Source organism: Pinus tabuliformis, chromosome 6 (genome assembly GCF_031772625.1).
Source record: "Pinus tabuliformis cultivar Carrire ecotype Pingquan chromosome 6, CPIR1, whole genome shotgun sequence".
Taxonomy (NCBI): Eukaryota; Viridiplantae; Streptophyta; class Pinopsida; order Pinales; family Pinaceae; genus Pinus; species Pinus tabuliformis.
The window spans coordinates 721,576,464-721,648,552 of record NC_142292.1 but is presented as its reverse complement, the minus strand read 5'-3'; the positions used below and the strand labels follow the sequence as shown (position 1 = coordinate 721,648,552).

General features: G+C 38.6%; 1 protein-coding gene across 3 annotated transcripts; it reads right to left on the bottom strand.

Moving 5' to 3' along the window:
• Positions 1-25,787: 25,787 nt before the first annotated feature.
• LOC149260722 (serine/arginine-rich splicing factor RSZ23-like) lies at positions 25,788-56,447 on the bottom strand. 3 transcript variants are annotated; one of them, XR_016258311.1, is made up of 6 exons: positions 56,118-56,441; positions 51,661-51,749; positions 41,358-41,571; positions 26,845-26,949; positions 26,364-26,702; positions 25,788-26,202 (listed from the first exon to the last, which is right to left on the bottom strand). XR_016258311.1 is itself a non-coding variant. In XM_089420987.1 (5 exons), exons 1-4 carry the CDS (start codon positions 56,204-56,206, stop codon positions 26,832-26,834), a joined length of 510 nt encoding a protein of 169 aa, XP_089277113.1. In that variant the 5' UTR covers positions 56,207-56,447; the 3' UTR covers positions 26,164-26,702; positions 26,822-26,831. The 3 variants fall into 3 exon arrangements, 2 of the variants coding, with proteins under 2 accessions (XP_089277113.1, XP_089277107.1); XM_089420987.1 differs by having other exon boundaries at positions 26,164-26,702; positions 26,822-26,949; positions 56,118-56,447; XM_089420981.1 differs by having other exon boundaries at positions 26,164-26,702.
• Positions 56,448-72,089: the final 15,642 nt, after the last annotated feature.

Below are 72,089 nucleotides of genomic sequence, written 5' to 3'. Positions count from 1 at the left end.
TTGAAATTCAAAAGGGGTAACTTACCAAGGAAGGTAGCGCAATAAAGGGAGGTGAGTGTCCTCTCAACCATACTTGGGGTCACAACAAAGCATCCATAAATACACTACAAAAAAGAAACAATGGTTGGAAAATAGAGGGATTGAAGAAGAAGTCATGAGTGAAAAGGTCGGTATTGTGAACAATTCATGGAGAACATCCACTGCGCTAGATTGTTGTCGAGAATTTCTTAGCTTCTACTTGGTATCATCAATCCTGAGGGTAAGGAAGTGAGGTCAGATTAATGTACCAGGTTCTTGTTGGGGACTAACAAACCATTGGTGACTACGATGGTTGATAAATTGGCGTGCTTGTCTCCTGCTAAAAAACCATTTGTACCATGTCACTAGTTCTTTCTGGTACTAATAACCATTGGTTCTTGCTTTTGCTAATAAAACACCATGCTTGTCCATGGATGATAAATCACTTGTAAGCGGCAACACTCTTGTAGCTCAATGGGTAATTTACAAAAAAAATCATCTCTCTGACTCTGGACCTAGCATGGGGGTGGTGAGTTATTGAACATGCTAAGTAACATCTTATGGTTGGGAGGATAATGTGGAGTCCCTCTCCAATTGCTAGCGAAATTTTTATTTATTCGGGTAAGTAATAAATCCTGGGCATTATTTCTAATTATTGAACTCTCATGTAATTAATTTAGTGTGGATTGATCTTGTGTGAATTATGATGAATGTCTATTTTTGCAAACTGATAGAGCAATGATGCTCTATTTATGCTTCTTTGAATTATATATATCCACAAACCAAATAAAAACTTACCAGGTCATACCTTCACATTGCTTGGGTCTAATTGCACAATGAAATCCTTGTTTCGACATATATTTGTATAGTATGCATTGTGATTAAGTGGAGTAGTTCACCTTTAGTTTAGCAATGAAGTATAGTAAACATTACATCCCAAACCATCACCTACTACCATACTCTGATAATTGATAGGAATACACACACACACACAGATATATATATATATATATATATATATATATATATATATATATATATATATATATATATACACATGCATACATGTGGGTAAATATACGCCAAAGATTTGGAAATGAAGGATAGTGGATTGAAGTTGTGTCCTTATTTGTATTAATTATATCGTTTGGTTCTTAATATAACCCACCCAATATTTTTAAACAAGGACCAAGTTAGCACATATGAAGACCACAAATGGATTATTGTAAGTGACCCCTGGACCCTCGATGGGCAATGGGGTGGGCCCCTCCTTTATTGTCTTGTGTTGTATGACAATCTGACAGATGGAGTTATAGTTAATTTGTTGTAACTTAGGGCTTCTACCACTAACCCTCGACGGGGAGAAGGTAGGCCCCACCTATTTCCTTTCACTACTCATATCCATCGCTGGTATGGATTATGGCGAGCCATCGTGAGAGTTGATGGAATCTAAGTACCCCCCGACCCCCGATGGGTGAAGGGGTGGGTCTTGTTGGTGAAATATAAGACATACACTTAGTAATGGACATTGGTTCCCCGGTATGAATAATAATACAAATCGTATGCAAGCCTTTGGGACCCCTGACCCTCAATGGGATGGATTGGTGGGTCCCATCGGCGCTATATAAACCATATACATGGTGGTATATAATAATGTGTATTCATTTAAATAGTTGTTTGTTAATATATTTGTTAAAATTATTTTGTATATATATGCACATTTGTTATTATTCGAGATAGAAACCAAAAAGATAGAAATCAATAGCAATTAAACATGCTCTGGATCCTTTCTTGGAATTGTCGGGGCTCCCATGGAACAAAGACCCCAAGCTAAGTTGGATTTCAAATGATGTTGATATTATTTTGCTTGTTGAAACTTGGGAGCACGAAGAATCTAAGGTCCCTAACATAGATGGCTTTACGCTATGGTCTACCTGGAACAAGCGATCCTCTCGTAGAGGCATTGGGGGAATAGCTTGTTACATTAAGAAGAACATCTCCCCCCATGTTAGGATTTATAAAAACGACCCTCACAACCAATATAGTTGGATAGAGATCAAAGACATTAATAATAAAAAGTCCTACATAGCAATATGTTATTTTCCCCCCATTAATTCTAACTTCTATAAGAAGAAGAATCTAGATAAAACTACCCCTTACAATGGTTTAGAGAATGATATTTCTAGCCTAAGGAATGACGATAATATCCTTTTAATAGGTGACTTTAATGCTCGAACTTCAAACAACCAAGCTATTATTCTAAGCAATCATTCCAACCCTAATCCTCTTTTGTTAGATGAAGACCCTACTATGGCTCGCAGGTACAAAAGGAGCTCTGAAGATCTCGGGGAAAATTTGTTTGGGTCGGAGCTAGTCAAGCTCTGTAGCAACAGTCTAAAGAAGTGGCCCAATTCCAGCAAGATGACCTGCATCCATGGACTTGGTAGCAGCGTGGTAGACTACGTTATTTCTGATCTCCCATTATACAACGAAATAATAAATTTTGACATCTTAAACGACCACAAACCTGACTCTGATCATAGGCCTTTACTTATAACTCTCAATTTTGTCATGCATAGAGTTCTCATAGAAAATAATACTTATAGCCAAAAGAACTTAATATTTGATAGAAATAAAAATGATCTCTTTCTAAATGAATTAAAAACTAATTTGCTTCCTTTATCTAATATAGACAACATAGAAGACCTCTATCATAATTTTACTACAACCCTCTCATATTCTATTAACAAGTTCTCAATTGAAGTTTCAAATAATAAAAGAAATAGAAAAACCAATCCATGGTATGACAAAGATTGTAAAAGTGCAAGGAGAGCAATTAAGGAAGTTGTTGATGAATCTCTTAAAATGGACAAGATAAAAATATACAAAGCCCTAACTAAAAGGAAAAAGAGGTAGTACATTCGTCAAAGACAGGAGAATCTCTTACACCTCTCTAAGGTAGCTCCTAAGAAATTTTGGAGGCAGATTCTAACTAGGAAGACTAAGGATAATAATAAAATTGCTCTTCACGATTGGAATTCCTATCTTAAAAATCTTTATGAATCTCCAAATGTCATGGATAATTTGGAAACCCTTCTCACAACGAAAGAAGTTTTCTCTTTAGAAGACATTAAGTTTGGGGTTAATCGCCTCACTAATGGGAAAGCTAAGGACATTGAAGGTTACCAAGCGAAAATCTTAAAAATTGGAGGTCTGTCCTCATCCCCCACATCCACAAGCTTTTCAGTCTAGCAGTCAAGCAAGGGTTCCCTAAACCTTGGACTGAGAGCCTCATTATCCCTATTTTTAAAAGTGGGGATACAAATAACCCCTCTAATTATCGAACAATTATGATCAGCCCTCTCTTAGCCAAGTTATATGGTAGTATTTTGGAAAAGAAGTTAAGCATATGGCTTGAAAGTGAAGGTAAGCAGGCTAAAGGCCAAGCAGGTTTCAGAAGGCATCACTCAACAACAGACCACCTTGTTACGCTTAGGATCATTGCGGAGGAATATCGTAATGATAAATCCAATTTATTTTGTTGCTTTGTGGACTTTAGAAAGGCTTTCGATACGGTTCCTAGATACAACCTTTGGAATAGATTAGAAGAGCTAAAGGTTCCTCTCGAGTTGAGAGCTGCCGCTATAAGGTTATACGAGAATGTAATTGCCAAGCTAAAGAGCAATGAAGGGTGGTTGAAAGATATTAAGTGTAACATCGGAGTTAAACAAGGTTTCCCCCTCTCCCCTACCCTATTTGGCATTTACATTGATAAGCTCGAAGGCTATTTAGAGGAAGCAGGATGTGATGGCACGATCTTAGATGGGATAGTCGTCATCCTTCTTCTTTATGCTGACGATATTGTTCTTTTGGCAAGGTGCCCATCTGATCTTAATAAGCAACTCAGGCTTCTTAAGTATTTCTACTCTACCATGGGTATGACTGTTAACACTGACAAAACAAAAGTTATGATTATCAAATCCAAGAAGGACACTTACGCTAATTTTATGTATGACAATAATAACTTGGAGGAAGTGTATTCTTACAAGTACCTAGGAATTGATATTCATCACAAGCTCAACTGGAACCATAGCATTGAGAAAAGGATTAATGGGGGGTGGAAAGCTTACTTTGGTCTTGAAAATAATTGTAAAATAGCAAACCTCGTAATGTGGGATAAAAAGAAGTTCCTCTTTGAAACTTTAGTCACTCCTGTTATCTTATATAGCTGTGAGGTTTGGGGTTGCAGCATCTCCAGAGAATCATGGAGAAAGATTGAGCAAATCCAGAAGCGTTTTATAACTTATAACCTGAAAATTAAAAGTAATACACCCTACCCTATTCTCCTTATAGAAGCAGGTCTTTCCCCTATTGAGAGCCTAGCTATGCTTAGGTTTCTATTGTACAAGCACAAAATCAGTAACATATACGATCATAGACTTCCTAAGCTAGCTTTAAATTCTAGCCAAAACCACCTAAGGCTCAATCGAGGGTGGCATAAAGACACAAGGGCCTAGTTAAACTATTGGGAGATCAACGAAAATGATGCATTGCAAAACATAAATAACATTAAAGATATTGTTACTTCTAAGTTCAAAGAAAAAATGTGGTGTGAGAAAGATTTAGCGGCTAAAAGAAAATTAAGTTATTATAAGAAGGTCATCAACCCCACCTTAGAAGATCAAAAGTATCTCTTTATTTTAACTAGCTCAAAGAAGAAAATTAATATAGCAAAGATTAGAACGAATTCTCATGAGCTCCATAGTGAAACAAGTCGTTGGGCAGTTCCTAAAACGCCATGGACGGAAAGGATCTGCCATATATGTGAGAATAGGAACATCGAGGATGAAAACCACTTCCTCTTAGAGTGCCCCGCGTATAACCACATTAGATCTCAGTTTCACAATCTTTGTTACAATACTGACCTTCCTAGCCTTTTACAATGTCAAAATTATAGTGAGCTCGGGAGGCTTCTCTCCAAGCTTTTTGAGCATAGGAATAAAATCTTAAATCAAAATAGATAATTTGTTTCTTTAGGTCCGATAGACCATTATTTGGTCTCAGCGGACGTTAACCATCATCATCATCATCATCATCATAAACCCATGGTTATATATATGTGTGTGTTTGTGTGTGTGTGTAATGGGGTTTTAATTTCTAATGTGTGCTTGAATATACACTTTGAAACATGGTATCGATTATTTATATACGCATTAATACATGGTATGGATTTGATTTCTATATTTTGTAAATATATGTGTGTATGTGTGTGTGTGCATGTATGTGTGTTTAATAGATCTTGAAATCATGTAGTAAAATCATTGATCCACAAGTTGACCCAAATTAAAAAGAGAAAACCACTTAATATCCACATGGAATGCAAGTGCTAGCGGGGCCAACAATAATAAATTAAGAATTTCCTTTGAGAAACACTTTTAAATATGGATTTTGTTTCATCGAAATGTCTCATTAAAAATCTCTCATCAAGATGGACTTAATAATTACATTAACATCTATTTCTACAAGTTTTAGATAAATGGCACCTAGTATATTATTGATCATCAAGAATTTAAAATTAAAACATTAGTACACCTTCCATGACCTTCCACGACCCATATTATTGCAAGGGAGTGGTAATAGTGTTACTTTGGATCTTCAATTGGGAGCTTCATGATGTCCTGAAGATAAGCCACCTAGGCTTCATAGTATGATGCAATAATCTTAATTTGGTTGGGTAGAAAGATTTCCATGACTACATGATACTCTAAGGTTTTTTGGGAGAGAATGGGCACATCCTTCTTCAGTGAAAATAGGAAAGAGTTTAGGACTATGTGTTTCTTAGCAATACCAACAAGATGTTATTTCAAGTTGTTTGTATTGAGCTTACTAATGAAGACTGTAAACACAAATCCTTTATATTCAAAAGCTCCTCCAATTATTTACTTAATTCCTCACTCATCTTGACCTCTCCTTGAGACCCAATTGATGGAATTTTATTCATTCTAATGATCCTCTTATCTAAGGAGTATTGTTCTTGATATTGTTCAATTAACTGAGTTATGTCCTTCTCTAGTTTCTCTTGTATCTTTAGAGCTTGGTTGACAGTGAAAGAATCAAATGTCAATTCATGTGCGTTGATTCTAGGAAATTCTGTTGGAGCTTGAGGATGTTCTTTGGGCCACTATTCCAGCTAATTGACAACATTCAAGACTCCTTGTAGTTAAGAGCCTCAAACCTTGGCTAGTTGTCAAAGTGGTAATAAACTAATTGAAATTTCTTGCATGACTTGAAGGAAAAGGAATGCTTGTAAGACTAGAGATTAGTAGGACTTGTGTACTTATGAGGCACGTGCCTTGTAGTACTCCACCTTGATGCTCACCTATTTCATTGTCTTTGTCTCCACTTTCAACAATTTGACTTGTTTCTCTAGCTCAACTAATTGTGCATCTTTCTTCTTCATCTTCTCTAGGAGATATTGTCCATTTCTCTCACTACTTTAGGATAATTTCATGCATGTTGAGGTTGTGGCAAGGGGATCATTTCTTGTGTCAGATGTTATGAGCTTCTCAGTGATAATATGTAGTAACAAAAGATATGGCATGACATATGTCTTATTCCTATGCTTTATAATCTTGTTCAAGTTGTGATCAAACCTAAACTTATTCAAACTGGACACCTTCTTTCTCTTAGCTAGTGTGATGTCGATTTCTGTCATGGGTAGGTGGCATCCTATGATTTTTAGAACTATCAAAAACAGTGAATCGATCTCCACAACAACTAAATCTAGTTGAGCTTGTGTATTTGGTTCTTATTGCTGAGCATGGAGGGATTCCTCCTTGAGTTTGGTTTTTTCTTCATCCTGTAGCCTTTTCTATCATTCTTCCTATTTTTTCCTTTCTTCTTCAAATCTTCTAATTTCTTTAGATTTTCTATTTTCCTCAACCCTTCTTCTCCATTCCCTCTCTCTCCTCATTTCCTCCTCCTCCTAATTTGGAAACTTCTTGTGCTATCTTTTCTGTCTCATGTTCTTGCTTCAACTTTGCATCGTATTCTTTTCGAGGTGCTTCCTGCTGAGTTTCTTGCTCTTAGGCCAATTCTTTTATATTTTCCTAACTATTTTATTCTTTTGTTTGGGAAGGATTGTATCATATTATTCATATGCCTTCTATGAAATTTAAAGCATTATTTTTCTTTTCTTCATATACCAAAAATTCTGACTAATACTCCCATCTATAATTGCATGACCTACAATTATGCTTCACAGTGGATCTTGGATCATGCCTATGGAATCTCAGGTCCCAAAAATAGAAAAATATCAGAGTTCAAAATCGTGTTTATCTCTCTTGATGTCTTTTAATTCACATGTTACCAGGTGAAAAGGCCTGTGTTTCCAAGGATGCTTCTTGGTCCGTGAGAGACCTCCACCTACCCTTTTGTAAACATAGTAAGTTATTTCTTCAAGCATTTCTCTATTAGTTACAAATATGGGCAATAGGTTGGGAGGTTTATTTGTTCAAAATATTCTTATGTAAGTTCCATCTCGGTCCATAAACCAATCATCAATTGAAGAACTACATGTTTGGCCCTTTCCAACACACACAAGGCTCTGAGGCAATAAGATTTGGTGGAGGGTCAATGGGGAATTATAGTGTTGGCTAGAGGCTCAAGAGGGCACTATGTTGCCTTTAAAACCCAAATATTTCAAAGAAAACCAAGTTGGAACTTTCCCCAAAGAGTCACTTGAGTAGGCTAAAGGGATGCAAGGTCCCTATACGTTGCTAGATTGAGGTTTAGTGCTCCTCATTATTTCTATATTTGCCATCATGGCTTAATAAAATGCATAAGCCTTCCTCTACTATCTCAAGTCATCAGAGAGTTGATCATAGCTTACAAGTTTTGGCTATGGTTTGTGAGGTAACTTCTTGGTTGGATTGACTAGGTGGGCCCTTCAATTCTCCCAGCCTCAAGACACTTGGAGGAATTGAGGACTGCAGTTGTAGCAGGTACAATAGGGTCCAATGGTTACAATTTTTAGGAAAAGTGGTCCTAAAATTTCAAGATATTTTCATGAGATTTTCATGATAAGGAAAGTAAATTGAGCTTGCAGGTATCCAAAGGAAACCTTTTTAAGTAAAAAAATCTAATAGTATGATTAAATTTCTAAAAAAAAGGGACACCGTGGTGTAATTCCATATTTGTGTTCATTAGATGTTCAAACATCTTTATTTGGCTCTACACCAGTTTATCTCTAAAAAGTTATCAGAAATTATTCCAAGGTATTTGGAGAGATGACTAAGGGTCTTCCACTTTCTTGAGATCATGACCATGCTCTCCATTTACATCCTATAAGTGTAGCACCTAACATTAACTTTTACAAGTATCCATTGCACAAAAGTGTGAGATTGAGCATATGGTTCAAGAAATGTTAGAGGTTGGCATCATGTAACATATTCATATTGTTTTCTCATCATTAGTGGTGATGGTTATATAAAAGGATATTCCATGACGTATGTGTCCAAATTATAGATATCTCAATAAAAGGACAATAAAAAACAAGTTTCCTATTCTGGTCATTGATGAATTATTAGACGTATTTCATGGAGCAATTTCATGTATTAAGTTGGATTTGTATTTTGGATACCATCAAATCAAAATGAGGCAAGAAGACATTCCCAAAATAGCCTTAATAACACATGAAGGTCATTATGAGTTTTTGATTAAGTGATTTGGACTTACTAATGCACCTTCATCATTTCAAATCTTGATTAATTCTATTTTCAAACCCTTTCTTAGAAGATTTGTATAAGTATTTTTTGATGACATGCTAATCTACAAAAAAACTTGGGAAGAGCATGTATGATATGTTGATAGGGTCTTAACACTATCATAAGAGAAAAAAATATATGCAAAGCCTCCAAAATGTGCCTTTGGAGTTCAAGCACTGGAATATTTAGGTCATATTGTATCCCATGAAGGTGTCAAAGTGGTTCATAACAAAATCAAAGCTACAAGGGAATACCCAATTCCCAAGACCTAGAGGAAACTCAAAAGATTATTAGGATTGGCAATATGTTATCACAAGCTTGGGAAGAATTATGGTCAAATAGTAACACCTCTAGCATAGTTATTAGATAAGGAAGCCTTTTATTAGACTAAAGAAACAACCAAAGCTTTTGGAAAACTTAAAGAGGCTATGTGTACAACTCTCATATTGGCCACACTTGACATCACAAAAACTTTAATTGTGGAGTGTGATGCATCAAGCCATGGCATTGGTGACATTTTTATGCAAGAAGGAAGGCCCCTTGCATTTGAAAGTAGCAAACTTAAATAAAATAACTTACTTAGACACATATATGGAAAACAAATGTTAGCCATACTACATTTAGTTAAGAAATGCATCCATACCTGATAGGAAGACACTTCAAAGTAAAAATAGATCGTGATAGTTTGAAGTACTTCTTGGAACAAAGACTTGTTGAATTCATGCTTATATTGAGAGTCAGGATGAATCAATATAAGACAAATTTTTCTTATTTAAACATTCAAAAACCATAATAATCTATTCCCATAATCAGTTCATGAAACACATCGTATAAGTGGAAACCCTTCTAGAAGAAAAACAACAGACTTCTTTATATAACAGTTCTTTTTAGGCACCTACCTACGTGAGGCACCAATCCCCTCAGCTTCACAAATTTGTAGGCACCAACTCATTGAATACATTATCACCGTCAGCTTCAAGAATTTGTAGGCATCAACCCACTGAAGACACCAATCCCCTCTAGTGTGAGTGTATGTAGGCACCATCATATTGGAGACATTATTCCCCTCGGCTTCAATAATTTCTAGGCACCAACCTACAGTAGACACCAATCCCCTCTGTGGCGAGTGTTTGTAGGCACCAACCTATTGGAGATACCAATCCCCTTTGTTATATTCTCTATAATTTATTATGCAATGGTCCACTCTGCTTCTATAAATTATGCTTTATTCTGCCTTTGTATTTTAAATTGTGTAGTCAATTCTATCACTGTTGTTTTTCACCAAATGCTTCCATCACCCCAAACATTCAAACAATGGCACTCATAACACCAAGCGCTTAACATTAACCATTGCATGTTATCTCTTCTAGTTCACAATCATCAACACCTCAATGTTATACATGGACTTCACATGTGGCCCAACATCATATCCAAGAACTTAGTGGACTTTAGGACACATTCTTTCATTTTAGTCCTCGTGAAACGAAGAACACCTCGATGACAATTTTCATGATACCGAGCGTTGGAGAGTCAAAAACTCCAAGAATGGGCTTTATAACAACACATTACAAAAAAAGCTCGAAATGGCTAACAAGAAAATCTTGCAAAAACAAGACTTCCAGGGCTCGGATGCCGAAAAATATTCATGTCAATTTTTGGTCACTTTTCTGTCAGTTGAAGAGCCCAGTGCTCAAGATAACAAAGGTTTGATGAACACTACACTTCTTAATCTCCCGGTGTGGAATTTTTGGGTGCGATAGGCTTTCACTTGTTAGCAATTTCTTTGTCAATTTTCATGACCAGGGATGCTAGGGTTAAACCTCAAAATTACAACCTTATATCGGGATATCAATAAAACACTTGAAAATCATTAATATTGAAATATCCTGCAAGAACATGTTCTTTTGGACTCGAATGATGATATATAATTTATGTTCAATGTTTGCAAACAACCTATTAGTTGATGGGTTTGGGCACCAAGATATCGAAGAATCATCTTGCATAACAAATGTCGAGGTATGGTTTTGTCCCAGTGGACTCACTTCAATTGATAGATCATGTTGACGTCAACAATTCTCGTTAGTTGACTATATCGACATATAAATGAACGAGAAAATCATAAGAGATATGCTTTAACAAAATGCCAATATGGTGATATGTCGAGCGTCCTTAAGCTCTCAAGTGGTATAACTTGGTGCCTCCATGACTAAACGCTATAACCAAGGCCTTACTAGATATCGAGAAACCAAAGAATGTTAAACTATACCTTTTATAAAATCTCAATGTGATAGGTTGATGATGGGACCAGCCCAACATTGTTTGGACTTTAGGCAATTAAAATGATTGTTTGGTGATTATATGATTGGGTAGATATTTGGTTGTGATTACATGTGTGAGGTGTACACCATCGGATATTTTGGAATTGCATTAGGTGGCATTCAATTACACAATTAAGTCTGAGTACTTGCCTCGGGTCGTGTTTTCCCGCTCCTTGCTATGCCAAAACTCTTTGTTCGTCGTTCACTTGGTCATTTGTCATTGGGCTTGCCGAGGGTTTGGTCTGTTGTGCTCTGCGAGTTTGAGTATGCAGCTTTGCTGCAAGTTCTGGGTGCGCCTCTTGGTGACTTTTGTACTGGTTCCTTTATGCATGCGTGGTTGTTCTCTGGCCTGGTTCGTTGGGCAGGTGTGGTTTTTCCTGTCGTCGCCTGGGTAAGTGGTTCTCTGTTATTGTTTGTTTTCCTGTTGTTGGCTCAACAGGTCGTCGCATTCTGAGTTATGTGTTGGTATTTCATGTTCTTGTTGGCAACTCAGTGGTTGGCTTGCATCCAGGCTCAAATCGATGGCGTCCTTCTGTCCTCGGCTTCACATGTAGGTAGCCCTCTTTCCTTGATTCAATTTGTGGTTTTCTTTCCTCAGCTTCTGACCTTGTTTGCTCCTTCGTCTCCGCAGTTGGTCGAAACCTGTGGGTGGAAAGTTTGTCCTCGGTTCTCACTGCAATTCCTCAGGTAAGTTGAATACAATTTCTGTTATTTGTTTTCTCCAGGCACTGTAATTCCGCTTCTGTGGTAATGCGACTCTAACACCTGTATTTCGATTTCTTTGCAGGTATTGAGGGTTTGCGGTTGGAGGTCTCGCAATGAAAGTTTCAGTCTTGTCCGGTAGGCTCTGTCTCATGAATTTCTTTCAGTCCTCATTCTATTTTTAAATTAGGCCTTCTGGTCGTGAGGGTTTGTCATCCTCGGTGCTTGTCAATTGGCTCTTGCTGTGAGTAATGTCCTGTCGTATTGGTGGTCTGGGCTTCCACTATCGGTGATTTTTTGACTGTAATTTCCTGTGTATGAATGAATTTTTTTCAAAACCCTCACCTAGGGTTTGTCGTTCACGGGCTTATGCGTCGATGGTTGTGTATGAAACAGTTTTTCGAAACCCTCACCTAGGGTTTGTCGTCCACTGGCTTTACACTTGTCTAGGCTTTATCTTGCAGTGCTACTATGTATTGTTATATACTTGTTTTTGCAATTGAAAAAGAAAAACTTCAGGAAAGAAAATTGGTTCGGTTACCTGAATGTCATTTATGTAATTATGTTGTCGTTCTTTTGGTTTACTCTGGATTCTCCACCTAGACTGCAATTATTGTTTTTCGGTTTGCTTGTGATGTTTCATACGATCATGCGAGAACGCTGTAGATGTTCTGGTAACTTGTTGGATAGTCAATTTAAAAGAATAATAGGAAATTTTGTCTGGCCTGTGGGTGCTTGGCCCGTACTGGAATTTGGTTGTATCACTCCTTTTCTGTCTTCATTGTTTGCCTCAATAGAAATGTAAGCCCTCGTTCTGGCCTCTGCTCTTCTGTTTCGCTGTTAGGACTGGTTCTTTTTCTCAGGAAAAACAAAAAGAATTAACCACAATGATCTGTGTACAATAGGTTGTCTGTTCAGATGCTCATTAATTAGAAAGCACAATAAAAATACAGTAGGACATACAGATGGACTGAATTGGTTTCTCTGCTATTGATATTATTCGAGTGCAAGAAATGTTGAACCTTTTACATGACTTTCGTTGTTACATTTATATGTTTCTTGTTCATAGTTAATGAAACTGTACAGTTGCTTTTCAGTTGTAGACTTTACAGTTACATGGTTATTAGTCATTCGGTTCTGTCCTTATGACAAGATTTTCCTTTTAGACACATTTGTCTTTTCCTTTTAAAATAATAGGACAATTATTAATCCATGGTTTATTAGTAACAGACAAATAAATAACCCTAACCGATCAAACTACCTTTGACTAATTTAGAGATTAAGATAAAAATAAAAATCTGACCTCCTATTCTGACAAACTAACATAAAAGACAAATAAAATGTTAACTCAACTTTTCAACCTGGCAGAGACCGATACCTTGTCATGGTGCCTGAGTTGGATGCTCCTGCATCAGTTGAGGACTTAAGCAGCGAGTGCTACAATTAAGAACCATGTTAACAAAGGCTCTGATCGAGTACAAGATCAAATATTTACCCAAATTTAAAGGAAAGAATGTCATTATGGTAGCAATAGATCAAATGGCAAATTATGCCCATTTTTCTCTCTTTCTCATCCTTTTAAAGCTACATGGAATACTGAAGATTATTGTAAGTGCCAAAGACTCAATTTTCACTAGAAATTTTTGGAATGAATTATCTTCTTGTTGGGATACTCAATTGGCTCACAACTCATCTTACCATCCTCATTATAATAGGAAAATTGAGATTGTGAATAAATGTTTATAAGGATGTCCACATTTCTTTGCATTTGATAAACATAATCAATGGATCAAGCAGTTTCCCTTGGTAGAATAGTTGTACAACACATCCTTCCATACTTCATCAAAAATGCCCCCATTTATGACACATTATGGATATCATCCTGCATCGATCACAACACCCTTGAAAAGGATTGTAAATGCTTATGCAGTGCAAGACCAATAGGGCACCAACAAAAGGTTCTCAAATAATTGAAGGAAAACTAGGCTATAACACAAAATATGATGAAGCAACAATCACGTCAACATTGCAGTGGAAGGGAATTTGAGCTAGGGGATTGGCCATTTGTGAGATTTTACGTGTAGGCTTTCACAATTTTAATCCATATCATATGTTGTAGCTTCTGGAAAGAACTGTGTCATGTTCGTGAAATGTCTGATGTTTCAAGTGGATGCTCCACTCATCATTAGGGACAAACGAAACTTTTGAATTACTAAAGAGAGAGCCAGACTGGGTTAAATAGCAAAAGGGGGATAACAAATAGATTAGGAATACCATAAAAAAGGGGAGTGGGTTTTTCAAGAGAAATCAAAAGGACCTGAGGGTTAACAAATTAGGGTTAAAGGGATTAAAATGTTAAAGAGAATCAAATATTAAGTTCCTAATAGGGAATAATTGAACTGACTGGAAGTAGTCAAAAAAAAGTTTAGTTTTGAAACTTTTTTATTAAGGATTTAATTAATTTTATTCATAATATAAAAGAATAAAATAAAATTAATGTTAATGTTAATTTGATTTTAAACCTTTATATTATAAAAAGACATATTTAATCCTTAATAAAAATGTTTCAAAACTAAAAAAGTTTTGACTACTTCCTTCCCATCAATTCAAATATTCTCTCTTGGAATTTAATATTTAATTCTGTCTTTATTATTTTAATGTCTTTAACCCTAATTTCTTAACCTTCTGTCCTGTTCATTCTCTTGAAAAATCCCCTCCCCTCTTTCATGATATTCATAATCTATCCATTATCCCCCTTTTTGTTATTTAACATGGTTTGGCTCTCTTTTCAGTGATTCAAAAGCTTTATTTGTCCTTGATGACGAGTGAAGCATCCACTCAAAACATCATACTTTTCACACACATGCCACAGTGCTTTCCAGAAGCTGCAACATAAAATATTTGTGAGATTACAACCATATAAACAAATGTTGCTTAGGAAAAGAAAGGAAAATAAACTAACACCAAGGTATTATGGCCCCAGAGATTAATTAAAAGGAGAAAAATTATATTAGAACCAAAAAAATCCTGGAAATAAGGACAAAGCAACTAAGATATCGAACAATTACTGAGGACCTCAATTAATTGTATGAATCATATTTTTTCATTATATGCAATCAAATATAATCATCAACTTCAACGTAAATAGTTGCTCTACACAAATTCAACAAAAAATAATCTCCCCTTTCATTTTTTCCTCATCCCATTGGTCGTCCCACAGTGCTTTCCAAAAGCTGCAACATAAAATATTTGTGAGATTACAACCATATAAACAAATGTTGCTTAGGAAAAGAAAGGAAAATAAACTAACACCAAGGTATTATGGCCCCAGAGATTAATTAAAAGGAGAAAAAATATATTAGAACCAAAAAAATTCCTGGAAATAAGGACAAAGCAACTAAGATATCGAACAATTACTGAGGACCTCAATTAATTGTATGAATCATATTTTTTCATTATATGAAATCAAATATAATCATCAACTTCAACATAAATAGTTGCTCTACACAAATTCAACAAAAAATAATCTTCCCTTTCATTTTTTCCTCATCCCATTGGTCGTCCCAAACTACCCTTGATGTGTCATCAATTTGCTTGATGTACTCATTGGCATAATTTGTTGGGATTCACATAGTATTAGCTCACTTCTATGTGAAGTGTGTCACCCTTAAAAGAAAGCTAATTGTTTGCAACAAAAGAACCTTCGAATTTTTGGAATTATAAGCATGTGCCTCAATATCCTATGAGGGGGACCATGTTTCTTAACCTTGTTTATTTTATCTCCAATACCCGTCATGCCTAGATATGGGACATGTATATTTGTCCACATATTCATCTCTGCATAGAATCCAACCATTTGGACAATGTGTGATATGACCACGGCAAGAGGTATTAAACTGTCAACTTTTATTACTCTATTGTTGATACAATGGTACAGTGTGACACATCAAGGATTCTCCTTCAACCCTTCACATTTTGAAGATGTCATGTTTCAATTGGAAACGTAAAGCGATGGTCCAATTTCTTCAAACATTTGTCTACAATGACTCTCTTGATAAAAGCTTGTAACATTTCTGGGTTAGTGGAATATCTTGTGCATCTAAACTTTATCCTACAAAATCGATGAACAATTATTCAAATTCACATGCATAAATAACATAAATTCAATCAAATAAATGAATCATAAATAAAATTCAAATTTAATATAAACAACGAGGGAGAACTTGAAGAACCTACAATGATATGAAATGAGTTGAAATTTGAAGAATTAACTATTCGATATTATATCTTTTTTTTGCTTACGTTCAGCTAAATCATCAATAATATGTGGTGTTAGGGCAGCTAACCCTAGTTCCCTTGTTCCTGCTTCATGCCTCCTCTCTCTCTTGTTTATTTGTTGTCGTGGTGGTCTTGTTGCTTCATTGGCTATTCTTTTGTCATTGGGGTTGCTCCTTGGGGCTTTCTTTTTTGTCATCTCCCACAGAGGAAGCTTAGGGGGTGGAGTTTTTTGGGTGGTTGTCTGCACAACCTATTTTGTGCCTTCCTCACCTATTCTTTTGGTTGTTGTTTACAAGGGGTTCTATGTAGTGGTTTTAGGTTTCAACAGTCCTCTTCCTATTGGTTGCAGTCCTCTGCAAGGTCTTGCCATGGAATTTGGTTGGTTCGTTGGTTGTCTCTTCGGCGTGGGTCTTTGGACAATATTTGGATTTTCTGTACTCTCGCTATGTGTTGGTGCACCATCAATTTAGCATTTTTTCTCCATATTTAGGTTTTTGGAGGGCCTATGTGTATGGATTTGTCTCGTTTGCTATTTTTAGGATTGTTTGTTTCAAGGTTTTTGTGGCCCATATTTTGGGCACTGTAGATGTTTCCCTCTTGGGTTTTATTTGGCAAGCCTACAAGCCCATATTTTGGTTTTTACAATTCTTTGGCCTAGGGTTTGGCCCTAAGGTTTCCTACCTAATGCACCAATTCATGTTGCATCTGCTAAATGTAATTTTGTTTGGAAATATGACTGAAATTATAGTTTTTTCCATTGGGAAAAAAAATGTAATAAATTCTTAAAACAAAGTTTGGGAAATATAGAGCAATCTAACTTCAAACAAAACTTTGAAGGAATTCTAAAAATAATAGGTTTGTTGTATTAATTTGTGATTCATTACTACATTTGAATGTACCAAACACGCTAGAGTGCTAAGTCGTGATATGCATCGAAGAGTGGCCTCCATTTTTGCATCAACAAAGTAAAACCTCCACAAGATCCAATTGTGGACATTTGCATTTGTATTTTGTCAATTAAACTCTCTAACAATGTGTCTTTACATAAAATTGCATTAATGTGCTTTACACCATTTAGCACATTGAAAAGAGCAAGTTACAAAAAATCAATGCACATGTTTATTGTCAATGCATTGAAATATGCAACAAAAAAAGAGCAAGAATTTCATTTTTCTAAATGTGTGTTTATAAATGAAAGTATTAATGCTTGTATTTTTATTTTGTCATTTTTCAAAATTTAAAATGGAGATTTGTGCAAGAGATTTTGTTAATAGATTTTTTTGAAGAGTAAAATTTGTAAAAAATTATCATACGTCACATACAAATCTGCAAAGGAGAAATTTTATGTATGTGACTTCATTTATAAATCATTTCAATGTTTCTTTTATTTGATTCAAACAATTTTTAGTGCATTCTGAAAAAAAAAAAGGTTACAAGATCACCTTCAGTATTGGTAACCCTACCTTCCTTCTTGTTTCTCTTGGTTTACCTCTATATTTCACGAGCTTTTTTAAGTGGTAAAATTTTAAAGAATTTTGTTACTTATATATAGGATCTTTTGTATGCATTGCAATAGGACCACTCATTATATTACATCTCAGACCTCATTATCAGTGAATTATACAAGAATAGCACATTGCTACATATGTTCATGTCGACAACCACTTAATTTAAAATACAAATAAAATTGGATTTTAATATTGAAAACATCATGTCTTAAAATTGTTCAAGGGCTTTACAGTGCAAAATAAATAATGAGGCACTTATGTATCTAACTTTATAGAGCACCACAAAAATATAACAATTTGTAAACAAAAGTTTCTCAAATTTGTAATATTACAATAATCATAATTAGTCCCTAATTTACCTACAGTGGTGTTAAAAAATCAATTAGGGGATTTTTTTTACAAAACGATGGGATGTAATGGAAAAATGTATAAACATACTTACAATACAAAAATCAATATGACTCTGAAAATTAGGTTATATATGAAGTGTTTCAAAAGCAATGGTCAATAAGGCCCATGAGACTTGCAATATCAAATACTTACAATAAACAAGCTTTTTTCAAATCAGCTGCAAAAATTTATACCAAATTAATTCTTCTAATATTTTCTTTCATGCATATTTTAAAAAAATAAACAAAATTATTGTGTTTTTCGTTTTTCAAAGACATTATACAAATTCCAAAAGAAAGATGAAGGAAAAACCAATGCACACTTGTAGGGATATAAAAAAGTGTACAAAGAGATGGTAAAAGAAATTAATACAATTACATCATAAGAGGAATCATCCCAACAATGATGTGCATCATAAGTACATATTCATTGATTTATTATTTATGTACAACAAATTGTATTATTAAATGAAATACTTATTTCAATTGTTTGTTGTAGAAAAAAAAATGGAACTCATTCAACGCATACGTTAAAGTGACAAGGAAGAGAAGTGTTGATCATAAAGTTTACCAACGCTAGAGTTTTCAATGTTGCCTAAGATTTCATAGTTTTTGTAAACTTTATATCTGAATAAATAATTTAAACTTGCTCATAAAAGCCTTCTAAGTATCAAGAAATCACCATGTTGTTTAACTTCCATCATTAACAGAGCAATTATATTAAATTTATCTATGCTTTGTTATGTTGTACCAAATGCATAAAAAAAATTATGAATGTAGATATACGTATTCCACTTTATTTCTATTTTGTTTATGGAATATGAAGTGGTGGAACACCAAAAAAACCAATCAACAAAATATTATGTTAAATAATCCAAATATGATATCACCTACAAGTGATGTCCTTCCTTACTGGTGGAACTGTTAGACTCGCATCGGCTTATTCTGTTATCAAGATGAGTCATCCGCTTCACCGAGAGTGAGGCTTTCCCACGGTAATTGAAAGGTCAGCTGAATGCGTAAAGGAATGCGCACCCCTCAACCCCGATTCCACTTTCTGAATAGCTCTGAATAGCTAAGGATCTTGATCCCAGTATATCCAAAATAGAAATAGAGGCATCTCGAAATCTATCTTAATTTGACGTTGAGATTGATGCTTAAATATAAATTAGGTATATGCGTGCTTCCCGGGATTTTGATTTCCCCGGATTCTTTGCTCGCTGCTCATTGGTTAGGAACCCCATTCGCCTTGACTTTTGAGTCAGGGTGGTCGTAGATCATCTGACAAATCAGAGTAGATCGGTCATGAGATGTCCCATGAGAGTTCTTTTTTCTGTGAAAAGTTGTGCGATTAGTGTTGCGACCCCGATTCGTGCCGCGGTTATTATAACCACGATTAGCATCACGATTGTTGGAAGCAAGAAGAGCAGTAGTGGACCGATCTTGAGAGGTATGGTGATATACTTCTAATCGTTTTTCACGATTGAGAAGCATACTTTTTCTTTCTTCAAAAGAGGGTGTGGTGGACATGGTGTGTACTGTATTAACAACCACATCATAATCAAGATCAAGCTTATCTAATAAAACTGCAAGAACACAACCAATAATTTCTCGATCACTCATTGGTTGTTGAATAAGAGATAGTTCATCTGTGAGCCTGCGGATACGATCCATATATTCCGTAATGGAATATGAACCTTTGCGAATATGAAAAAGGTAATGCTTTATCTGGTAATATCGAGCATTGGTCTGGGAGGTATAAGCCCTGTCAAGAGCCTCCCAAGTGGAACGAGCTGTCTTGTATCCAATAACTTGGGCAAAGACAGTAGGTCTTATTGTGGTATGTAACCAACTGATAAGGATCTGATCCTTCTTCTTCCATGAGGATGAATAGGCTGGATTGAGGTCTGTGAGAGAGGGAAAGATGACCAAAGAACTGGGGAGGTGGTGAAGCAAGTGATGACAAGATAAAGCATGCACACAACTCGGGCAATGACAACAGTTCAAGTAATGAATGGAAATTAATACAAGTTTAAATTAGCTCAAATTTTATATTTTGGAATGTTGTGGCAACTATGAATTTTAGCTAGTGTAACAATTACATATTGAAATTTTGTTCAATCGTTAGATATATTGACCTTATTGGATACAAATATGCCATATTAATTATTGTTGGCATTTATATTGTCCAATTTTGTACAATAATGAGTCTCTTATTCATATATAATAAAATGGGTTTTGTGTTTTATTACAATGTCCAATGTTGTAAAATTTGCATTGTTGATTAATTAATACATGGATGATTTACACTGTTATAAATATCACATATGTAATATGTTAGATAGCACATTAATTAAAATATATACATATCAAATTATTGTATTCTTTTGAACTCATTAAACACTAACTGCTATAAAAATAAATATTGTAGTGTTTTTTATAAGACATACACATTGATGCACCTTCACTACAATATTGCATCGATGCTAAAAATAGTAGAAAATCATTGTTGCTTTAAATAACATAATGAACGACTATATTTATTGTTTCAAAATATTACATAGCACATGATTACAACAAATATCAATGCATAATAATAAAGAATAGTGTTCACATTTTACCTCAAATATTCAAAATTTCACATACCTCCAACACATATAAAACATGAGCAATACTACAATTATATATACAATAATACAATTCTCCAAACAAACGAGTGCTTTATTTGAGTCTATGGGCACCAACAATGAACAAACTAGTGCACAAAAATTATGAGTATCAATGTGCCATAAAACAAAAATGAATGGGTTGGTGCTTAAATACTATGAATACTAAAGTGCCATAAAACAAAAAAATAAGTGTAACATTTATACATGCACTAGTGCATTTAGGTTTTGTACACATTGATGCATGATACAAATTAGAGAACTAAAAAGCAAAACCTTCATTAAAACCTATATCCAATTGTTAATCAAGAAGGAACATTCTTTAAAATATCGACTAAAACCTATGCTACTATAGCAAAGGCTATAGTGGAGACTTTTTATTATAATTTTATACAATTTTGTAACTCTAAAAACCTCTACTACAATGTATTTCCCTTGTAGTATTTGCAACCCTATGCTTAAAAGAGTTTGACTAGCGCTTTTTTTGTGAGAACCCAATTGAGAGAACCAATAACTAGACAAAAGCTCACCTACAATGGTTGTAGTATTTCCCTTGTAGTATTTGCAGCCCTATGCTTAATAGAGTTTGACTAGCGCTTTTTTTGTGAGAACCCAATTGAGAGAACCAATAACTAGACAAAAGCTCACCTACAATGGCTTTGGATAAATCCTCTAGGCTACCACTATAACCCATAATTTTGACACAAAGGTTGCAATTACATGTAGGAGTCAATCAATCTATTTGAACTAAGCCATGTGGCATTAACATCTCCAACCATTTGGCTAGCATTGTCCAAGTACCCATGTTGGAAAATGAGGGTCATCAAAGAGAAGAAAAAAAGTATACAATATTTAACTTTATACTTCATTATATGGCTACATGAATACGACTTCAATTACAATGATCTCCAAGCATTTCAAGGAAGGTGTATAGCAAAACCAAAATAACACAACCAATAACTTTGAAAAATGTTTTTTATATGTTACACATTGTGGAATATAATGTGTAACATATAAAAATATTTTTGTACATGTTCCTATTAGATTTCATAAATTATTAATGGTCATTAATTAAGTTATCAATAACAAGAAAATATTTTATCAAGGTAGAATAGAAGTTTCGTAAATATACTTATTTTGCCGGTGGATTATTTTGTTTGTAAGCTTGATAATAATTCTTAGGCAAGTGACTATATTAATGGCACTTGTCATCTAGTAAGTCGTTCGATAAGATTACATAGTTATATCAACAACTAATCGCTAAACTAAATTGTTAATTACTTGCATTAAAACCTTGTCAATCATTTGAATTGTTACATTTCCATGTTTATGCAACTTCAGTCTGATGTCAGGATGGAGTAAAATCATGGACCTTGTGTCTTTGCAAAAGGTGATTTGGTTATTGCCATCATTATGTCAATTGTACATCAATTCTTCATCTACTATTGTCAATGACCTCATCTTGAAACATTTGCAATAATAACCCTTCCATAGGTGTGAGAAATGTTTTAAAATGGCTATAGTCCTCTATTTTATGTTGATTCTACTTTTTATTATCTATGAATGACATTGTCTCATTGGAGCATCTTTTTAGAAATGTCTTCCCACATTATTCAAAAATTGTAGGCACATTTCATCTTGGGTTTGTAGGTTCCTCCAACCATTATGTGTAGTTCTACCCGGATTCATAAGTTTCCCAAAGCCTTACGTACACATTATTAGTTTGTTTTTCATATTATCATAATTCTCTATTTATTTTATGTTGTTACATTTAACCCAATGGTAATGCTAACTTTTGTTGCAATGCTAACTTTTGTTGCAAAGCGTAGGACTAGAATTAATGAAGATTGCTAGTGGCCCTTTGTAATATTGGCCTATTTACAAAATGATTTATTTACCTATGACAAAGATGATATACAAATTAAGTCTAAAAATTTGGTAGACGAGACCAATTCAAGTCATGCCAAAACGGCATCATCAAAGCAATTTAGTTGTTGCTAACATGTTGGTGAGTGTGCTGTTTAGGGTTTCCACTAGAAATTTTTGCATGGCCTCTCATGAGGCTTCTACACAACACTTTCATTTGGCTGCATTGCTCGACAACATTATATTATGGCTTCAATGCAAAACAACACTTTGTTATAGCTTTTGCACAATGATGCCCTAGCTGCAAAACTATGGGTCTTATATGATGGCAACTTTTTCCAAAATGAGGCTATATCAATTTTCAAAAATGTTCATTATGGGTCAACTCAACAAAGGCCTTTTTCCCCATGTTATGACGCCTGGAGAGACTCAGGCGATGGCAAACCTCCTAATGCATTAGTAGTTTGTGTAAAAACAATTAATGCATTAGTGGTTTGTGTAAAAACAATTAAACATGGTTTGTGTAAAAACAAATCTTATTTCACGTGAAAGATGTTGATTTGTGGTTTTTGTGGTTTTTCTGTGTATCTTCTAGCACACTATTGGTCAAAAGAATCGAGGACACCTAGGAATCCAGAATGCCTGGAAGGCCTCCACCGAAAAGGAAATGCCCCCCATTTCTTGTGAAGCACTCCACTCTCCAAAAGGGGAAAAGGGGCAAGGGAGAAAACATCCCCTCTGAGTTTCCTTGTCCATGAAACATGGGAGGGGTAATATTTCTATTCTGGCATAAACTTAGAAAACAGTTTATAGGTTTATAGATATGGTGAACAATGAGAAACCAGATTTCTCTAATGGAAAAACAAACTTACGATCGAGACTTAAATGTGCTTACAGTGAGATGAGATAAGATAATTATATTTATGTCCAACTAGCGATCACAAAGTAGGTCAAAGGGACTGTTGAGTACTAAAACCTTAGACCATCCTCATTTCACTGACTTTACACGTACCTAATAGGCATCATCCTCAATTCCCCAACTTTACAAGTACCTAATAGGCACCGTCCTCAACACACCTCAATGGAGCACTCTTCTTTTGCAACACGATTCAGCATGCATGCCAACGTACCTGACAGGCACATCCGATGACACCAACTGGACCAATTTCTTCCCTCAGAAAATCGTGGGAACATTGCAAAAACGCTCCATGAACACCCTTCTCTAATATTGGCGCTCTTGTGTAGGCAGCAGCAACCATTAGTTACCAACAAATTAATAGCCGTTGGCATTAGAATGTGGCATTGCCTTGCAACACTACTGTAATACTAATCCAGTTAGGTAGTCATAGGTCCCAATCCTTGAACCAAACAGAATCCAAGCTGCACGGATTCAGGCATGATTGGAGATGTGGATGTTCCTCAAATTAGTTCATTACGCTATATTCCTTTAATTATTTTGCTTCTGCAGAAACCAGATGGTAAATAAACAATTTCACGAGGCTGCCAGTGAGGCAGTTGTCTACCCTCGGATGATGCAACTTTTAGCAAATACGAGAGAATTAGTTAAATTAACCACAAACTTCAACAATCGTTATAATGTAGTTGAAATAGTTTTAAGCATTATCAAGTATTACACTGGTCCCCCATGAAATACATCTATACGAAAGGCAGTTGAGAAATTAAAATTTTCACCAGCTCAGAACCATCATTTCACCAACTTAACAAGTACCCAGTAGGGACCATCCTATCTTCTACTCAGTAGGCCACTATTTTTTTTGCAAGATTCCAACGACACCAACAAGTACAATCAACAAGTACAATTTTTTTCTCTCGGTGAGATTTACATGAATGGTACGAAAAAAGCTCCATAGGCACTGTTGTCAATATTGGTGCTCTTTTGTAAGCAACAGCAACTATTGAATACCAACCAATTTCTAGCCATTAGCATTAGAAAGTTACCTGCTGGCCTTGACTTCAACTGCAATGTCAGTCATACTAATACAGTCAAGAAGTTACAGGTTCTGATGGATAAGCCAAACGAACCCAGGGTTTCTCTGGTTCAGACATGATCAAGACGGGAGTCGGATATCCATCTCACTGTCCCTCAAGTTAGTTGATTATACTATATGCCTTGAATTATTTTGCTTCCTCAGAGAGTAAATGGGAAACAACGGCATATGTATTTAAATTAACTACAGATTTCAAGAGAGTCGTGGTACTGTAGTTACATAGTTTTAAGCATAAGTATTATCTCGGTCTTATAGTGATAGTAAGTTAGTAACCCCTCCCTTCATGGAGTAGGTATTCTGCACGTTAAAGGGTAAAAAGAAAAGAAAAGACAACATAATCAAGTTGCTTATATTGTTCAAAACCCATTGAAGATTCAATACACCAACTGTTACAGTATACTTCGTAACCATTCCAAGAAAGCCCCATCATGCTCTCACCTAAGTGGTAAAAGAAAATGCCCTATAATTACACAATATGTTAAAGATGCCAACAAAAATAGTTATTTCGAGGTCTCTAATCAAGAGATCATGTGAAGTCAATCTGAAAAGCAGTTGACCAGAAAGTGCAACAAAAGCGCCAATAGACACGACTAGGCAAAAAAGCAAAGGAAACTTTAGACAATCCATTTAATTATTTACTTTTTTAAAGTAGCATTTAAGTCATTAAAGGTGTCTAGATAGTAGACATGAAAAGCATAAATGAACACCTCCTACTTAAACCGAAGATGCAGCCATAGAGGTGAATAATCAACAAAGAAGCAGATCAAATATGTTGTTGGTAGAAAGGCTTTCATCCATCTTTTGTCCACTATAGGAGCAGGCAATCAATCTCAGCAGGTTCTTTCCTACTTGGATAACACGTTTTTGCATGCATCCCAGAAATGCTAACAACACGAAGTAACTTCCACTAAATATGGCAGAAATGCTGACAACATAAAACCAAGTTTCTTATGTTGTTGAAAACACATTGAAGGTCCAATAAACAACTGTTAAGCAGCTGCAATATCACAGTATACTTTTTAACCATTCCAAGAAAGCGCCATCAAGCTTTCGCTCAAGTGGCAAAAGAAAATGCCCTATAGTTACACAATCTGTTAAAAATGCCAATGAAAATAGTTCCTTCAAGGGCTCTAATCAAGATATCATCATGTAAAGTAAAATCTGAAAAGCAGATGACCTGAAGATGGTGCAACACAACGTCCAATAGAAGCATGAGTTGGCATAAAAGTAGCTAGGAAACTTTAGACAATCCATTTAATTATTTACTATTTTCCAATAACAATTAAGTCATTAAAGGTATCTAGATTGTAGGCGGAAAAGGATAAATGAAGAGCTCCTGCTTAAGCCAAGGAAGCAGCCGTAGATGTGAGTAATTGATGAAGATGCAGATCAAATATGTTGTTGGTAGCAAGGCTTTCATCCATGTTTTGTCCACAATAGAAACAGGCAATCAATCTCAGCAGGATCTTTCCTACCTTGCATAACATGCTTTTGCATGCATCCCAGAAATGTTAACAAGACTAAGTAACTCCCAGTAAATATGGCAGCAAGATTTTCAATATTCGACTGTTGGAAGACAACCCAGGAAAATTGAAGTTGCAATGAAGTCCAAGAAGCCCATTAAAAGATGCAGACAACCAGGGCGGCAAGGAAGACAATGAAGTTCCATATTTCTCCAGCATTCTAATCAAATCAGAACAAAGATAAATATGTGCCTTAGATATCAAAATAACAAAGTAAGAAAAACCAAAATAGAAAAACCCAAACTGTTTTAAGGTGTCAGAAGTCTTGATTTAAAAAAAAAAAAAAGCTATGTTGACGGTCAAGTTTATAACTTAACAGACCAAAGAACTTGGGAAGGAAACTTATCCAACAACAAGCAGCCTCAGCTTCAGATAATTAGTGTGCTGAAGAAGCTAAAGTAAACTGGATGCAGGATCCACAGAGAAGAATATTTCCTTGGATGTAGCCAGCATTTAGTAGATTATCCTGAACTAACATGGCTCCCAAAGCCAACATTTTTAAAATATCAAGTCACTCCTGGTCGTGATATCTCAAAACCTCCAATCGTACTAACAATACCCTGGCAATCTGGAGTAAACAAGTCTGTTCTCCTACAGAACCATACAGATGCTCATGGGCTGCGACTTCTATGCCTTAGACGATCTCTGTAATGTGGGCTCCTGCAATGCCAAGATTATTGATTTTCACTAATTTGAATTCAATCTAAACCATCATTACTAGTAAAAAGTTATACAAAACAAAATATCATATTAGGCTTCCAATAAATATATAACTTTACATTCTACGAACTAATCTACCAACCCATTTGCAGCTCGAGGTCCAGCATAATCACGATGAGGAGAACGGCCTCGGTAAGGTGAATGGTAACGCCGTGGTGAGTAGCTCTTTGGGACAGGACTACGACCGCTATAAAAGCACAAGAATTCAAAGATGAGATAATAACCAACTAGAAAACTAGTTGGGTAAGGAAAACAAAGAAATTTTGGAACTTGAAATTGCAATTAAATGTTCAAATTAGATTCAGTATAACAGTTCACTTAAAAGTAAATGTGAATTTATAATCTGATAGCAGACAAACAACAAAACAATTACATGTCAGGACCTGTACGATATGAACATTTAATTATCTTCCTTAGCTTCCGCAACTAACAAGTGTCAAAATAAACATTGAATGGACGAACTACAATATGGTAGTAACATTATAATTGTCATCTACATTTTAAATATACCACTTATAGTTTCTAGCTCTTGGAAGATGCATATTCATCAAATAATCAATGGCTCTTGATCTTCTGTAAGAAGGAAAACAATGATGATCACTGAAGACAATAATTTATATCTCAGTCGATTATAATATGATGGTGCCATTATGGTGCTCATCGTTTTAAATATATCAATCAGGTTCTTGCTCTTGGAAGATGTAGATTCGATAAAATAATCAAGCGTCCTTACTCCACTGTAAAAAGAAAAAAGAAAAAACGATAAATGTAGAAAGAACCACAAACACTATCAGGGTTCCTGTCCTTGTGAGCATGCAGTGATTTATGACTGGGATTAGAGACCCTAGATAGTATTCACAAACTCTATTTCATGTTAATAGGCCAAACATTTGTTGAGGCAGGAACTAATGCCAGGGACAAGGAGACCCTGCTAAATGGCCTTGAACATTGTCCAAACATCCTCGTGAACACATTCATATTTAGAATCAGGAATAGAGAACCTAAATCATTCGTAAACCTATTTCATGTTTGTTAAAATTGGCAACCAGGGCAAAACTTCATGTGGGTCATCTTATTCATGGCTGATAATATTTTTATTAGATTCCTCTTGTTGAGAGGTGTAGGATTGATATAAAGATCATCCGATTTCGATAAGTATTCATGGAGATATGAATTTATTTTGATTATGGAATTATTATCAAGCCGACCTACAACTCATGTAGGCTCAGAAGCCCAACAGTCGCATCTATTCACCCACCAACGTTGTGTACAAATATAAGAGGAATTTTCCTCATTTGGACTCACTCATCTCATCACATCTCTCTCTCTACTGCGCAGATATGAGTCTCTTCTCTACTGCGCTGAAATGGGTCTCTCTCTCTCACACATGTGAAGCTGGGAGTTGTTGAATTTGAAGCTGCAACTGCAGAAGTAAAGATTGACTTGCGTGGCCTAGAAGATCTCCTCTTTGGAATTGTGCTATAGGTTCATCTGAACCTCCTTTGAAAGCCGCAACTTTTGGTTGTGGAATGAAGTCAATCCGATGAACGGTTTGCAAGATATCGACTGCCCTAGTTTGAAGCCGGAAACTGCTGAAACTGAAGCTGCAACTACAGAAGTAAAGATTGACTTGCGTGGCCTAGAAGATATCCTCTTTGGAACTACGTTGTAGGTTCATCTGAACCTCCTTTGAAAGCCGCAAATTTTGGTGGTGGAATGAAGTCAATCCGACGAACGGTTTGCAAGATATCGACTGCCCTAGTTTGAAGCCGGAAACTGCTGAAACTGAAGCTGCAATTGCAGAAGTAAAGATTGACTTGCGTGGCCTAGAAGATCTCCTCATCTGAACTGTGCTGTAGGTTCATCTGAACCTCCTCTGGAAGCCGAAACTTTTGGTGGTGGAATGAAGTCAATCCGACTGCCGGTTTGTGAGATATGGTCTGCCCTAGTTTGATAATGAAGCCGCTAATGCTGATGCTACTGATCTAGGGTTTGCTACTGCTGATATGAATCAGATGTATTGTACTATTTCTCTCTGCTGAATTATTGAAGATAAAAGAAGATTTGATCAAAGGGTTTCCCCACACATTGTGGGGTTTGTCCCTGGCTAGCCGCCACATCTTGTGTCTCTTGTCTTGGCTTGTTTTCTGTCGATCGTTTAATGTTCTATCTGCACTTTACTTTATGTACATGTGATTGATAATCGGTGGAATATAATAAGAAAAGAAGTAAACTGTTATAAGCATAGAACATACCATAACTTAACATGGTATCGGAGCTGAGGTGAAGACAAAGCCCGAGCAAGAGCAAGAGCAATCAGTGAAGAGAAGATTGGCAAGGCTATCCTAAAAGAACTATGGGGTCCTCAACACTCTTTCCTGCCGAAGACAAGCTTCGTGAGAAAGCTGACTATCACAGATGGAAGATGTCTATCGATCTAACCCTAGAGGATCAAGGAGTGTTGGGTCATGTGAGAGGCTATATTGTTGAGCCTCCATCAAATGCATCCGCTGCTGCCTGGAACAAATGAAAAAATGGAGAAGTCAAAACAATAGAAGATCATCGGGGACTCTATCGATAAGCACTTGGTGGCCTACATCTCTAAACTGGACACCTCCAAGGAAATCTACGATACACTGGACTACTCTTTTGAACTATAATGTAATTCCTGGTTTCGAGGAATTAATGGCTAGATGCATTCAAGAAGAAACAAGGGAAGAAGTGCAAGAAATGCCCATGCCTAAAGGTCCTCCTGCTGCCTTTTCTTCTCATGCAAAGAAAAGAAATAATTCCGGGACTAAATCAAAAGGAAAGGCTGGACCTAAGGCTAGAAGAAAATGACGATGTTACATTTGCGATAAAGCAAGTCACTATGTATGAGATCATGAGCATCATGATGAATGAGATCATGGACATGGGCAGCATGATGATAATCATGATTAGAGAAGCATGGTACAATATGCAGTGGTGCAACTCGAAATCCCTCTGATGGCAATCAAAGGAATGACAAATTCAACAACAAAGGTAAGAGGAGAGTTGGGAATCAAGGAAGAGGACAAGCATTCAAGAAGGCTAGAAATTCCAAGATGTATTAAATGCACCTGACCTCAAAAAGAACCTAGTGTCCATCTCGGCAATGGAAGACAAAGGCTACAAGGTAACCTTCATCGATGGCAAGGTATGTATATGGAAAAATAATGTTAAAGATGCCTTTACTCTTGGGTTTAGTGTTGATTCATTATATCAGGTCGATGGAAGTCCGCTAGGTGTCATGTCTTGTGACACATCTATTTAGTCTGAACTTTGGCATCGGAGGTTTGCCCACCTTCATTACAAAGCTCTACCCGATGTAAGATAGATGGTGACAGGGATGCCCGAATTCTAAGTAGAGAAAGAAGGTGTATGTCCAGGATATGCCGAAGGAAAGCTCAAAAGGGGACCATTCCCCTCAAGCCAAAGCAAGACCTCCGATATATTACAATTGGTTCACTCGGGCATACCTGAGGTTGGCATTAAGAGGGAGACTACTACACCACATACTCCTGAGCAGAATGGTGTGGTGAGAAGGAAGAACCGCACGATGATGGAAGCTGTCTGGGCCATGCTACATGATCAAAGACTTCTGAAGTTTCTATGGGCTGAAACTACAATCACCGTTGTATATGTACAAAATCGATGCCCTCATCAAGCATTGGGTTCCTAAACTCCTGAAGAAATGTTCACCATCGGTCAAAGGGAAGTCGTGATTAGTCATGATGTCACCTTTGACAAAGATATGGCCCTCAGCAAGGTGGACAATCGGTTGACTTTGAGTAGCTCTCAAGAAGCCGACACCAGGGAACTGAAAGAAAAGGATGATGAATCAATGCCTGATGTAGAAGAACCCATGGATCCGATTGATCCTCATCCACATGAGCCTTCCTCTTCTAGGAAGAGGCCTTCATGGCTTAGGGGGATACTTGATGATGTTGAAGGACATGCTGCACCCTGAGGAACCTTCCGTCAAAGTAAGAAACTTAACAGGTATCAGGGATACCTAACCATCATGAGCACGATAATACAAAATGAGGCTTCATCATTCTCAGATGTCGTTAAGCATTAAGTATGGAAGGATGCTATGACCGAAGAATATGAGTCTATCATAAAGAATGATGTTTGGGAAGTAGTTCCCAGACCCCAGGACAACACTGTTGTTACTTCCAAATGGCTTTACAAGATAAAGCATGCAGCAGATGGAAGCACGGAAAAGTATAAGGCTCGTTTTGTTGCTCGAGGTTTCTCCCAAAAGGAAGGTATAGACTATGATGAGATATTTGCACCTGTTGCCAGATATACGACCATCCACTTGATCATAGCCCTTGTGGCTTCACAAGGATGGAACCTACATCAGATGGATGTTAAGACCGCGTTCTTGCATGGTTCTATCAAAGAAGAGGTCTATGTGGAGTAACCTGAAGGATTTGAGATTTATGATTGAAAATCTCATGTATGCAGGTTGAAGAAGGATCTCTATGGGCTGAAGCAAGCACCCCGAGCATGGTATGAGAGGATCGATAGCTACTTGATGAAGCTGGGATTCACTAGGAGTGAAGCTGATCCTAACCTTTAATTTAAGGTTGAAGATGACAAACCTCTCATACTGGTGTTGTATGTGGATGACCTCTTTCTAACAAGTGCAAACCCTCTCATTTACAAATGTAAGAGGGAGATGGCTTCTGAATTTGAAAAGAAGGACCAAGGACTTGAAGTGTGGTAGAAGCCAAGGGAAATTTTCCTATCTCAAGGAAAGTATGTGGTAAATATATTGGAAAGATTCGGTATGATGGACTGGAAGCCTATGACTACCTCGAGGATCTTAACTTTTAGAAGTTACATGGTAGTGATATCGGACCAGACTTGGGAAATGCCTCTGAGTTTCAAAAATTCATTCGCATTGATGTTCTTGGTGAACCTCCATCCGAACATATGTTTTGCAGTTAGCATTGTGAACTCATATTTGGTTGAGCCTCACTGGATTGATGCCAGGAATCTTCTGAGATGTCATCAGGACACAATCTCTCATGGATTAAGATACACTGCCAGAGATGTGAGACTACTTGGATATGCTGATGTTGATTGGGCAAGCAGTATGGTGGACCGTAAGAGCACTTCTGGGTACTGTTCCACCTTGGGATCTGCTTCGATATCCTGGATGAGCAGGAAGCAGAAGTCAGTGGCTTTGAGCACCGTCGAAGCAGGATATATTGTTGCTAACATAACCTTGTGTGAGGTAGTCTGGTTGCGAAAGCTCTTCAGTGAGCTGTTTGGATTTACATTGGATACCACTGTGATTCTCTGTAACAACCAGAGGTGGGATTCGATTATTGAGGAATCCCATATTCGTCAATTGCTCCAGCAGATAGACATCATCTGGGATATGGTAAGTCGATGAGCAAGGAAGCTCCATCAGATTAAGATGATGTACAGGTTGATACACCTTGTCAAAGCCCCGAGGAAAGATCTAATCTGTGATTTTCCCAAACGACTTGGAGTCGACAAGAAACCCTTGTACAAGGGTCCTGCATGTTGCATACATTGAGCTCTGGGAGCTCTGAGGGCTTGCGGTTCCTACTGGAGCAACATATGACCACAGGGTGACTCACCCTCCCCTGGTGGTGCACACTGGAACAAGATGATTCGCTCTCTTGTGGGACAAGATGATTCGCTCTCTTGTGGAACAGGATGATTCGCTCTCCTGTGTAGCAGGATTGATGTGTTCTCCTGTGAGGCCTGGATTGATGTGTTCTCCATGGCAGCCTGGATTGATGTGTTCTCCTGTGAGGCCTGGATTGATGTGTTCTCCATGGCAATTGTAGCAGGATTGATGAGTTCTCCTGTGAGGCCTGGATTGATGTGTTCTCCATGGCAATTGTAGCAGGATTGATGTGTTCTCCTGTGAGGACAGGATTGATTAGTTCTCCTGTCGAGGCATCCTACCCATGCAGTCTGGGACTCATGGGAAGTACCTCTCATCTGATCAATGAGCAGGGAAATGAAGTTAGGGACCATAGTAGTATCGATGGACGCATCGTTGTAACTACCGTACTCCCTACGCTAGGATGACCTCCATTGATCTGGGATCAATGATACTGGTCTGGGACCAGTGGTAGGAGTGGTACTTACTATGAAGCTGACTTCGGGTCGGCTGAGACTGGTCTAGGACCAGTGGTACACACTCTGAGACTGACTTTGAGTCAGTGGAGGATGATACTGGTCTAGGACCAGTGGAGTTGTACTCACTATGACGCTGACTTCGGGTTGGTTGAGACTGGTCTGGGACCAGTGGTACATACTCTGAGACTGACTTTGAGTCAATATGATACATCCTCGATCATTTCTTCTTCTTCATAATTCGGACAAGAGCAGAGCAGCACAGAGCAAAACAGTACAGATCAGTGCAGGGCAGAACAAGACAAAGCAGAATAGGCAGAATAGAGCAGAGCAGGGCAAGGGTCAGGCTGTACAGGGCAGTGCATTTGATGGGTGAATAGTAACGACTGATAGACAGATTGCAGATGAAGTTCTCCATGGTTGAGAGGGAGTGTTAAAATTGGCAACCAGGGCAAAACTTCATGTGGGTCATCTTATTCATGGCTGATAATATTTTTATTAGATTCCTCTTGTTGAGAGGTGTAGGATTGATATAAAGATCATCCGATTTCGATAAGTATTCATGGAGATATGAATTTATTTTGATTATGGAATTATTATCAAGCCGACCTACAACTCATGTAGGCTCAGAAGCCCAACAGTCGCATCTATTCACCCACCAACGTTGTGTACAAATATAAGAGGAATTTTCCTCATTTGGACTCACTCATCTCATCACATCTCTCTCTCTCTACTGCGCAGATATGAGTCTCTTCTCTACTGCGCTGAAATGGGTCTCTCTCTCTCACACATGTGAAGCTGGGAGCTGTTGAATTTGAAGCTGCAACTGCAGAAGTAAAGATTGACTTGCGTGGCCTAGAAGATCTCCTCTTTGGAATTGTGCTATAGGTTCATCTGAACCTCCTTTGAAAGCCGCAACTTTTGGTGGTGGAATGAAGTCAATCCGATGAACGGTTTGCAAGATATCGACTGCCCTAGTTTGAAGCCGGAAACTGCTGAAACTGAAGCTGCAACTACAGAAGTAAAGATTGACTTGCGTGGCCTAGAAGATATCCTCTTTGGAACTACGTTGTAGGTTCATCTGAACCTCCTTTGAAAGCCGCAAATTTTGGTGGTGGAATGAAGTCAATCCGACGAACGGTTTGCAAGATATCGACTGCCCTAGTTTGAAGCCGGAAACTGCTGAAACTGAAGCTGCAATTGCAGAAGTAAAGATTGACTTGCGTGGCCTAGAAGATCTCCTCATCTGAACTGTTCTGTAGGTTCATCTGAACCTCCTCTGGAAGCCGAAACTTTTGGTGGTGGAATGAAGTCAATCCGACTGTCGGTTTGTGAGATATGGTCTGCCCTAGTTTGATAATGAAGCCGCTAATGCTGATGCTACTGATCTAGGGTTTGCTACTGCTGATATGAATCAGATGTATTGTACTATTTCTCTCTGCTGAATTATTGAAGATAAAAGAAGATTTGATCAAAGGGTTTCCCCACACATTGTGGGGTTTGTCCCTGGCTAGCCGCCACATCTTGTGTCTCTTGTCTTGGCTTGTTTTCTGTCGATCGTTTAATGTTCTATCTGCACTTTACTTTATGTACATGTGATTGATAATCGGTGGAATATAATAAAGAAAAGAAGTAAACTGTTATAAGCATAGAACATACCATAACTTAACAATGTTAATATACCAAAAATTTGCTCAGGGGAGTGCCAAGGACATATACTGTAGTGTTTACATTTACATTATTCTCAGAAAAACAGTGTCGTGTTTACATTCCAAAGAATCAAAATTTTCAATGCTAAGTTTTTTTCTATGTGGTCAGTGTTTTCAAAACCGGTTACCGGTCTAACCGGCCGGTTAGCAAGGCCGCCGGTCTAAACCGGCCAAAAAACCGGGTTGGAAAGGCCATTTCGCCATTTTTTTGCCCTAACCTGTGAAAACCGGCCGGTTTAGGACAAAACCGGCCGGTTTGTATCAAACCGGCCGGTTCTGTCCTAAACCGGCCGGTTTTAGGTACGCCCACCGTAAAGTTAAAAAAGCATATTTTTCACTGTGTTTCAGGGGTTTTGGGGTGAAACTAAAGGTGTTTCAACCCTAACAATGTTGGCAATTAATGGTAATGTTAAATTCTTAAAGTAAAAGTGAAATTTTTAACATTACCATGAAATGACTCAGGATGTTTGAGAGTAGTTTCGACCTCATTGGATTTCATATGGAGAAACTAGAATTTTAGATTTCACTCAAAATTCAGCAGACTTAATGGTTTTCAAGATTTCATGGTTTGGGGGTAAACAATAACTGCAATTGAAGCTCCAAATGATGAGCAAAACTCCTGATCTAGATCCCATTGTGTTGGACGATATTGATCCAACATCAAAACGGGTGGAGGAGACTGAAGAACCTATGTTTGAGGCTGATTTTGATATCGACATGGCTTTAGCGGGGGATGATACAGATTATGTGGTGGCATCAGAACTAGGATCAGTAGCGGCATCAAGGACAGGCAAAGAACCAATGGAAGGCACTAGTCATGCAGGTCGACAAACTCGTGCTTCCATTAGGTCCACTTCTATTGTCATTGGTGGCATTGATACTAAGGTTGCAGATCAGGCTAAGGCATCCTCAGACTCTGAACTAGATGATGTCTATGTAGCTCCTGATGATGATCCTGTGTCTAGTAGTGGTGATGAACTTGATGATTGATCATGTGCACACTGTAGACTTGTAGTAGGCCAATGGCCTCATAGCTTGCAGCATTGTTTTTGGACTTTATAGGCCATTTAGAGCCTCATTTCTTATGTATTTTGCTATTTTGTCGATGATATGTATTGTACTCGGTGCCATTTTGATATATTCACCTTTACATGGTATATGAATGAGCAAACTTTGAATATTTTGTCTCTATTGGCTTGGAATCATGGTTTTACATCTTAAAAATAGTTTTGTTTCATTAAAAATTAATTATTTAATGTATTTTTTAAAACTGGTTCGTTTAGACCAAACCAGTCCCGGTTAGACCGGTTCCGGTCGATACACCGGTTCATTAGGTGGACAGGTCCGGTCACCAGTTCCGGTTTTAAAAACATTGTGTGGTTTACAAACAACAGTGATCAGTGACCGCTAGGTCCACGAAATATTTGTACCAGGCAGATCCACCCGAAGGGATCACTTCCTGCCAGCTCAACCACAAAGTCTAACCCCGAGAGTGTCGAGAGAATTGAACCTGTGACCTCCCAATAGCTAAGGTGCTTTAACGACAAGGACTCGACCAATTGAACTAACCCTCACGGCTTCAAGACTACTAAGATATATACACGAGTCATAACATCGAAGGTCTCATTCAAATAAATTATCAATAAAAGTTGTTGATAAAGGTTTCCATGGGATGGATTCATCCTTCTACAAGGATTTCAATGTGTCAAGGATCACTTCCTACCGGCTCAACCACAAAGTCTAACCCCAAGAGTGTCGAGAGAATTGAACCCGTGACCTCCCAATAGCAAAGGTGCTTTAACGACAGAGACTCAACCAATTGAACTAACCCTCACAGCTTCAAGACTACTAAGATATATACACGGAGTCATAACATCAAAGGTCTCATTCAAATAAATTATCAATAAAAGTTGTTGATAAAGGTTTCCATGGGATGGATTCATCCTTCTACAAGGATTTCAAGGTGTCAAGGATCACTCCCTGTCAGCTCAACGCAAAGTCGAACCCCAAGAGTGTCGAGAGAATTGAACCCGTGACCTCCCAATAGCAAAGTTGCTTTAACAACAGGGGCTCAGCGAATTGAACTAACCCTCACGACGTCAAGACTACTAAGATATATACACAGAGTCATAGCATCAAAGGTCTCATTCAAATAAATTATCAATAAAAGTTGTTGATAAAGGTTTCCATGGGATGGATTCATCCTTCTACAAGGATTTCAAGGTGTCAAGGATCACTCCCTGTCAGCTCAACGCAAAGTCGAACCCCAAGAGTGTCGAGAGAACTGAACCCGTGACCTCCCAATAGCAAAGTTGCTTTAACAACAGGGGCTCAGCGAATTGAACTAACCCTCACGACGTCAAGACTACTAAGATATATACACAGAGTCATAGCATCAAAGGTCTCATTCAAATAAATTATCAATAAAAGTTGTTGATAAAGGTTTCCATGGGATGGATTCATCCTTCTACAAGGATTTCAAGGTGTCAATATAATTTGGAGCTTCAACATTCTTTTCATTGTGTTTCCTCTTATGCTTCAAGGATGAAGCATATACCTAGATTATTAATAAGATCACATCCTTTATAGTCAAGTCTTAAGTCCTACAACTATGGCCACGTTAGTCATTGCATACCCTCATCTCCTGTATCGATCACATTTATTACATCAAAATTTTTGCTTTTGGACTATATGGGCTCCTATCTTCTCTTATGAATGCCTAATACATTTTCTGACTACCACAGGGTAGGTCACATTCTCTCAAAGTTTATTGAGGTTGGTAAAACCCTAGAATAAATTGGGAACACATTGAACAAGAGAATAGATAACAATAAAGTTATAAACCCAAATCAGGTATTTACATTTGCATAGGAATCTATATTTAAGTAGCTAAAGAGAACAGATTGCTTGAAACCCTTCAACTACAACAAACAGAATGGATCCATGACCAAAAGTTGGACTATCAATAAATCCCTTTGAATGTAACCAGTGCCATGGATATGAAATCAAAAGATTGGCCCGAAGAATTCACCATATCAAATATTCTCTCTTCCCAGGTCCCTTCCCAGGGAAGGTGAGTACTAAAGAAAGTCAATAACACCAAGGAAAGGTTGCAAAATTTGAACCAACAAAAGAATCAACCTCATAGAGAAACCTGGAATGGATTCTCTACTATTAAGGAGGATGAAAGCATGGCCCAAATGATAAAAAAGTCACAAAGACATCAAGATCCTAAACAAATCAATGGGTAAACATTCCCTCAAAGGATAGAGAAATCCCCTTGATGAGTCAAGCTCCTGGATTATAAAAAGAACCCTTAATCCTCAACTCTCACCTAAAGAGTGTCAATTTATTGAGTAAAACATGGGATAAGAATACAAAGAATATCCTTGACTCAGCTTCTCCCCCTTAAAATAGTGCCAATTTTTTGAGTAATGCATGGGACAAGATTCTCATATCCTTGGAGACCAAAGCCAAACCCCTGTCTATCCTTTTGTGCAGAAGCTCTTCAAAAGGAAAAGTGGAACTAGCATCTCTATCACTGAGGGAAGACATGAAATCCATGCATAAGCAAGGCTCAAAAGAGAAAGAATCAAGAAATAATACATTTGGCACTGAACCCACTCTAAACCAAGCATTTGAGGCATGTTAAAAACCCAAATCTAACAAATCAAGAAAAAAATTATCTTGCCACTGGAGTGGTTTCAATAACCTTGAAAAATTAAACCCTTAATAAAGATAAACAGATCAAATCCCCATTGGGGTTGAGGAACAAGGACGGTATGAGGGAAGGAGGGGGTATTAATCTCCCATGCGGAAGCAATTATGTATAGACATGGTTGACAGCAGGCATTCAGAATCTGCCCAGCGAACATTCTAGAGGCTCCTCTTGGTATAATTGAGGAGCCACAAGACGTAACTTAGGTGGGTGGGAGGCTAATTCTAGACCCCACAAGGGTGGGAGGCTTATTCTGGAACCCACAAGCCAGGGAATGGCAGAGCGAAGGAATTGAGTGATGATGTGTTTTCAATCTAGGAGTCGGGCTTGAATACTTTTTAGTGCCAAGGGGTGAATGGACTCCATTTGCAATCTTTCTTCTTCCCCCTGCTTGTGTTTTTCTGGGTTGAACATAGGTGGAATTTTTGGGTGGTGGTTTGGCTTTTTACTACTTGTTATCAAGTAACTCTTACCCTGTTTGCATTCCTCAAAAGGGTAGTCTGATTATTGTATGATGTGTGGGTTGCATTGCCCTCAAGGGTAACTAAATTATTTCATTGTGCTTGTGGTCAAAGTCCTCAAGAGGTTTTCTATTGTCTTGTTTTGTTTCTTTGGGAAAATTCTATTTTCTAGTGACTGGCAGATAATGAGAAAACAGTGGTCTTGATTGTTTCTTTTATTGGTTTCCAAGAAAGCCTACCCCGATCCTTGCAATGCTAGAGGAGGGAGTCCCGAGACAGTTTCTTTCATGAAGTCATTGTCAATCGGGCATTTGGAATCTCGACTCTCTGGGCTGGTCGAGTGCCTCAGCTTGTCCCTGTTTTGTGGGTCTAATCTGTGTGAGCCAAAGTCCTATTAGCTGTGAGCCGCCAATGCTAAGATAATGTGGTGGACAACAGGGCAAGGGAGAAAGAAGACAAGGGGCTCAGCCAGTGGATGAAGGCGAGCTCGAGGTGCCGCAAAGAGGATCTCCTAGGCATGTTGATTTTCCACCTCCTTTTGATTCCATTGAAGCCCAAATTCGCCTGGTCCAAGCCTCGGTGGACTAGCTAGCTCAAGACCGCCAAACAGACCACAATGATATGATTAGTTTCTTTTCTAATATCTTGCACAATTAGGGACATTCTAGACCACCAAGCATCGCTTGGGCATAACAACAAAGGCTGCATGACAGGATGGATAGTTTGGAAGGGCGGATGGTACATATGGATGCTAATGGCCAAAAAAGAACTAGATAACTTCTGCAAAAAACTAATGGCCTTGTTTTCAAGCTTTATGTTCGTCTTGCAAAAAAATTAATAGAAAATGTTGACTTGCAAAAAAAAGGTAAACAAATCGACAATGGTAGTCTTACTAGTAACTAAACTCAATTAAAAATATCTATCAACCCTTGAAGGCTCCTAATGTAGAAGAGTGAATTGGGATAGGCAATCTTATGGGATACAACAGTGATATCTAGAGCATGGTTTTCTAATCATTGGACAACTTTATCTTACAAAATCACACATGATATCTAGAGCATGGTTTTCTAATCATTGGACAACTCTATCTTACAAAATCACGCATCATATATGCTCCCATCAATTGCATAAAAAATAAGTCTCGGAGACAGGGTTGCGGTGGATCCTTTCTATAGAGGAGAGAAAAACATTCAGACAAAAAGAAGTTTCTCTTTACTAGCCTACGAAATTGTCAAGCTTCCTACAACAATCTGCGATTTAGGAATAATAACCCTAACCTGATGAATACAACAACAGGAGTTTTGGAATTTGGTCACTGGAACTCAATATGGTGAAAATAAATTTCAATCAAACTATAATGTAATGGCAATAACAAGAAAAGGTTGATATTCAATTATAACCCATACCACAATGGTTTTCATGTATGAAAAGATTGGTCTACCCCATCGATGTGCCCATGTTCTAGAAGCTAGTTGTCTTATCAAAGTCCTTAAAGAGGCTACCCCATTAATCAAGTCTCATCTAATACTGTGTCCAATTTGAAAGCATTTAGAATGTATAGTGTTTAAGAAGTCTATTCTCTTCCACAAGGCCATTAGCTTGATAGTGTGTTATATAGATATAAATGGGAAAATACGTCGCTCAAGGACTTTATATTTAAAATTAGTGTTTTTTTTAATTTAGGATTCTGGCTCATAAACAATTTCTAACAACAAATATTCTTCGGACCAAAAGCATCCTTGAGCCTTCAAGATGCATGGTCTACAAAAATAATCATTCAAAATTTTACAAGTACACCTCTTCTCTAGAGTGATCAAAGTTCCCCCTAGTGGAAAGATTGGTCCCTTTCATTGATTTGCCCCTATTATAAACACTGGTTGGATGTCTTATCAAGCTCATCAAGAAATTTCAAAACATCCTAGAAGTCCCAAATCACGTTTTCTAGGATGTTTTGAACAAATTTAACAATTGGCACAATTTGTGTGGGGGGTGAGGCACAAATCACATTTTCTTTTCCAAAGGGGGTTGTGCCCCACAATCCCCCAAGGTTCTCGAGGGCATTGTCAATTGCATCATCAAACACTACATACATCTAAGTTCATCTCCTCAACAACATTTATAAGTATTCCAAGAAATAAACTCAAGATATGAAAAGTGTGCATTATCAAGGCATACCCCATAAAGGGGGCAAACCCAAAAGCATAGGTTATATTTCAAAAACCTCTCAAGTCACAATATGATTCAAATAAATAAAAATTATATTACGTATAATACAATTAAAAACAGTACTCTATTTCATGTACACCTAATGTTAACTATGTATCATATATTAAAATAGCAAAGAGCTTTGATATAAAAAATTAGGAAAAGCAACATGAAAATTCCACAAGGTTCATCATTTAAGAAAATGTTATAAAACTCATGGATTTTAAATTATGCCCAACAAAATTTCTTCTCAATAATAAATACATATAACACCATCTTAATTTACCAAAATAAAATCAATGCATTAACTAATTAACAATATTTTTCATCTATTAGAATCAAAAAGGCACACCTCCTCCCATAGCTTGGGCTTCGACGATATCGTGGACTACGACTTCTAGCACGACCACCGTACTCCCCTCGTCCTACCCGTAAATTACATTCACGAGCAAAGTGGCCAGATTCTCCACACTTGTAACAACTCATGTCATCCCCACCTCGACCCCGACCACCACGTCCACCTCCACCAGAATTTCGAGAAAGCTCAACCCTCCAATCATTCTTGCCTATGCACAAACAAAACATTATTGAGATTTTAATCAGCCAAGTATACTAAGAAAAACAAAGCTCTTATATAAACATCTTCACTAATGGACATCATTGTGAAACAATACCCACTTAAACGTACACCATTTTGAAGAACTATCAATAGTCTAATTTCATATTAATGGGACTGCACTAATTACTTGAGATATCATGGAACCAATTCCATCTTAGACAAAAGAAGTTCAAGAATGAAATAAAAGATTTTAGCCTTAATCCTTTTAGACATTGGCTGTATGTTAACTAACTCCATGCTCTACCATGATATGACAATCTGTTGTGTTTAACAAGCAGTTACAACAATGGCACCAAAATCATTGTTAGATAATTAGTTTGAAGTTTGAACTTGGTCTCTTCAAGATTGTGCAACCATGTCAAATACTAGGCAATTCTTGAAATATTTCTTAGTGGGCAGAAAAAGAACTAAATAACAAGCAATGACTTCTAAAAAAAATGGTATGCTTCATATCTAATGTTCCAATTATAAGAAAAAATTCAGCTGTTCAAGGAAAAACCAAAATACATGTAATGATTAATGGCAACTCATATTACCTTTGCTGTGTTACATTTATTTTTAATTTTCCACCAAACTATATTTTGTAGTGGTTTTTGTTGATTGCTCGGGCATAACACAACTCCACCCTTCTAACATCCAAAATTTCAAAATCAGCATATTTCTAACTGAATCTAAGAACTTTTTTTTATCTAGTGCAGATCAGCAGGTGCGAGTGCACTAAGATCTTTATTTTTGTGAAATATGTAGGTATCCACAGAGACCCTAAAGGTAATTGACGAACAAGATTGACTCATCAACGAACACCAAATTTAATTTGGTAAGTTGTTTCAACATAGAGGAAATATAATTGATTTCCCTTTGGGCACTCCTTGTATTTCAAATGAAAAGGAATTCATCATCTGCAGATCCCGGGTGATTAAAAAGTCATTGTTGACTGGTTCAAAGGAAGGAGCCTTCTAAACAGTATACTCATGGAGCCATGGCAGTACCAAATTCGCAAGCTGCAGGGATCCTTTGAGGACATTCAGATTAATGAAATCTACAGGACCTTTCATCAGAAACCAGATTTTTGTCAAAAGAGGCTCTTGTTCATGAGAGTTTTGGTTATTTCAGAATTTCTTGATGGGGCAATTTCTCCGAGGTTATACGGGTGGTGTACTGAGGTCATTCATGATATAATTAAGACTTTGAGATGAACCCCTTTTTTGTATAATTTGATTCTTATGAATAGCAATTATATAGTCTTTTTTCTCGTAAATAAAAAGGGGAGATTGAATAGCATAGCCTCCCTGAAAGAACAACAAGCATACTAAAATAAATTGATGCTTAGACATTTATACAACGGGAAAAGGAACATGCAATGGGAGATCTGTTGTCAGCAGTCAGTAGTAAATAGAGCTGGAATCCTCACAAGACACTGATGAATACCCCATTACAATGCATTCATATCATGTTTGAAAAAATCTATATAAAAAGCAATATTGGGACATTCAAAATTAGATAATGTCGATCTAGTTTTCAGTTTGGAATAGATAAAATATAACGGAAGCTTTTCTCTATTTTTTAGGAGAAAAAATTATTGTTTTTTTCATTATAAATTAAGATTGTGTTGTATGTCTTTACAGTGAAATCCTGCAATGAAACTAAAACCTTAGAAGTTAGAAGCTATAGATGATGCCAAAAATGACGTTATATAAATAAAAATAAAGATTTCAAAAACAAACACTAAATTATGAATTAAGGTTCAAGCATCAGCTCAACAAGATGACATCAGTTCAGTGACATGGAATCAAAACAACAGAAAGAGCAAGATCTAAGGAAAATTACAAAGTATTGAAAAGTTCTATCAGAACAAAGGGCAAAATCAAACCTTGCTTATTGAAATCAAAACAAAGAAAATGGTCCTTGAAAATTAATTTGTCAGGAATGAAGTTCTACAAATGCAATTGAATTGAAGATCAATTTACTGCAACTAAGAAATTCTTGTTGGTTGATAAACTAACTCGTGTATCTGAAGGAGATATCAATTCACATGTTAAGATTAAGAAATGGTTCATAAAATGCATATCAAGAAAAAGAATTCAACAATTGAACAATATTGGAATCCCAATCAGAAGAGTTTTTAGCTCTTCTCAGATAACTTCTCAGTGTCCACATTTGTTTCAACAAATACAACACTGTTACATTCCAAAGAATCAAAATTCCAATGTGATTGATTCTACTAGATTGAGAACATAAACAAGAAGATGATATTGCAGTACAAAGTCAAAACCATATAAATGTCTAGATCAGACATAATCACTAATTACCTTATGAAGGTCACACAGATTCAACATCAACTTGCAGCAGTTAGCAAAGACTATTACAAATGAAAAGCTAGTGAACATAGCACTAAATGGATTCCCAACTTCAAGAGAACCAGTTGTCAAAGGTATTTGTGCTTGACAGAAACTTCCAGACCTTTTAGAGGCTTTGGGATGACTGTATCCTTGACAAGACTTGAATGGCGTCAAAGACCAACAGAAGGGTGGTGATGCAAGCCTAGCTCTATTTGGTCAACCAAATAAGAGCATAGGTAAAGGACCCATCAAGGGTAATGGAAAGAGTGAAGAGTAAATCTCACAGCCAAGAAAGATGGGTAAACAAAGTGCTTCATTTGTCATAAGCATTGTCATTATGCATTACAATGTCCAAAGAAAAAGTGTAAAGAGAATTAACAGTAGAAGCAAATAGCAACCTCTACAAAAACTCCGATGAACAAATTTGTTGCTAAGTTAGTGAAAGATTTCTCAATCATATCTTGCCCTTCTAACACAACTTCAAGGGATGCTTAGTATGTGGACAGTGGGGCATCTCGACATATGACATCAACCCAACAAATGTACCTAATCTGAAGTAGGACTCAAGAATATGGGTTGGGCTTGGTGATGATGCCACGCCACATACCCAATAACAGTGATCAGTATGATTCCCTACCATCTTAAGACAAGCAATTCATTATATTTTGACAGTGTATTGTTTGTTCCAAGTCGCAAGAACTTGCTTTCAATTTCAATCGTGGAGGATAAGGGCTTTACAGTGGAGTTCAAGAACCGACAAGACCTCAAACTAAATGAATCTAGCCTAGGTTCAAATCAAGCAATAGGGATTATAGAAAGTAATTTGTATCGGTTGCAAGGTGACCCTATTCAAGCCCTAACGCATGATGTGGGACAAGAGAATGGGGCACTTGCATCACAAGGCACTGCCTATTCTGAGGGAGATAGTTGCAGGTCTTCCAAAGTTCACTATTGAGCACCATGGTGCATGCAGAGGGTGCATGCTTGGCAAGCCGCAAGCATGTCAAAGCTACTTTCCCAAGTAGCCAACATAAGACAAAGGGGATTCTTGACCTAGTACATTCAGATGTTTGTGGACCAATGTCAATAGCATCAATAACAAGAGTAATTCCAGAATACCTCATCAGATGGAAGAATTTACAAGAGGATGTGACATGGGAAAGAGAGCAGTTTTTGCAGCAACCGAACTTGCAATTGCTTGAGGGCAAGCAATCTCGGACAGGGGGTGGTTTTGAGTAAGATTTACTCAACCATTTATGAAGATGAAAACCTCAAGAAAGCCTATAAATAAAGGAGGACTGGACTCATTTTGATCATCAAGTGTGGATCATCTTATTGGTTTCTTGAGCATTGGCTCTGAGGGTTTTAAGACCTTTTCCTTCCAATCAACTTTGGTGGTGCAAGATTCCTCCCTAATTGATAAATCACTCTGCATTTTCCTATATGTCTATTCATTCTGGCACAGGTTTTTGTTTCATTGGAACAACAGGGTCTTCTATTTTTCGTGGAATTGGTCAAGTTCCTTTTCTGAATTCAAGTCTGGGCAGTCATTGGATCTCTGTAAAGCAAGTAGACAGACAGCCTGTTTACTCTCTATGTGGTCAGAGTATTGTTGGTCAACCTGCGGGAACTTTTGGAGTCTTATATTATAGCAGAATTGTGGACTGGGTCAAGCCTTGAAAAACCGCACCAATCCACTCTGCATATTACCCTGGAGTAAATCTCATGTTCTGGAACAATCGTGTAATCTGCAGAACATCCCATTTTATGCAGTTGTAGTAACAACGTGTGGTTCGGGCAACCATCCTGAAGCTGGCAAGACCAGAAGCGATTCAGGCAACCATCCATAGGGGGGTAGCGCTAGAAACAGGCACCAATCCCGAATTAGTGACAGAGTTAAAAAAATTGCTGTGGGACATGAAGGTTAAACAGCACTATTCCTGTGCAACAACATGAAGTTTGAAGCATTGTATCACAGGCAGAGTCTTCGCATAAGTGTCATTCGTTAGTCATAGTGGGACCCGACATAGCCTGAATACAAGCTAAGTCAATTCATCGACTCAGGTATTAAGCAGCTAGGGTGTAAATTAATTATCGGTTCGCATTTAGACTAGGGTTTCTAAATTGGGTATTTATGAACACTGTTTAATCACAAACCGGATTTTGTTGGCTAATGGATGGTTGATTAATACTATGGATGATTTATTTCACTATATAACATGAAATGCAAATTCATGTTAGGAGTGCACTGTGAGGCCATAATTTACTTGTTTGTTCATATAGACTTTACTCACCTAAGCATGGGATTTTTATAATTTTGTGGTGAATTTACAGCATTTAAAGTTGTTTAAGTCTCCCATGGTAGAAGGAGAAGAAGACTAGTAGGATATTCCCAACTTAGATGACTTTGCAGACAAGGGATATGGCAAATTAGATGACAAAGGATACAGAAAATTAGCATCAAAGGATAAACACCAAGGAAAGCAAAATGGTGTGGGAAGAACCAAACTGGATCCACATGAATAAACTAAATGCCTATTAGCTCAAGGCTGTTAGACTTCTCTAACCCCAGCAAATTGGCTAATTATTAACCTAGCACATTCCTTGCCACATTCCTTGGATGACTTCAACACATCTAAACACTTACACACATGCATGAGTACCTGTCTAATGCTACAAACATCAACAAAGATAACACAAGGCACTTAGCATATTAAGGAATCTAGTGATGAAAGAGAGGAAAGTGGTTATAGATGCAGGTGATGAGGTCAAAGAGGTAATTGATAGTGTGAAGAGTGACGCACTACATCAATCAACATCAACTCCACTAAATAATGTCATAATGCCAATTCAAGCATGAGAAAATTTAATTAAAAAAAATATAAACAAAACATGGGAGAACCAATCATTAAAAAAACTGAGAAATGAAGAATGATCCAAGCCTTTTGACTGTTGGTTTTCCCATTAGGGTTTCCAAGGTAAATACTATGTTCATTGCATCTTGAAATGTTGTGTGAATGTTTTTTATTTGAGTAATTGTTGCATTCTGTTGGTTTAAAGAATGAATTCTAGTACAAATTTGGTGTGAAACATTGTCAAGTTTGCTTTCAATCTCATTTCTCTCGCCCACAACTATCAGAGCTTCTTGACACCCATTCAAATAACGAAAGAAATTGATGGGGGTAGGGTGGGCTTTGAGGGGGGGAGATAGGGATGTCGCTGCATAACTTCAATTATCAGTTGTGTTGCTAAAACTGTCTATTTAACTCAGTGTGTTCATCTCACCGGATCATTGAAAAAATTTTATGAACTGCATGAAATAAAATTTAATAAACTTTTCAACTCCCTTGTTTCCCTAAATATAATGAATGTCTCCAATACAAAAATCAGCATCTCAACATTTCATTTGGTAGGTTTTCTGTGGCAAATCGTTTTGGGAACAGAGTGTATTAGCTTGAACATTGTGTTATCTCCCTCAACTCCATGTATGAACCTTCTGCCATCATTAATTCCTAAAACCAATGTTTTAAAACTCCGACTCCGACTCCTACTCGGCCGAGGATGAACTCCGACTCCGACTCCGAAACGGTAATGACTCGGCCGGCTCGATTTCAATGACTCGGTCGTTGTAAAAAATACATTAAATATTTATTTTTTTATTAAAAAACATATTTTTAAATATTTTTAACATAATTTTAAAGATTTTCATTCATGTTTCCAAACACACAGCATTATAATATAGATGGAAGACAACATATGATCAAAGTAGGCTCATGAACCAATCCATTATATCAAAATGGTACCCAATGGCAATACATAGTCAACTGTCATACATGATCAAAGACTCAAAACAAAATACAAATAACCAAGGAGGCTAGAAATGGCCTCTACAACAAAAGTAAACTGTGATGGTGACCAGACTCCAATACTAGTACTACTGCAGCATTGCTAGCAGCTACACTACTACTGGCTAGTAGCTACTGCCAGAGGAGCCAAGATCATCTCGACCAATCTCTGGATCATCATCATCAGAGTCAAACAAGGGGCCCCATGGCTCCTCCTCATCATCATCGTCTCCAACTGCAACTGTAGAAGTGGTACCAGTACCACTAGCAGGCTGTGCAGCAGGTGCAAGCTGAGATAGAGTAGATATGCAGCTGCGCAGGCGCTTTTGTCGTGGCTGAGCAGAGGAAGCACCTACAATTGGAGTCCTTGCTGGCTGTGAGACTGAGGCTGGTGGATTGGGATCTGCATTCAACTGAACACGCTGAAGTTGAACAACATGTTCAAGTTCAACTGATGTCTCCATATCTATATCTACATCAAGATCCTCATCAGGATCAAACTCTGGTGGACGACTCTCCACTACCCAATCTGATGTTGGATCAATGTCTTCCAACACAATGGGATCTGAATCAGGTCTTTTGTTCAGCAAATGGTTTCATCTGAGCCGAAGGTTGTATTGGACATAAACTAGATCATTCAACCGTTTTTGATCCAAACGGTTTCTCTTCTTTGTGTGAATCCTCTCAAAGACAGACCAATTGCGCTCACACCTAGATGCACTGCAAGTTTGACTCAAAATACGAATTTCAAACCTTTTCAATTCAGGGCAATGGCCACCAAAGGCCTCCCACAATTGTGCTGCAAAAAACATAAGAGTGTAATGAATTATGAGTTAGTTGAAGCTCAACAAAATTACAAATTATATCTAACTTTCAAATTATAAATGATTTAACAAACTTTAATAAAAAAAGTAAAACCATTAAGAAATTGAAAATTGAAATTTTTGTTTACCTGGCTCATCTGCTTCTCTTGCAATCTTTGCTAGGTTCTTCCCAAAGGTACCTGATGCATTGCTGAAGGTTGTGACCTGTCGATGTATCTCCAGCTGATCAGACTCCAATGGGATCATGCGATCAATGCAATCAATCAGTCCATCTCTGACCTCCCCCCTCAAACCTCCTGACTCCTTAGCTTTATAATGATACCGTGGGTTCAAAAAATACCCAGCTGCATGTATAGGGCGATGGAGTTGATTGTTCCATCTTTCATCAATGATTGCCCAAATGGGCCCATACTTTGCCACTCTATCCTTGTATGTTGTCTTTATTTGCTCCTTTGCTTGATCCATAGCCTCATAAATGAAGCCCATAGCCAACCTTTCCCCATCCACCAACCACAACACCTTAACTAGTGGCTCAGCAAGCTTCACAATCTCTGCTGCCTTTCTCCAAAAAGTTTCTTCATGGACTTTCCTTTTCAATTCTTTGCCTTCTGGTTTGTTAGACCAATTGCTTTGATTCCATTCATCACTGGAAAACATCTTTTGCAAGTTTCTATGTTGGGAAAGCATAGATTGCAATGTCAAAAAATGTGTATCAAATATAGTGATGGCAGGCCTAATAATATCCTTGCCTCCAGTGTGTTTCCTCATGAGACTCAAAACTAGTGTATGATTGTAGATAAATTTTGTTATGCTTTTGGCATGATCTACAGTGTTTTTGACCCAATCTAATTTTCCAATATCCTCAAGCATGAGGTCTATGCAATGTGCAGCGCATGGGGTCCAAAAGATGGTCTTGTGTTTTTCCTCTAACAGTTTACCAGCAAGAACATAGTTAGAGGCATTATCTGTGATGATTTGAACAACATTAGCCACCCCCACCTCCTCAACAACCTGATCCAATAGCTGAAACAACAAGTGGCCATATTTTACCTTATCAGATGCATCAACTGATTTTAAAAACATGGTTCCCTGTGGGCAGAAGACAAGAAAGCTTATGATGGTACGGTTTCTTTGATCAGTCCATCCATCTGACATGATGGTACACCCTGTTCTTGCCCATGAATCCCTGAACTCTTGCAAATACTCATTAATGGATTGAATTTCTTTTTGCAAATGAAACCCCCTTAGCTCATGCATAGTAGGGCCTTTGAAGCCTTTTCCAGCATCATGTATGGCATCAAACATAGGCTCATAATATGGTGAACAAGCAGCATTAAAGGGGATATCAGCGTCATACCACCATCTAGCTATGTACTCACAAGCAGTCTCCCTCAATTCTTTCTTCCAATGGTCATCTAAAGTGGGCTGAATTTGACCTTTACTAACTTCAGGACCATGTGCATCTGATGGAGAGGAGAGAGTGAAATAACTTTTGATAGTCACATCACCCTTTTTCAAATTCATTCTACTCTTTCCCTTATCTTGAATAGAACCAATAGAGGGAGGAACATATCGGAAAGGGTTGGATGCCTCAGTTTGAGGGATAGAGGAAGAACTCTCAAAATCATAGTGGGGGTTGGTAGCCATCATTTTTTGTATCTCCCTCTTCCTCCCAATTTCAGCCTGTATGTCTTTTTGCCTAGCCTTCTCTTCTTTAAATTTCTCAAAGCTGGCCAACAAATTCTTTCTAATCTCCCCAATTTCTGGTGAGGTACATGGGGTAATTTGGCTTCTAATCCCTGCCAAGTGTTGTTTCAGCCTATGAATGCCCCCATGACCTTCCTTAATTTTCCTATGGCAAAATTTGCAATGCATTTGACTATCAACCATTTCAACATATGCCCAAGCAGGATCTCTTGCCCTAGGTGCCATTTTTTGACTAGGAAAACAATCTAAAAATGAACCAAAAAAAAAAAAAAAAAACATTGATTCAATGTTCATTTACTTGACAAAAAACACTCTCTAAGCTTTCTAGATATGCACCTAAAATTTACTAAGCAAAAACAGATTTATAGAGGTGGGAAAAAATACCTCCAGGCACAAACTGCCTCCTCAAGCTTGCTCCAAGAATCAGCTCCTCAATGCTGCTCCAAATGGCTGCCCAAGAAGCTCCTCACTCCAGCTACAATGCTCCTCCAAGACTCCTCACTGCTGCTCCAAAACAAGCTCAAGAACTGCTCACTAACTCTCAAAGAAGACTCTCACTCAAATGCATAAGACTGCTGTGAGTGAATGAGAGCACTTGGGTGTGTTAAATAGGGTTTGGGAGGGGGAAATGGACCCCAAAAATCATTTAGCATATTGGTATAACAGTTTGAGATCCAAAACAAACATTAAACAATTTAAAAATCCCAAAAAAATCAATTTTTTAATGCTGTTTACGTGTGGAGGGCCGTCCCATTGTGACTCGGCCGAGTCATATCGGAAACGGCCGGGTTGGCCGAGTCACCCATGACTCGGCCAACCGGACCGTTTCCAAGGCCGGGTCACTCCCAACTGCTTCAACTCGGATCAACTCGGCCGTTTCGGTTTCGAAACGGCCGGTTTTTAAAACAATGCCTAAAACCAATCATAGCTATATAAATATATATATGTGCCTATTTATTTTGTATTGGCACACTATTGGGTTGGCAATAAATTGCAATAAAGCATTCTTCTGTTTTGGCATTATTGGAACATCGCTTTCTTTGTTTAAACTGAAGAGTGAAAAGGGTATTGGACTAAACTGTATGCACAGAAAAAATATCATTACAATTTATCCATTTACAATGGAAGATAATCCAAAATCAAAATAAAAGGAAATGAGTAAAGATGGATAAAGGGAAAGATCTGCCTAGGAGATAGAATCCATCAGTATCTAAGATTAAGAAAGTAATGGGAACAAAGTAGCATTCACCAAAGGCAATCATGTTTTACCACTCTAACCTTGACAAATCCAGTGCTAATTTATACAATATCAGATTCATACCATTCAAAGCACGTACAGCATCAGTTGCATCCCTGCGGTCCTCAAATTCAATGAATGCAAAGCCAGGCGGTTTACGAGCTACCCATACACTGTCAATAACAAAAATTTCAGGAAAAAAAATTAAAATTTATACGAACTAAAGTCAGCTTTTATACCCTGTTTAAATAAGTATGTCTACAAATATAAAGCAGAACAAAATTCCAGTAATGTAAACAAAGCTTTTACTTCAGAGAAATTAATACCAAGCACAACACTATTTTCACGGCTAAAAAAATAAACTTGGAATCAAGAGAGTATGGCAAGCACTATTTTTCCATAGATTCAAATATGAGGAAAAGCTACATGCCAAACCAGGTTAAACCATTCATAAATGCATCAGTGCTGGAAAGAGAACAATATCCGGATTATATCTCATAAAATGGGATCTTTATTAACTGCATGAGCGAAGCTCTAAGCCAAATTAAAGTGCTTGTAATTGTGACAATTTAATAAAAAATAACAGATTTTGGATGTGTGTTGATGACTGCCATGAAAATTCCATTTAGAAAACACTTCACATAAAACACATAAGCAAAGGGAGATAGGTTTTATCTTAAGCTTAATAATCCTCAGTGATGATAATATCAGTGATATATTGGCAATATTTAAAAATAACACGATATTTTCGGCAAAACGATATATCGCTGAGTAAATATCGCGATATTTTCAAAATATTGGCAAAATATCACGATATTTTCAAAATATTGGCAAAATATCACGATATTTTGAAAATATCGGCTAAATATCACCATATTTTTAAAATATCGTCTATGTTTAGAATTTTGGAAAAAAAAAATGTTTTTTATGTTTTCCAATATTTTGCCGATAAGGTGTTTTCAGGACAGTCACCGATATTTTGCCGATATTGATATTTTCAACACTGAAATTTAATCCTAGCCATCTACTACTCAACTAGTGGCCATGTTAGCACATTTGCAGTTTTCCCACTCTGATTGCAATTTGGTAAAATATTTGAGACAGGCAATTCCACTCTAATGTCGTCATAAAGTTCACTTAATCAATATAAAAGGCACATGAGTTCAAATGTATGGCATAAGAGTGCAAATGAGACAGTTAACGGGGCCATGCAAAAAACTGTATTACACTAGACATTTATGGCACACACTATTTATAACTCATGATGTTTTTGATATGCAGTCAATGAAATGGTAGTTGCAACTGATAGTTTTTAATCAATAATTACTTTGTTCCAGAATAACATACAACTCTATGCTAAAATGTAATTCCAATAATTCAATTCATAAACAGCAAACAAAACGTTAGACACTGGTAACAAAACACAGAGCCATTTCCATACTTTACTGAACATAAATCTTAAGTCCTGAAATATATACATACGAAGGAAACTTAGGATTATGAATCATGTAATATTTGCCATGCACATGATAATTTTTTCTGGTAAATTTTGCAGGTAGGATAATATTATTAGTGTCCAACAAGTGACCACTAAAGTAGGTCGAAGGGACTGCTGGATACAATGATGTCAATACAGAGTGGTGAAGCAGCTACTATAAAAATAGAATGTAGAAAGCAAGAATGTGAAACTAATCTAAAGCATGTGGAGACAACATCCAGCCTCCATAGCTGGAGGTCACTTCCAGAAAAAGATGCCAGAATATGGAAAATGGAAATAGGCAGTGAGCAATGTGTCTCATAGTCTCTTGGATCATGAGACCTGAACTGGCTAAGCTGCTGCGACCCTTGTGAAGTGTGAGAGGCCCTCCAAGGCATACTGATCTACAGTCAGGGCCCAGGCCACTGTCATCTGTCTTTTAGTGCCTTGAGTATAAGAGAACCTCGTAAAGAATGAAGTAATACGCCAAGTAGGGGCTGTGCTAGGACTCAGGAGGCAACTGGATAGGATAAGAACAGAGACAGAAGGTCTCCTGCCTGTAAAGGGTCAAAAATCTCTGGAGTCTGACCTGGGAATCTGAAGAAGCTGGCTGCTGGAGAGTCTGGGACACTCTGAATAAACGATGGAATCTCCCCTTGATCTCCTAGTAGATAAGGCAGTGGATTCCAGGATTTGGTGAATTTAATCTTCAAACATATATTTTCTTGAAAGCTTTTTAATGTAACTGTTTCTTGTATTTTTATATTCTAAAGTGGAATTTCTTTCATTTTACTCAGTGAGGGGGGCATTATTCTTTTCCTGGTACCACTAGGCAAAAATACAACCCATAAGGTATGATTTTATATTTTTATATCAGTGTTCAATATACCTGGCAAATTATATTTATAGTTCCCAAGGCCTTTGGTTTCAAAAAGAAGCTGCTGAAGGACCACCTCAGCATTTTAAGCCCCAGCATAGAAGACAAACCTATGTAATTTTTCTGTGAAATTGGGGGGGATCTAGTGCTGACTGTGAATAAATAAGAAACCAAAGATTCTGGCACAAAGGCACCCATTGCATGACAAGACCTTTTCAAACAGATGGCTGATTGGCTATAAATTTGACTGAATCCTAGATGGAAAGAATCAAAATAAGATACTTAAAATGAATAGTATTGTGCAAAAATTCTCCCATGCATTGCTCAAAAAATAGCGTTTAGGTTGAATCAGGAAAAATATGCAATGGTCATGATCCCAAAAAGAGATCTAGGGCATTGTATCCCAGACACTATTTCCAGTAAGTTCAAAACTCATTTCCAGCTTCTGAAACATTTATAGTGGCCAGACACTTTCCAGAAACTGCTAAAGATTACCCAAAAACTATTCAGCAGAATCCAGAAACATATATGGCAATTTCCTGAGCATTTCTGAAATCTGCTGTCAGCTTCCAGCAGTTTTTCACTCTTTTAAATGCTCCAAAACGAAAACACTAAACCTTAAAGTGCCCTGCATATTTTTCTTTGAAAAGTTGTTGATGTTTATGAAAACTATTTCCTAGTACTCGCTAGTTTCCTACATATATTACCCCAGAGTTTCCAATACTTTTGGATCCCTGCCATACCCATTTCTAGAAACCTGTTTCCTTCCATTTCCCATCTCCAGTTTCCAGTAGTAGCGGACACATAGATCTAGGGTCTAGCTTATACAGGCACACCATATACAACATTTGATAATTAAGGATAGTCCATTTAAGACTATATAGAAGAATTACTGGAATGAATTTGGTAGAGATAACCTAAGATTCAAATGCTACTGTAGTTGGCAACATTCGGATAATTTAGGTTCAATTCATATATTTAACAAAGAGAGATTATATTGTATTAAATCAAGTCTTGCTGATAGGCTTTTATCATGGACTGACAGATCGGATTTGTATCATACTGTCTCTGCAGATAACGGTGCAGTCCCAGAAACTGAAGCTGGATAATACTGATATGTGCCAGCTCCTCAACTTATTAGGAATGCACCCTGCACCATGACCTCTGAACCCCTCGACGATTCTTCAATGCAATTTGCCAGACCTCAGCAATCTCAAGAGAGTGGTGAACAGCCTTGACACCCAGATGGCCGCAGTGGGGAAGCAAAGTAAGTATTGCCATAGTTGGCTACCCACTTCTCCAGTTTGGCCCCTTGGTGACAAATTTCCAACAGTCCCAATTAAACCTTCCAAGGATGAGAAGCCACGGGAAAAGATGGTTGGGAAGTTTATGCTTTTGATCCATAGCATAAGGTCAAGGGTGCAGGGGGGCACTTAATGATGAAAACAACAATCCGCACACCTCAGGTCTGATAGCAGACGCAGCCAGATATTTTCCTTCAACTATCTTACTTTGATGATGAGTGTGCCCATATAACTTTTTTGTTTTGGATTTGTTATATTTTCCACCAGCTACAAGTGAGAGCATCAGGAAAAGGAGTGCAGATGGACACTTAATCATAACAAGAACGATCCGCACAACTCAGGTCGTATACCAGACGCTGCAAAACTTTTTCCATCAAATCTCTTGCTTTCGTGATGGGAATCCCACTATATCGTTTTAGCTATGGCGGCATTTATTGTAATCTCGTTAGTGTTTATAGTTGCTACCCTAGTAGAAGACCTTTCAAAAAACATGTCATGATTGTACATAATATTAATACTAAACGGTGAAATGGAAGAATTTGAGGAAAAGAAAAAGCACTGACATCTGCTGATTGAAGATCACTGGTTCAACCCAAATAACTCACTTGGTGAGTAAATAACATAACCCTAATATCACACATCAAAGCAGTCAACGACAGTGGACGTGGCATAAGACGGCAGGGGTTCCATAGAGACGCTTCATTGCAACCAATGCACGCTGCAAGGAGTTCAAAATACAGACAAACAACATTCGCGAAAACGCCCAAATGCAGAAACAAAAACCCTAAGCCCCGACAAAGCCCACTTAAACGGAAACAGAGCTAAAACCCTGCTTCAACCCAACATAAAACCACAATCACAGTGCTAAAAACGATAAAATCACCTGCGCAGAACGCCATAGACTCTGAACTCGTCCTCCAGTTCCCGCTCGGTTACCCGGGGATCCAAGTTCCCCACGTACACCCGCGACATTGCCTGTTATTGAGTTCCTTGTCCAAATAAAATCGAAAAACTGTGACTTGAATTAATCAGCAAATAGTAAATCGGGATTTTATGCGGGTGCTACTAAGATCAGGTAGGAATGTAAATAAATCGATAGAAATTGAAACACAGAAAGAGCGTGATGGCCAACACCCGCTTATCCGTTCAAAAATTTCTGTGAAATTCTTATATGGACTCTTCAGGCCTATGGGGTTATGGGTAGAGCGATCTCATTAGGTTATTTTGTAATTTTTATTTCGAGTCCGGCCAGCTAGGAAAGGTAGAAAAGGGCAAAAAGGGGAAAAAGGTCAGAATACCAACATATATAAATTGGAATGGTGACATGGAGATGGTTTGGAAGGTAATGTAATGGGTTTAAGGTGGGTCTTGTCCACGTGATGGTATGTTGGTAGCATGAATGGTGAATTAAGGGTATAAGTTTTCAAATTAATAATATTTTTTTTTTTTTTGATTTTTATGTTTCAAAGAAATATGATTAAGAGTTAATTTTTTATTTATGGTTATTATTTATATAATTTTATTTATTATTTATAATTATTATTTTTATTGGGATTATATTGATATTTTAAATTTTGTGTTAATATTATTGTTAAATTTGAATTACCTATAATTATATATATAATTATTATAATTATTATGAGATGGAGATAATTTGTAAGATATTATTCACATCAAAAAGTCAAAGATAGGTTTGAAGTGCAAGTTTTGGGATGATGTGATAGTATTTTTTCTCACTTTAGTACTAACATCATATCTATGTGATGTTACACAATATCTTGTTATAATGGTATATCTTATTTTGTGATTTTGTTACACATTAATATTCCTTTCTTATACTATCTATTTGTGTTAATGTTGTAGTTGGGTATAAGTGTTGTGAATAATTTGACACACAACATAATTATGAGATGAAGATGTTTTACAAAATATTACTTGTACCAAAAGTTTGGTCAATTCAAAACTTGAATTTAGAGTATAGTCATTCGTTTAATGTGATGGCATCATTATTGATTGTAGTGCTAAAATTATCAATAATTTCAATATCATATCGCATTGTCTTTAGCTTATAATTATCATCTATGTGATGTTATGGACTCTCATGTTATAATAGCATATAATTATATTTTGATTTTGTATTGCATTAATCTTCTCTTCTTATAAGAATATAGATTTAATATAAAATATTTGTAAAAATCGTAGCCACATAGTAGTAATCATAGACTTAACATCACATTACATTTGTTAAAAGCCATTGCAATAAAATCAATAACATGTGGGGCATGGCAACCTTTTTTTATGGCAAATAATTGGCTCGCAAGCAACAGTGTGCAGGTTTTTATGCTGAGGTTTGTTTGTTGAAATGTTTTTGTGCCCCACTATGACCCCTTTCGAGGTTCAATCCTTCGTCTGGGGTTGGGTCCGTCTCATGTTTTTTTGCTTTATATCTACATAGACAGGCTTAGTCTTTTGTTTTATCCTAGTGTTGTTTATTTGCACATGGAGATGTGTGCTTTGGAAAGTCCTTTGAGTGGCACTCATGGTTGTCATGATCAAACATCTGTAGGTGAGGGCACCAGATGTCAGTATCCTTCTCCTTCTCCTCTTTCTCACCCTTGGGCTTCCAAATCCAAGCTATCCTGGGACCCCAAAAGCACTTTGTGCTCGAGGAGAGAAGCATATGCTCACTCTAGGATGTGATATTGACACCAGTAGGGTTCAAATTTTATCATCTCAAGCCCTAATTGGAAAGTTTTACTACATTTCTCTGTTAAGGACTAGATCCATTCTTGGGTGTCGGCCCACACTTTGACCATAAGTTTATTGATGAACAATTGGTTACATATCCACTTCCCGAATGAAGAGGATGTGCAGATGGTTCTTCAGAAACCCTAGGTATCAGATGAGGTTATGTTTGGTTTCAGAAATGGCATGCAAGGTTTAATCCAATCACGGAGAAGCCAAAATCTCAATACCTCTATGTAAATTGAATCGGTTTTCCGCTCAAACTTTAGACTCGTCAAATAGTTATCCAGGACGCAAATTGCATTGGTAGGTTCATATATTTTGATGGCGTGTCCCTGATATCGTATGACAAGAGGATCTTATGAGTCCTGGTCGAGATGGACCTAATGCAAGGTATCCCAATTGAAATTGAAAATGCATTTGGGGATTCATCTTTCTGCCAAAGGTTGGACTTTTGGAAAGTTCCTTTTAGATGCTCCCAGTATGCAGACTAGACATCTCAAGGCATCTTGTGTTTCTAAGATCATGTGTGGTGCAAATGGTTGTGTCTCTCTTGGGTTTCTTGGTGACATGGGTTTAGCGGTTCACGGGAAGTCGGGATGGCTCCTTCGAGGTGGACTCCATCCAGGGATTTGGTCAAGAATGTGATTCCTTCTCCGACGATGAATGAGTTGTCTCCCAATGGCTCGTTGGGCGTCGAGGCTTCTTATCAAGACAAATATTCCACTAGTGCTCTGAATATGGAAGACTTGCCTCTTGATTTGTTGGGCCTTGTTTCTAAGGAGGGGATCACATCTTTTAAGGATGCAAGGATCTCAGACACTTCAGAAGGCACAAAGGACTCCTCATGGGACTATGTTGCTAGTGAACCCTTGTCATGTCTCTCTGTTGGGTCCTTTTCGGCGTCATCTTCTGCTCTCGTAGGTAGGCTTATCAAATCTCTCTCAGCAGAAGGCATACATTTGTTGGATAGTTTAGCTTTAAATGGTTATATGCCTTCCTATAAAGTCTCTTATGCATCTTCCAATTTAAATCTCACAGAATCCTCTATGAAAAACTTTATGCCCCTTCAACCATGTTCTATTCCTTCATCTAACCCTCCATCCTTGGGCTTTACCTACATCAACCCTATCCTCCATTCATCGGGTATTCCTTCATCCACGTTGTTTTAGTCTAACATCTTATGTTCCACATATACCCCTTAGGATAAAAACCCTAGCCAAAAGGCTAGGTCTTCCAACTGAAACTCACAGGCCTTGGTTGGGGGATCCTCTATTATTGTGCCTCTCCTTTTGGACCCCTTATATAAGTCATCCCTTTGTCTTACATCCATTTCAACCTTCCCATCCCCAAATTCCTTTACGCCTTCTCAAGAAGAATCTTTATTGTCCTTCAAATTTGTCACCATAAAAAAGAAAAGGAAAAATAAAAAAGAGCTAGCTTGACATCCAGGATGGTCTCTTCTTGGAGAATACGAGCTCTCCGATATCCTCCAGGGCCCTTAGAGCGGATATGCCCTCCAATAAAGTTTCCTTGTGATTTTGATATTCCAAGACATTAAGGGAGTTGGCATACCTCCCAAAAAGTGTTTTCTCCACTAACTAATCGACCCCCGCCATCCCTCTATTATCTTCTTTCAGGAAACCATGGTCCCTAGCGAAAAGGCCAAAGAGGAACTCCATAAAATTTGCCCTGATTAGTGCATTTGCTCGGTTGATGTTGTGGGTTGCTTTGGCAAGCTTATTGTCCTGTGGAACCCCCGTGATGCATCCCTCTACCCTTACTCCGCCTTGGCAGGCATTATCCAAGGGGGACATCTCAGAGGTTTGGCTCGCCCTGTCATTCTAGTGAATGTTTATGGACCTTGTGAGGACAAAGAAGTCTTTTGGATTCATTTATATGAAAGTGGTATGCTTTGGGAGCAATCTCTTATCCATGCTAGAGATCTTAATTTCACCGCCTCATCTTGTGAGGCTTGGGGAGTCAGTTTTAGATGCGATCGTTTTGATCCATTCATATCCCATCTTATTCATGACTCAAATCTCTTAGATTTATGCCATATTCCCGTTGTTGCTACCTAGAATAATGGGAGGTCAATTAATAAGGGAATTGTCAAGCAATTACACGATTTTTTTTATGGCGGGCTCCCTGGTTGATTGTTTGGGTAAATTTCACTCATGGATCCAGTCAGAGGACATATCTAACCATTTCTCGGTTTTTCTATAGTTGGAGTTTAACACCACTCCGACGAAATACCCATTCAAATCCAATCACTCTTGGATCAAGGAGAATTCTTTCATATTATTCATTCACTCTTGTTGGAAGAAAACCATGGTGGATTCATTGATGTCAGCGATGGATTCTTGGTCATATAGAATGCAGGAATTGAAAAGATGTGTTAAACAATGGACTAGGGTCTATATTATTGAACAAATAAGGGAGTTGGAAGAAATTTGTTGGCTTATATGGGCCTGACCCAGGTTCGGAAAAGTTAGTTAGCCAAACAAATCTCGCAGCTACCAGCCCTTTCAGTAACAGCCCGCGGAGCGCAGACTGAGGTCTCACCCAATATAGCAGGGGAGGGTGTTTGAACTAGGTTTCCGCACCCTAGGGATGTCTTGGTGTGGTCTGGAGGTTTCACGCACTGGTTTACAACTCCACGCTGCTCGGTATTCGCACAAATCCAAGTTGATTATACCTTTCTTATTAGTGCGCTATTCTATTGGAGGATGCGGTTACAAATTAACAGGGTCTTTAAGCAAACATTTAACCAACACGACTGATTCACGCATTAAAATGAACCCATATTTACATTCATTCATACCATAAGCAGATTACATTAAACAGATATTATGAAAGTCAGATTTGCGATAGCTCAGAAGGAACACAAAATCTCATAAGAAACTTATCTTTATTTCCACTTATCCTCAATACATCTAGATTCGTCCTGCGCACTCAGCTGCAAGGGTCTGCGCACACAACTGTGGACTTTCCAAGCCTCTGCGCACACAGCTGTAGAGCCTCTATCTACTACCCCAACCCTTGACTCGGACTTACAGACGCTTTCAGACTATCTTCCTCAAGAACCCATTACATTCCATCTTTTTCAAACCCAGAACTGCCTTTCCCTCATAGAGTCGCGCTCTATTTATACCCTTCCTTGGCTCGTGATCCCTGCGCGGGTCGACTCTATTTATATTTCTTTACATTATTTTCGGGCGGACTACCCTTTGACTCAATCCTATTATACTTCACGGTCCACATACTTCGAAGTTTTTATAATAATTTAATCCTACTTTTTGGGCTTTCTGCACCAAAACCGTTACGCGGGATCTCCACTACCCAACAGTCCCCCAAAACAATCATCGTGACTCGTCCCAAGTCACTCGTTGGTGCGGCTAAACGCTTTGCCTTGGCTTCGCGGTTCACCTTCCTTTGAGTGGCGCTTGTCGTCCTGCTGCTCCTTCATTGTCTCCTGTAACGCTTCGTCCGGCTCCTGCTTCAGTGTTTCTACCACGTCTCACAACCGATGATGCTCATTTTGCTCTGCTTGATTAACACAGAACACCCCCTCACAAGATTTTAACGCGAGCAGGGGAGCCGCATACGGGACCTCCTGGTACCACCGCAGCCACTTCTGACCTTCGTCTCTTCTCTTCGCACCGTCTGTTGTAGCTTGTGTTGCAATTTTGCAAGACCCTGGCTGTTGTCCGCAAGATCCCAATCTTCAAGGGACATCAGAGACGGCTTATTAACTGCATATCTACCCGTGGTCATCGTCTGTCCATCCTTTCATTGTTCTATCGTAGTGCGTCGACCTGTCCCTGGGCGAGGCACCAACATCTAGACCAATTCTACTTTATGTTCCCTCTTTTCTGATACATCCCCTACCAATGATGTTGTACCCTGCGGGACGCCTGTAGCGGTCAACACCATACTCCTTAGAGAGTCCTGCTTCTCCATCGACCAGATCACTACCGTGGGGCGCATGCCTTGTGCAGAGCTAATGAACAGCTTCATATGTGTTTCCGAAGAGTAGGCAACCCTCGGTGAGTTATAAGCCATGCAAATTTCAAATTCATTGCTTACCGCCTGTTCCAGCGCGTGTAAATTGCTCGTGTAAAATCTGTGGTAGCACGTTTCATATCTGGCTTGTACTATTTCTCTTAATTGCCCGTTGCCTGCTCCCTTTTTCCATAATGCAGACATCTTGTCATGAATAATGATATCAACGGTTATCATTCCTTGTATCAGCGAATCCGTGTGATCCTTTTTGTGCAACCACAATCCTTGTGTTTGGTCAAATGTATGCACACCATAGTACTCGCGCATCTGTCCCCCAAGCTGCTTTATCATCCCACGCTCTCTTCCAACTGGGTGGAGCGGTGAGACTATCTTCTCTTTGGCTAGTCAGGCGGTCGGCCCACCTGTGTAGAGCTTTAGGCCACTGCCATTCACTCTGCCTGGGAAGGGGTCTCCATTGAGTTTAGCCAGTTGAACCGCGCCCCCATCGATAACTTCTTTGACGACATAGGGTCCCAACCAGTGCATGCGTAGTTTACCTGGGAATTTTTCGAACTTACTATCATAAAGAAATACTAGATCATTTTCCTTGAAGGTGCGCACCTTGATATGGCGATCATGCCACGCTTTCTTGCATTGTTTCTATACCTGCTAATGGAATCCAACCAGAAAGCATTCCTCCTCCAATTCTTCTAGCTGTGTGAGCCTGTCTTCTAACGCCCCGCGGTCTGCCATACCTGTGATTGCCGCGATCTGCAGACTAGGCACAATATATTCCATTGGCATAATAACCTCGTTGCCATAGACTAAGCGAAACGATGTCTGGCCTATTAGCTTCTTGCACGTAGTTCGGTATGCTCATAGCAGAGCAAGGATGCCAAGTCCCAGTTATTTAGTCACGCATTACAAACCTTAGCCAGCACGGTCACCAAAATTTTGTTGAAGGCCTTGACGGTCCCATTTTCTTGCGGATGGTAGGGCATACTCTGTTGGTGATATATCTGAAATTCCTCAGTGAGTGTGCTGATCGTTTCATTCAGGAAATGCGTTCCCCTATCACTCATGAGAATTTTGGGGCAGCCAAACCTGGTCAGTACATTCTCGAACAAGAATTTTGCTGTTGTCGCAGCCGTGCAATCCTTAACTGGCTGCGCCTCTGCCCATCGGGTCAAATATTCGGTCGCAGTGATGATATAACGCGCGCCCGTCTTTCCTTGCGGTTCAATAGGCCCGACGAAGTTGATCGCCCATTTCTCAAATGGTTGTAGCGTCATCTGTGGTTGAAGGGGCATTTCATCCCTCCACGATGGTTTGCCCGTCCGTTGGAATACATTGCAGGCTCGAAAGTATGCTTTCGAATCTTGATGTAGAGTAGGCCACCATAATCCGGCGCAAAGAGTCTTCTAGGCTGTGGCGCGGCCCGCATAATGTTCGCCGGCAACCCCTCCAATTGCTTTGGCCAGGATCTGTCCGTGCTTGAATTCTGGTACATATTTATGCAATATTTCGTCGTTACACATCTTGTAGAGGTGGCCTGCAATTACGGTAAAATCTGTTGTGCATATCACTAATTCCTTATTTTGATGGATAGAATACCCTTGTGGCGCAATGTCCGTGGTTAAAAAGTGGATAATATCTTCAAAGTGGCCATCTGCAACGCGCACGGCATATAACTGGGCGTCCGGGAGTCCCTCCTCTAGATTTGTTGGTTCTTCGCCGGTCTCAATTCGGGACAAGTGATCTGGACCTGCATTCAAACGTCCCGGCTTTACAACAACCTCAAAGTCGTATTCTTGAAACAACAGCAACCATCGACAGATGCGCCCCCCCAACACAGGCTTATTCACTAGGTACTTGAGCGCAGAGTGATTAATATACATCTTAAAATGTCCTCCGAGCAGATAGTGACGGAACTTTTGGAGCACATATACCATTGCCAATCCCTCCCGCTCAATAGTAGAGTAATTCTTTTCTACTTTGGACAACCTGCGGCTTGCGAACGCAATCGGGTGATCGATGCCCTCCGCTCCTTCTTGAGTGAGTACCGTACCCAACGCGATACACGACACATCGACATGTACATGAAATTCAATGTCCCACTTTGGAAAGACCAAGATAGGGGCAGATGCCATCTTTTCCTTAAGTGTTTCTAGGCTTTTGTTACATTCCTCATTCCAGCAATACGTAGCATCCTTCTTCAGTAACTGTTCCATTGGAGCCGTGATCTGGGCATAGCTTTTTATAAACTTCTGGTAGTAGCCTGTGTGTCCTAATGTAGCGCGTAGCTACTTTACACTTCGTGGTGCTTGCAGATTTAGTATGACAACGATCTTTGCTGGATCCACCATTAGTCCTTGCTTACAAACCACATGGCCCAGCAAGTTCCCGAAAGGGACGAGGAAAGTACACTTTTTTAGGTTGAGCGCAATTTGGTGTCGGTGGCAGGTATCCAGCATCAATCGTAAGCTCGCGACATGTTTCTTAACCAAGCCAAATACAGTCTAGTCATCCAGGTAGACTTCTAAGAACTTGTGGATAAATTCCTTGAACGCAGCTACCACAATACGGGAAAATATCGTCGGCGCATTCTTCAGCCCAAAGGGCATTACTGTATACTGAAAATAACTCTATTCGGTAGCAAACGTTTTCTTGCTCCAATCCTTTGGCACGATCTTGATCTGATGATACCTGGAGAACCCGTTTGTGAAGGAGTATGTTTCCTACCTGCCCACATTTTCTAGTACCTCATTTTTAAAGGGTGTTGGAAACGGATCGTTAACACAAGCATCATTGAGCTTCCGCAGATCTACGCAGATCTGGATCTCACCCTTCTGTTTCTTCTCCTATACGACCATAGGACTTACCCAATCAGACTCTTCCACTGGTTCAATAATGTCTGCTGCCAGCATCTTGTCCAATTCTTCGCTGACCTTTGCTTTGTATTTTGGATTCAATTGGTAGGGTCGTTGTTTCACTGGCTTTGCATCTGGCTTCAAAGTTATCTTCATCATTCCTAAGTCTCCTAGAATCCCTTTCAAAGCCATAATTTTTGTAGGGAATAAATCTCGGTATTCTCGGAGCAACTCGACGACCTTTTCCACTATGGCGTCGTCCCAATAGTCCCCAAGCGTAGCATACTTTGACTCTTCCTCTATTCTGATATTCACTTGCTTTGTTTTCAATGGCGCCGTGATGTTTGGATCTTCTATCTTAGGGTCGCGCACCTCACGACTCCCTTCAGATTTTGGTATATTGATGTTACGCGGGTCATGCTCATCATCTTCTATTTGTACATTGTAACATGCTAAGGCCTGGCTCAACTGTCGCGACCAGTCCAACGACACAACTTCTTCTGGTTTTGGCGGTGTTCTGAATATGGCGGTTTTTATCAGCTATAATGCGTCGTCCACGGTATCCATCCATTGGTCTTCAAAAAGAAATGTCGACAGAAATCCTTCGCGCAGGATATCCCACTCTCCGGTGCCATGTCGGAGCTCTGTTTCCATATACCAGTTCCGTGGAATGACATCCAGGGTATGATAAAATAAGTGCACCCATTTTGGTTGAGGCTTTGCACCATAAGCTTTGGTCCATTTGGTCAGGTGCAGGCGTGGATCATCTCGGCCATCATATTTCTCCGTTATTCGTAGCTCTAGGTTCCCAAATCTTATCTGCATCATGCGCCTGCAGCTTTGCCAATTTTCGAAGGTCCCTTCATGGGTGTCCCACCATCGCGCTGGTGTCACGCGCAATGTCCATTTTAGTGCATCAAACCGTTGGTACTCTGGTACCGTGCTTTCGAATTTAACCAGGAATTCATCCACTACTGTCAGCCCATCATACATCGGCAGCTCGCGGTTTTGAGCTTTAACGCAATACAACGATTTTGTCATCATATTGTAGTGTAACGTGGTTACCCCATTTACCCTGTTTCGCCATCACTCATCCTCTTCATCTGAATCACTGGTGCATGAGTCGGTGTAGCCTCGCAAGAGTCTCCGCTCCTCTTTCGGCCTAATTGCAGCAATTTTGTAGATACAATCCAATGCATCGTCCTTTTCTTCATTGCGCACAGGTTCTGTGTAGCGTAGTTCTTCTATTGGATCTAGCGGAACGACTACACGGAGCGACTTCTTCTCAAATATCATCTTCCTCTATTTAAGGTCAATAACCCCATTCATGTCAGTGGCCCAGTCTATCCCTAGCAATGCAAGGTACGAGCTACTTTTGTCCATGATTTCAATAACTTCGAAATCCGTCCGAGTACTTGCGCCATCAATATCTACTGTAATTCCTTACAGTCTTCCCATGGGCAAGATCTTCTGTTGATTGGCCATCCGCAATTGAATAGGAGACCATTGTAGTGTAGGCTTACCCATGCGTTCCCAAGTCTATTTAGGCAATATGTTTCCATCCGAATCTAGGTCCAGAATGACCTGATCCATCTTGTAGTTGCCAATCTGCTATGTTAACCGCATCTCCCGACCAGTCCGCGATGCGTGTCTTCCTGACTTCCGGACTACGTGAGGTTCACCCCATTCTGCGCATCTATTAATCACTTCCTATAACCCTTTAACTTCCCTGTTGTCGCGAAGCAGTTTTATGCATGTCTCTAAGAAGGTAGTCAACATCGAGGGATCCCTAGCTAGCTCAGGTTGATCCCTACTACCTCGAGTAGAGACGCCCGTGAAGCTTTCCCTAGCTTCCATATTGTTCTCCCTATTGACCGCTCCTATGGCTGTGCCGCTCTGCACTACCATGTTTACCGTGGGTTTGTCGTCGCATGGTTTGAATCTCATCATCTATACGTTTTGCGTTATTGTAGGAGGCGCTGCCTTCTTGTCGTGAGTCTGTGTTATCAGCATGGGGCAGTTTAGCAACTCATGATCGAATTTCTCACAATAAGGACATGATATTCGGGTTGGATTAGTACAATCCCGCGCGTAATGTCATAGTCCTCCACAGTTGTAATAGATTAGCTGCCCGTGACCCCTTCCTAATCCCATTCCGCCTCGTCCTTGACCCCGTCCCAGGAATCCACCGCGCGCCATTGCCACAGTTGGATCCTAACCTCGCACCTCAGTCTGTATTCTGTAGGCAGGTGCCTGGTCCATCAACATTCGATAGCTACAACAATTTCTTTCTTCGTGACCCATCGATCTACAAAAGTTGCAAAAGACCTGTTGGGGGGTCTGGTCGTATTTTGGCAATAGATGACAGTTATCAGTGTTGTGCTTTCCTCCTACCTGACAGATTGCACACCAGAGCAGGGTGATCACGCTTGGCCCTGCCTGTGCCTCTGGTCGTAATGGTGTTGGTCCCCCCATGACCACAAAATTCACCGAGACCGGACAGTGATCTTTATCGTGTCCCTGGCTCCTGCACTTTATACACCATACTTCCTCCCGGACTTTCGAACGCGGTGTTTGTTCCTATTTTAACTTTTGTATTTCCAAACACAAATTTTGGACATGCGCTTGGATTTTCTGAACTCCCAACCCTGGGTCTTGTACCGGTGTTTCGTGCATCCGCATTTCTGCCTCCAGTGCTTCCGCCTGGGTTGAGATTTTTTGTTGTGACAAAGTCGACTTCAAATATGGCGTTAATGATGCGACGAACCAAGTGCAGTGTTGTGCATCCGTCAGGGTCATGTTGGCCTCGCGAATGGTGCTTTTCAACCTCTGATCCAAGTCCCACGGGGTCTCACCAGGCATCATCGTGATCTCTTTGAATCCTACAACCGACTGCGCTTTTGACTTTGGCCGGCTAAACTCCTTTGTTAATTTAGTATGGATGTCTGCTATCCCCGCCATTGGGTTGATGTTTGAATAATTCATGTACCATGTTAGCACTCGATCCTGCAATGCGCTAACTAAGATGGCTTTCTTGATATTATCATCCGCGACTTGCTGCGCGTTCCATACTGATGTTAGCATGAACCAAAATTGTTCCGGGTCTTCGCCTCCTACTCCTTTGAACACTGGTAACTGGATCGTGTTTGCCATAGTTACCCTTGCTCTACTACCATCCTTGATCCTTTTGATTTTTCAACGTTCTTTTCTATAGAGTCCCCGCGTTTCACACCAGACACCCCTTATGCAGATCTCGGTCCTGGCAACGGAACCATTTGTTAGCTTATATGGGCCTGACCCAGGTTCGAAAGAGTTAGTTAGCCAAACAAATCCCGCAGCTACCGGCCCTTTCAGCAACAGCCCGCGGAGCGCGGACTGAGGTCTCACTCGAGGTAGCAGGGGAGGGTGTTGGAACCAGGTTTCCGCACCCTAGGGATGTCTTGGTGTGGTCTGGAGGTTTCGCGCACTAGTTTACAGCTCCGCGCTGCTCGGTATTCGCACAGATCCAGGTTGATTATATCTTTCTTATTAGTGCACTATTCTATTGGAGGATGCAGTTACAAATTAACAGGGTCTTTAAGCAAACATTTAACCAACACAACTGATTTGCGCATTAAAATGAACCCAGATTTACATTCATTCATACCATAAGCAGATTACATTAAACAGATATTATGAAAGTCAGATTCGCGACAGCTTAGAAGGAACACAAAATCTCAGAAGAAACTTATCTTTATTTCCACGTATCCTCAATACATCCAGATCTGTCCTGTGCACTCAGCTGCAGGGGTCCGCGCACACAGTTGTGTACTTTCTAGGCCGCACACAGCTGCAGAGCCTCTATCTACTACCCTAACCCTTGACTCGGACTTACAGACGCTTTCAGACTATCTTCCTCAAAAACCCATTACATTCCATCTTTTTCAAACCTAGAACTGCCTTTCCCTCATAGAGTCGCGCTCTATTTATAACCTTCCTTGGCCCGCGATCCCTATGCAGGCCGACTCTATTTATATTTCTTTACATTATTTTCGGGCAGACTACCCTTTGACTCAATCCTATTATACTTCGCGCTCCGCATACTTCAGAGTTTTTACAATAATTTAATCCTACTTTTTGGGCTTTCTGCCCCAAAACCGTTACGTGGGACCTCCGCTACCCAAAAAAATTTAATAATTTTTTATTTCCTCACAAAATTCCTTTATATCCTTAGGCTTTCTGGAGGCCGTTAAAGGACATTTATGTGCCCTGGTCAAAAGGAAAGCACAACTTCTCAAAGCTAAAGAGGAGAGGTAGCGTTTAAAAAGCAGGGAAATTTGGGGAAGGGAAGGGGATGGAAATACTAAATTTGTCCCCATATTTGCTAACCATATGAGGAATAAAAATTCCATATGGGACTTACAATACGAATTGGGCAACTCTCATTGCTCCCAACAGGATTTGGAAAGGGATGCTAAGGCACATTTTGCTAATTATATAATGATCTTGGTATCAATGTGATTCATGACCATCTCCAAGTTATCCAACATTTTCCATGTCTCTTCTTGGAGGAAGATTCTACAATTTTGGGTGGTCTTGTATCCCTGGATGAGATTAAGGGTGTTCTTCACTCCTTTGCTAAGGATAAGAGTCTTAGCCTCGACGGGTGGGCTGTTGAAGTGCTTTTGAAATTTTTTGACCTATTTAGAAATGACATTCTACAAGTGGTGGAAGAGATTAGGACACTGGGTAGGGTGACTCGAGAAATTAATGCCACATTCATTGTTCTTATTCCCAAATTCTCCAAACCCTTGTCTTTTAATCATTTTCGGTTGATATCTCTGCGTAACCTAATATACAAAGTTATTGCCAAAGTCATTTCAAACAGACTAAAAGACTTACTATCCTCAGTCATATCTCCTAAACAATCTGGTTTCCTTCCTCGGCCCATGACTCATGGTGCCATTGGAGTGGCTCAAGATACCCTGCACTCTATAAAGACTAAAAAGTGCAGTGCCATGTTCCATAATACTCAAAATGGACCTGGTTAAGGCTTATGACAGGGTGAATTGGGACTTTCTTAAGATGTTGTTCATTCATATAGTTCTTGACTTAAAGTCTACTAATTGGATCGTGGGATGTATTACTTCTGTGAATTTCCTTGTCCTTGTAAAGGGATCCCCTTCGCCTTTTTCTCTTGTTTCAGAGGCCTTAGACAAGTTTGTCCCTTATCACCCATCTTATTTCTTCTTATTATCGAGGGTCATAGTAGGACGGTATCAAAGTCTAAATGTGATAGTCGAATAAAAGGGATCAAAGTAACAAAGTTTTTGTATTTAATTCATCTAGTCTTTATGGATGATGTTTTGAATTTTAGGAATGGCACAACTTTTGAATAGTCACATTTTGATAGTATATTCATTATTTTTTGTTGAGTGAGGGGCATGGAGATTATCCTCCATAAATTATCCTTTCTCCATAAAAATATACAGGTGCATATAATTAATTCCATCACTTTTATTTTGTTGAAGGTGGCACCTTTAGACCTCAGCTTCATCTATCTGGGTTATTATCTTAAACTAAATTGTTACCAAGTAAAAGACTAGTTGTGGCTCATCAATAAGGTCAATAACAAGATTAAAAACTAGTGCTATCGGTGGTTGTCTCTGGGTGGTTGAATGACACTGGTTAAATTTGTTCTGGAAAGCATATCAGTTTATTGGCTTACCCTCTCAAAGATTCCCATATCAACCATTAGGAGAATCCTATAGAGTATGTTTAAATTTCTCTAGTCTAGACAGAATATCAACGTTGGATTCCATCTAACCAAGTGGGAATTACTTTCATAGCCAAAGAACTATGGGGGTTGGGGATTTAACAACCTTCATTGTTTTACCCTTGCCCTTGCTATGAAAAGCTTGTGGCGGGTTGTCACAAGCAAGCATTTGGAGTCAAATTACTTTCCCTAAATGGTTGAGGACCTTTCATTTTCAGCATTCCCTTCTAGGGTCAATTACTTGGAGGGGTCTAAGGGAGAATTTTCTCTATATTACCAAATGGCTTGCGTGGAAGGTGGCCCATGGCCACAAGGTATTTCTAGGAAACTTTCCTTTTATTTGGGAAACACTTTCTACAAGTTCTCCTCAAAGCTCATATCCATCCTCAATGATTATGTCATTTCCAGGCTATTCCATATCACCTCGTCAAGCTCCCTGTCTATATCTCCTCGTTGCTGGAAAAGTTCTCATGTTTTGGGTCTTTAGAGTCCTCTAGCTGATGAATGGGATACTTTCATCTCAAAAATTTCGTCCAATGGGCTTTATCTCAAAGATGAAGAAGACTCCATTGTATGGAGTTAGAACACTTCGTTAGGGCAAGTTATAGCCAGCCAGGCATATGACTCCATTTATGCCTTCTCTATGGAATGGAAGCACTGCTGGTGACATAGAAAGATTTGGTCATGGGCTCTTCCGCCAAAACTAAGATGTTTTGTTTGGCTTTACTTAGAGAATCATATCCTCACCTAGGATAACTTTTCTCGCAGAGGTTTCATGGGTCCTAATGCTTGCATCCTTTGCTTGAGAGGGCCTGAATCAATAGATGACTTATTCTTCGATTGTTCCTTCTCTACAACTCTTTGGAATGATGTTTTATCCTCCCTTTACATTCAAGTTGAGGATCCATATTCTTCTTTTGAGTCCTGCCTCCACGGGTGGGATTCTAAGATGGGCATTTTCAAATCTCTCCCTATTTTCATAGCTTGGGGAATATGGAAGGTCTGCAACAAGCTTCTATTTGAAAATCGTTTCATTGTCAACATGCCATTACATCTTAGATCCTTGGTTTTTTAAAATACTTCTTGAGGCTACAAAAATTAAAACCATGCCAAACTTTTTGTTTTCCTATGAGCTCACAGTCCTGTAATGTTGGTTTTTTTATGGCGCAACTCAAGAGGGAGGTGCGGGAGAGGTGCTCACTAATATGCCAAGGGGCTCTCTCCTTCCATATTTGGTTGAATTTGGGGAATGGTACAAATACCAAAGTAGGAATTGTTGCATGCTATATGTTATTGTTTTTTCCCTCTCATTTGAACATTGACACTATGTAGATTTGTGGGGATTCAAAGTGCATCATTAATTATATAGCAGGGAGGCATAAAATTGAGGCTTTAAATTTTCAATATTGGCAAGACAGGATCATAAACTTAAAAGAAAATTTCCTTTTAATCTTGTTTCAACATGCTCGCTAGGGATGGA

Excerpts from the sequence above, each read along its gene's own strand:
- LOC149260722 (XM_089420981.1), bottom strand. The coding sequence starts at position 56,206 with ATGTCGCGGGTGTACGTGGGGAACTTGGATCCCCGGGTAACCGAGCGG. Across the intron at positions 41,572-51,660 it reads TGCTGTACGTGCTTTGAATG|GCAAGAATGATTGGAGGGTT; the intron begins GTATGAATCTGA and ends GTTTGTGCATAG. Across the intron at positions 26,950-41,357 it reads AGCCCAAGCTATGGGAGGAG|CGGTCGTAGTCCTGTCCCAA; the intron begins GTGTGCCTTTTT and ends GTGCTTTTATAG.